Raw genomic sequence first — 72,089 nt, 5'->3', positions numbered from 1 at the left:
TGCTGGAGTAACTCAGCAGGTCAGGCAGCATCTCGGGAGAGAAGGAATGGGTGACGTTTCGGGTCGAGACCCTTCTTCAGTCTGACCTGCTGAGTTACTCCAGCATTTTGTGAAATAAACACATTCACACACACACATACACAGACACACAAACAAATACACACGCACACTTATTCACAGACTCACACACATACACAGACACACACACACATACATAGACACACACACAAACACACATACAGACACACATACATACACTCACACACGTATGCACACATCCACACACACACTTATGCACACACACACAGATGCATAGACACACATATGCACAGACACGCACACATACACACTCACACTGATGGATATTCACTTTCCAAGCCAAAGGCTTGTTCACTCCTTAGGTCCAAATGCTTTTTGCTAAACTCAGATTTTTAGCACAGTAACTGGGTTCAAGATGTTTGTTGTTCAGTGAGTTAGGAATCTAATCATAGAAACAGAAAATTTAATTCAGCCCATCGAGCCAGCACCGCCATTCAATATGATCATGGCTGTTCATCCAGAATCTGTACCCCGTTCCTGCTTTCTCCCCATGTCCCTTGATTCCGTTAGCCCTCAGAGCTCTATCTAACTCTCTCTTGAAAACATCCAGTGAATTGGCCTCCACTGCCTTCTGTGGCAGAGAATTCCACAGATTCACAACTCTCTGGGTGAAAATGTTTTTGCTTATCTCAGTTCCAAATGGCCGACCCCCTTATTCTTATAATGTAACACCTGGTTCTGGACTCCCCAACATGCGGAACATTTTTTCTGCATCTAGCCTGTCCAATCCCTTAAGAATTGTATATGTTTCTATAAGATCCCCATCTTATCCTTTTAAATTCCAGTGAATACAAGCCTAGTCGACCCATTCTTCCGACCCAGCGCGGGGCTTTGTTCACCCAGAGGCCCAGAAGCGGTTGGAGCAGCGTCCGGGCGGTAGGTTTAAAAACCCAGCGCGGGGCTTTGTTCACCCAGAGGCCCAGAAGTGGTTGGAGGCGGTTGGAGATAAAAACGTTCCCTCACACTTCAAAAGAAGTGTTCTGGAGGAAGCCGCTGATTGGTGGAAGCGGACTAGAGGAAGCAGCTTTTTGTTCGTACTTTTAGTTAAGGGTTCAGTGAGTTAAGGGTTCAGTGAGTTCAGGGTTCAGTGAGTTCAGGGTTCAGTGAGTTAAGGGTTCAGTGCTTTTTAGTAAAGATACAGTTTAAAGGATTAAGAGGGATTTGATTTAATTTGGGGGTAAGACATGTCAGATGAGATCGGCCCCGTGGATTGCTCATCCTGCAACATGTGGGAGATCAGGGATATTGTCGGTGTCCCTGATGACTACGTGTGCAGGAAGTGTGTCCAGCTGCAGCTCCTGGCAAACCGCATTGAACGGTTGGAGCTGCGGTTGGACTCATACTGGAGCATCCACGATGCTGAGAAGGTTGTGGATAGCACGTATAGTGAGTTGGCCACACCACAGGTAAAAGATAAGCGAACAGAAAGGAAACGGGTGGCTACTAGGCAGCGTAGCAGTAGGCAGGTAGTGCAGGAGTCCCCTGCGGTCATCTCCCTCCTAAACAGATATACCATGTTGGATACTGTTGGGGGAGATGGCTCACCAGGGGAAGGCAGCAGCAGCCAAGTTCATGGCACCGTGGGTGGCTCTGCGGCAAAAGAGGGGAGGAAAAAGAGTGGAAGGGCTATAGTGATAGGGGATTCAATTGTAAGGGGAATAGATAGGCGTTTCTGCGGCCGCAAACGAGACTCCAGGATGGTATGTTGCCTCCCTGGTGCAAGGGTCAGGGATATCTCTGAGCGGCTGCAGGACATTCTGAAGGGGGAGGGTGAGCAGCCAGTTGTCGTGGTGCACGTTGGCACCAACGATTTAGGTAAAAAACGGGATGAGGTCCTACAAGGTGAATTTAGAGAGCTAGGAGATAAACTAAAAAGTAGGACCTCAAAGGTAATAATCTCTGGATTACTACCAGTGCCGCATGCTAGTCAGAGTAGGAATAGGAGGATATTTCAGATGAATACGTGGCTTGAAAAATGGTGCAAGGGGGAGGGATTCAATGTTTTAGGACATTGGAACCAGTTCTGGGAGAGGTGGGACCAGTACAAACAGGACGGTCTGCACCTGAGCTGGAATGGAACCAATGTCCTAGGGGGAGTGTTTGCTAGTGCTGTCGGGGAGGATTTAAACTAATGTGGCAGGGGGATGGGAGCAGGAGCAGAGAGACAGAGGGGTGTAAAATGAGGGTAGAAGCAACAGGTAGCAAGGTGAAAAGTAAAAGTGGTAGGCAGACAAATCCAGGGCAAAAATCAAAAAGGGCCACTTTTCAACATAATTGTATAAGCGGTAAGAGAGTTGTAAAAACAAGCCTGAAGGCTTTGTGTCTCAATGCAAGGAGTATACGTAATAAGGTGGATGAATTAAATGTGGAGATAGTTATTAATGATTATGATATAGTTGGGATTACGGAGACATGGCTCCAGGATGACCAAGGCTGGGAGCTCAACATCCAGGGATATTCTATATTCAGATGGGATAGACAGAAAGGAAAAGGAGGTGGGGTAGCGTTACTGGTTAGAGAGGAGATTAAAGCAGTGGAAAGGAAGGACATTAGCTTGGAGGAAGTGGAATCGATATGGGTAGAGCTACGAAACACTAAGGGGCAGAAAACGCTAGTGGGAGTTGTGTACAGGCCACCTAACAGCAGTAGTGAGGTTGGGGATGGCATCAAGCAGGAAATTAGAAATGCATGCACTAAAGGTGCAGCAGTTATAATGGGTGACTTCAATCTACATATAGATTGGGTGAACCAAACTGGCAGGGGTGCTGAGGAAGAGGATTTCTTGGAATGTTTGAGAGATGGTTTTCTAAACCAACATGTCGAGGAACCAACGAGAGAACAGGCCATTCTAGACTGGGTATTGAGTAATGAGGAAGGGTTAGTTAGCAGTCTTGTTGTGCGAGGCCCCTTGGGCAAGAGTGATCATAATATGGTAGAGTTCTTCATTAGGATAGAGAGTGACAAAGTCGATACAGAAACAAGTGTTCTGAACTTAAAGAAAGGTAACTTTGAGGGTATGAGGCGTGAATTGTCCAAGATAGACTGGCGATTGATGCTGAAAGGGTTGACGGTGGACATGCAATGGAAGGCATTTAAAGGTCGCATGGATGAACTACAACAAGTGTTCATCCCAGTTTGGCAAAAGAACAAACCAGGAAAGGTAGTGCATCCGTGGCTAACAAGGGAAATCAAGGATAGTATTAAAACAAAAGATGAAGCATACAGATTAGCCAGAAAAAGTAGCATACCAGAGGACTGGGAGAAATTCAGAGTCCAGCAGAGGAGGACAAAGGGCTTAATTAGGAAAGGGAAAATAGACTATGAGGGAAAACTGGCAAGGAACATAGAAACAGACTGCAAAAGCTTTTATAGATATGTCAAGAGAAAAAGATTAGTTAAGGCAAATGTAGGTCCCTTGCAGTCGGAAACAGGTGAATTGATCATAGGGAACAAGGAGATGGCAGACCAATTGAACAAATACTTTGGTTCTGTCTTCACTAAGGAAGACATAAACTGTCTGCCGGAAATAGCGGGGGACCGGTGGTCTAATGAGATGCAGGAACTGAGGGAAATCCAGGTTAGTCGGGAAGTGGTGTTAGGTAAATTAAATGGATTAAAGGCAGATAAATCCCCAGGGCCAGATAGGCTGCATCCCAGAGTGCTTAAGGAAGTAGCCTCAGAAATAGTGGATGCATTAGTGATAATTTTTCAAAACTCTTTAGATTCTGGAGTAGTTCCTGAGGACTGGAGGGTAGCTAATGTAATCCCACTTTTTAAAAAGGGAGGGAGAGAGAAAACGGGGAATTATAGACCAGTTAGCCTAACATCGGTAGTGGGGAAAATGCTAGAGTCAGTTATTAAAGATGTGATAGCATCACATTTGGAAAGTGATGAAATAATCGGACAAAGTCAGCATGGATTTACCAAAGGCAAATCATGTCTGACGAATCTTATAGAATTTTTCGAGGATGTAACTAGTAGAGTGGATAAGGGAGAACCAGTCGATGTGTTATATCTGGACATTCAGAAGGCCTTCGACAAGGTCCCACATAGGAGATTGGTGTACAAACTTAAAGCACACGGTATTGAGGGTTCAGTTTTGAGGTGGATAGAAAATTGGTTGGCGGACAGGAAGCAAAGAGTAGGAATAAACGGGTCCTTTTCGGAATGGCAGGCAGTGACTAGTGGGGTACCGCAAGGCTCAGTGCTGGGACCCCAGATATTTACAGTGTATATTAATGATTTGGACGAGGGAATTGAATGCAACATCTCTAAGTTTGCGGATGACACGAAGCTGGGTGGCAGTGTTAGCTGTGAGGAGGATGCTAGGAGGCTGCAGAGTGACTTGGATAGATTAGGCGAGTGGGCAAATGCATGGCAGATGCAATATAATGTGGATAAATGTGAGGTTATCCACTTTGGCGGCAAGAACAGGAAAGCAGAGTATTACCTGAATGGTGACCGATTGGGAGAAGGGGAGATGCAACGTGACCTGGGTGTCATGGTGCACCAGTCATTGAAAGCAAGCATGCACGTGCAGCAGGCAGTGAAGAAAGCGAATTGTATGTTGGCATTCATAGCAAGAGGATTTGAGTTTAGGAGCAGGGAGGTTCTGCTGCAGTTGTACAGGGCCTTGGTGAGACCGCACCTGGAGTATTGTGTGCAGTTTTGGTCTCCTAACCTGAGGAAAGACGTTCTTGCCTTAGAGGGAGTACAGAGAAGGTTCACCAGATTAATCCCTGGGATGGCGGGACTTGCATATGAGGAAAGACTGGATAGACTGGGCTTGTACTCGCTGGAATTTAGAAGACTGAGGGGGGATCTTATAGAAACATATAAAATTCTTAAGGGGTTGGAGAGGCTAGATGCGGGAAGATTGTTCCCGATGTTGGGGGAGTCCAGAACCAGGGGTCACAGCTTAAGGATAAGGGGGAAGTCTTTTAGGACCGAGATGAGAAAACATTTCTTCACACAGAGAGTGGTGAGTCTGTGGAATTTTCTGCCACAGAAGGTAGTTGAGGCCAGTTCATTGGCTATATTTAAGAGGGAGTTAGATGTGGCCCTTTTTGCTAAAGGGATCAGGGGGTATGGAGAGAAGGCAGGTACGGGATACTGAGCTGGATGATCAGCCATGATCATATTGAATGGCGGTGCAGGCTCGAAGGGCCGAATGGCCTACTTCTGCACCTATTTTCTATGTTTCTATGTTTCTATCATATGTCAGTCCCGCCATCCCGGAAATAACCTGGTGAACCTACGCTGCACTCCCTCAATAGCAAGAATGTCCTTCCTCAAATTAGGAATCCTTCCTCATGCCAATACCCAGTCTATGACGTCTGCCCTCCAGTTGGTTACTCTACATATTGGCTTAGAAAACCATCCCGTATATATTCTATGAAATCCTCCTCCTCTGTGTTGTTACCAATTTAGTTGGCCCAAAATATATGTAGATTAAAGTCACCCATGACAACTGATGAACTGCTTGTTCCTCGGCTGCTCATTGGTATGTTATCCTCAATTGTTAGAATTATACTTGTGTTTTGGAAATCCTATGTAAACTATGACCACTGTTAAAATTACTCCTCAGAATTAAACGTGCTTCATTTAAAACTATAACTGTGTTTATTCTGCGTCGTTAGCTGGAAGTGACCGCGCCTTGTTTGGGAGGGACGACCCACGGCTGTGAATAGTGATTATTGACACCTAACCCCTTCAGCAGTGGGCACAGCAGTGAAATAAGTCAGTCTTTGAGATAAAGGTTGATGCAGTGTAACCCCCTTATAGCGAGAACACATGTAGGTGCTTATAACAGATAAGACTGAAAGACGACTTTAGTTTATGGTCTCAGACTGGTAATCTCAATATCATCACCACACGCACATACACATACACGCACACGCACACACACACTACACACACACATACACACACACACTACACACGCACAGAGACACGCACTCACACACGACACACACTACACACACACACACACACTACACACTCACACACACACACACGTACACACACACTCACTCATACACACACGCACACAGTCCCACACACACGCACTCACACATTACACATTCACACACTCACACACGCGCACACACACACACACACACACACAGTTACACACACACAGACACGCACAGCCACACAGACACAGACAAGCACTCACATACTACAACACACACACACACACTCACTCACACACCCACACTCACTCACGTACACACACACAGTCCCACACACACGCACTCACACACTACACACTCTCACACACACACACACAGGCACACAGTCACACACACACACACACAGACACTCTCACGCGCACTCACACACACACAGTCACACACACACAGACACTCTCACGCGCACTCACACACACACAGTCACACACACACACTCACACTCTACACTCACACACACACAGTCACACACAGACACGCACACCACACTCACGTAAACCAAGATCTTACCTTGGTGGCCACGTATCCTCTTCCACTCTGAAAACAGAAACAACAAACAAGACTGAAGAAAACTCGCTGGAATCTAATCTACTATTAATTTCATAGCAAAGAGCTTTAAATGTGTAGAGATGCTTCCCGTGGACCCACTGCGGTTTCACTACAAGCTGACCATGGTGATCATTTTGCTTCACATTGTTACCTACAGTCACTCTCCACCATATCTATCTCTGCGGTTTAGTAGGATATCGTGCCCACATTTCCTCACCAGTCCATCCCACAGTTAAAGCTCAGATATGTGGACACTGAGACCCGCTGATGGCAAATGCTGTTTTTGCCAGAGTTCAGCTGACCGGATTTTAAGGGATTCCCCAGGTTACACCAGCTGATGGAAACAAATTGACAGGTTTGGTCCGGAAATTCTGAGCCCCCCTCGGTCATGGCTGACCATGGGTGAGAGATGTGTGGTCGGATGCAAGCCTGGGCGATGTCACATGAAGGACAGGCTTTTGCCCATGCAGCACGTCCCCCCTCTCCACGTTGCTGATCGATCCAAAGGAACAGCAGGGCCATTACAGTTTGGCACCAGTGCCGTGGCAGGAGCTGCTAGCATGACGTTGTAGACAACGACAAACTGCCTTCGGGACTCTGGATTTTCTTGAGGTTTACTCCTGGAGCCTTTTCCGTGACTGAATACAACCACAAGGCAGTGGAGGTTTTAGACCAGGGTCTTCCCTCTGCTACATGGACTGCTTTCCCAGGCTGACCAGCCTCATCCGCCCGAGACGCGAGGGGGCAGGAGGGGGAGGGGGAGGGGGAAGGGGAGGGGGAGGGGGATGGGGAGGAGGGGTAGCGGGATGAGATAGAGAAGGGGGGAGAGAGAGAGAGAGAAATAGGCAAAAACATGGCAAACATGTACAGCACACCGATGCACACGCGCGCAGACATGTGCAACCTCATGCACTTGTGTGCATACAGTTCTATCGTCATCCCAGGATCAGGATGGAGAATAATCCGGTCACCTAACTTGTTTAGCTGAAAAACCTGTGAGATGCCCAGACTACAATGCAGCAGTGTGTGTGTGTGTGTGAGTGCGTTTGTGTGTGTGTGTGAGTGTGTGCGTGTGTATGTGTTTGTGTGTGTGTTTGTGTGAGTGTATTTGTGAGTGTGTGTGAGCGTGTGTGTGTGCGAGTATGATTGTGTGTGTGAATGTGTGTGTGTGAATGTGTGTGTGTGAATGTGTGTGTGAATGTGTCTGCGTGTGAATGCGTGTGCGTGTGAATGCGTGTGTGTGCGTGAGTGTGTGTGCGCGTGTGTGTGTGCGTGTGTTTGGTGGGGAGGGGTGAGGAACATACCTGACTGAACAAGGTGTGTCCATTGTCCTAAAAAGAAACAGGAAAGGTAAGGCATGAATAAAGTCCTTCAGAACACGCATCAGTGAACAAAGGCCCAGGTTTGCTTTAAGGACACATTCATAGCAAGGGGATTCGAGTATAGGAGCAGGGAGGTTCTGCTGCAGTTGTACAGGGCCTTGGTGAGACCACACCTGGAGTATTGTGTACAGTTTTGGTCTCCTAATCTGAGGAAAGACATTCTTGCCATAGAGGGAGTACAGAGAAGGTTCACCAGATTGATTCCTGGGATGGCAGGACTTTCATATGAAGAAAGACTGGATAGACTAGGCTTATTCTCGCTGGAATTTAGAAGACTGAGGGGGGATCTTATAGAAACATATAAAATTCTTAAGGGGTTGGAGAGGCTAGATGCAGGAAGATTGTTCCCGATGTTGGGGGAGTCCAGAACCAGGGGTCACAGTTTAAGGATAAGGGGGAAGTCTTTTAGGACCGAGATGAGAAAACATTTCTTCACACAGAGCGTGGTGAGTCTGTGGAATTCTCTGCCACATAAGGTAGTTGAGGCCAGTTCATTGGCTATATTTAAGAGGGAGTTAGATGCGGCCCTTGTGGCTAAAGGGATCAGGGGGTATGGAGAGAAGGCAGGTACAGGATACTGAGTTGGATGATCAGCCATGATCATATTGAATGGCGATGCGTACAGGCTCAAAGGGCCGAATGGCCTACTCCTGCGCCTATTTTCTATGTTTCTAAACATAGCACAAAAAGTAAGGAAATTTGTGTTTGGTAGATTATTTCTTTGTTGTAACAATGCTTCGTGGCAATAAATCTTATACCGTTGGAAAGCCTGTTTATTTCCCTTTTAAATGGTGCCACATTTGTAAGGAACATGCATTTGTGGGATGAGCAGCAGAGCTGAGTATATGGGTTGCGCCCATGAAAAATTTGCCAAATCTTCTCTGCCAATGCCAAACAGCTTATTCTACTGTTTCTATTGACTCTTGTTTTGAGCTTCTGGTACCCCCAGGTGCTGACAATCAGGTGCCTGATTGGCACCTGATTGGCAGCATCTGTGAGCATGGGCCCTGCTACAGTGGTCAGTAGGTGTCTGCTCCAAGAATCGGCATGTCACGTTTGACTGATCTGGATAGGGCCCGTGCGATAGGGCAATTTCAAGCTGGTGTTCCGCAAAACCAAGTTGCGGCATTATTTGGAGTGAGCCCTAGTACCATCTCCAAAGTGAAGGCCAAGTTCCATATAACGGGGGATGTCAGAGACAGGCCGCGAAGTGGGCGTCCCAAGAAGACAACACCCGAAGAAGACCGTTTCCTCACCCTGTCAGCACTTAGGAACCGTAGGCTGTCTTCTACAGATTTGCAGTCAAGGTTTGCAGGACGATATGGCCGACGGCTCTCTGCCCAGACAATTCGGAACAGACTGCACGCAGCCGATCTCTGGTCTCATAGGGCTGCCAGGAGGCCTGCCATGACTGCCATTCACCGTCAGGCCCGTTTGCGCTGGTGTCGGCAACACGTGCACTGGAACCTGAACATGTGGAGGAACGTTATGTTCAGCGATGAGTCCAGATTCTGCCCACGGCAGTTGGATCATAGGGTCAAAGTGTGGAGAAGACGTGGAGAACGCTATGCTGATTGCTGCATCGATAGAGTAACATCTTTTGGTGGAGGCAGTGTGATGGTGTGGGGCGGCATCTCCCTCACTGGAAAAATGAGGCTTGTCATCATTGGAGGCAATCTAAATGCAGAGAGATATCGAGATGAGATTCTGCAACCAGTGGCAATCCCATATCTCCATAGTCTGGGACCGAACTCTATCCTCCAAGATGACAATGCTCGCTCCCACAGAGCAGGGTTTCTCAGAGACTACCTCCAGAATTTGGGAATGGAGAGGATGGAATGGCCTGCCAGCAGTCCTGACCTCAACCCCATTGAACACTTGTGGGATCAGCTTGGGCGTGCTGTTCGTGCCAGAGTGACCAACACAACCACATTGGCTGACTTGCGACAAATGCTGGTTGAAGAATGGGATGCCATCCCACAACTTACAAAATGGCGGCACTGCCCTAGCAGCTGCCGCTCACCTGCGGTCCATTTGTCTTTGTGTTTTTGTTGGTTTTTTTTGGTCTTAATTGTAGTTGTGATGTGGTGTTTTTGTGTTTGTGTACTGTGTGTGTATGTGGGGGGGAGGGGGAAACTGTAAATATGTGTCCCTTCAGAACGGAGACCCGACCTTTGTTTTCTGGGCCGTGTCTCCGTTCCAGCTGCGGCCTACCATCGGCCCAACTCCTGGAGCTGGCGGCCTCCAGGGCTCTGGTTCGCAGAGCCCGCGGATCGGACTTACCACCACCGGAGCCGGCCGTCTTCGGAGGCTGCGGGAGCGGCTGCGACTGCGACTTGCCTTAGGCTCGGGCCGCGTGGATGCCGACATCGGGAGCTCCGGCAGCGGCAGCGGGTTCGCCCGCCCCGGATCACGGGGCTTGGGTCGCGGACATTTCACCGTCCGGCGCGGCCTAAGATGGCCGCGGGATATTTCTCTGCTGGGCGGGGGCTTCAATGTCGGGAGCCACGACCGCCCCGACGTGCAGCAACAGCGGCAGCAGCAGCGTGTTCGCCCGCCCCGGATCGGACTTATCATCGGCGGAGCCGGCCGTCTTCGGAGGCTGCGGGAGCGGCTGCGACGCGACGCGCCTTGGGCTTGGCCCGCTGTGGACCGTCCGGCGCGGCCTGCAACCACAACAACCTGACTGCGGGCAAGGACAGCAGGAGAAGGGAAAGACATTGTGGCCTTCCATCACAGTGAGGAGAGAGAGGACTGGAGGAGACTCACTGTGATGGATGTTTCTTTGATGGATGTTTCTTTTTTTTGTGTGTTTTTGGGGTTGGGTGGTTTGAGTGCCTGTTTGATGCTTTTGTTGTTGGACTGTGTTTTTGGGGGTTTTGGGGTGTGTGATTTGAATGCCTATTTAATGCTTCTATTGTTGGACTGTGTTTTGGGGGGTTTTTGGGGTTGGGTAATTTGGGTGCCTGTTTAGTGGTTTTATTGTTGGACTGTAGGTGATTGAATTAACATTTTGTTCAAGATGGCCGCGCCGTTGTTTTTGGCTGCCTGCCACTGTATGTTTCTTTTTTTTCCTAGTCAGATGTGCAGCACTTTGGTCAACGTGGGTTGTTTTTAAATGTGCTATACAAATAAATTGACTTGACTTGACTTGACTAACAGTGTGTGACCAGGCTGGTGACCAGCATGAGGAGGAGGTGCCAGGCTGTTGTGGCTGTATATGGTTCTTCCACACGCTACTGAGGCTCCTGTTTATTAAATGAATAAATTGTTAAATTGCCAATATGTCTTGTTTCTTGTTTCAAACAACACCGAACAAGAGTCAATGGCAGAATAAGCTGTTTGGCATTGGCAGAGAAGATTTGGCAGATTTTTCATGGGCGCAACCCACATACTCAGCTCTGCTGCTCATCCCACAAATGCATGTTCCTTACAAATGTGGCACCATTTAAAAGGGAAATAAACAGGCTTTCCAACGGTATAAGATTTATTGCCAAGAAGCATTGTTACAACAAAGAAATAATCTACCAAACACAAATTTCCTTACTTTTTGTGCTATGTTTATGTTATGGATTCGAGCAACAGATTAAAGGCACTAGCCTGGGTTTAACCTCCCACTGCGTGAATCCCTGCCTGTGTTGCCCTGCTGTGTCACGGTGTAGGTACACGCCACGCCATGACCTTACTCCACCAGGTGGGTGTCTCTGGTCCCCAATACACCTACTAACACAGCTATGGCCGAGTAGGGAAGTCACTGGGGAGGAGGATGTAAGTATGCTTGTCCCACGGCTGTACTCTGGTATTATTCCCATTGCTCTACCTGTTGGACGTATATGGCTTGATCTCATTCATGTATAATATGATGATTTAATGGGATAAAACACAGCCAAAATATTCTCACCGTGTCGGAGTACAAGGAGCAATAATAAACCAACGATAGACACAGAAAGCTGGAGTAACTCAGCGGGACAGACAGCATCTCTGGAGAGAAGAAAGTTTCGTGTCGAGACCCTTCTTCCTAATAATAAACCAACGATAGACACAGAAAGCTGGAGTAACTGGAGACCCTTCTTCCTAATAATAAACCAACGGCAGGATTAGGTTTAGGGATTTCGGTGTATTATTGTCACGTGTGATGAGGTACAGTGAACAGCTTTGTTTCGCATGCCATCCAATCAGATCAGATAATACGATGCATAAATACTTTCAAGTCCAACTCAAGTCCAATAGGTAGAGCAATGGGGGATATACAGAGTGGAGAATGTAGTTCCCAGCATTGTTCAAGTCCAATAGGTAGAGCAAAGGGGGAGATACAGAGTGCAGAATGTAGTTCCCAGCATTGTAGCGCATCAGTTCCACAGACAATGTCCAATGTCCGCAATGGGGTCGAGGTGAATCGGACTGTGCCCCAGCTTATGGAAGGGCCGTTCAGAAGGCTGATAACAGCGTGCAAGAAGCTGTACCCGAGTCTGGTGGTGCGCGCTTTCTAGCTTCTGTACCTTCTGTCAGACGGGTGCAGGAAAAAGAATGAACGACTGGGAGTGGGACAGGGACAAGTCTTTGATTATGTTGGCTGCTTTTCCGAGGCAGCGTGATGTGCAGATGGAGCCAATTGTGGGGAGTTTAATCTGTGTGATGGACAGGGCTACATCTACAATGTTGGGGAGTGTGGTGTGTGTGATGGACTGGGCTACATATACAATGTTGGGGAGTGGGGTGTGTGATGGACTGGGCTACATCTACAATGGTGGGGAGTGTGGTGTGTGTGGGCCACATCTACAATGGTGGGGAGTGTGGTGTGTGTGGGGGACTGGGCTACATCTACAATGGTGGGGAGTGGGGTGTGTGTGAATTACTGGGCTACATCTACATCTCTCAGCAATTTCTTGTGATCTCGGCTGGACATGCTGAATTTCCTCAGTCTCCTAAGCAAGTAGACATTGAGTGGCATCTTGGTTGTTGCTTCACTCTGCCTGGTCCACAACAGATCAGTGGGAATATTAACACCGAAATACATGAGGCTCACAACCACTTGCACTTCGCACCAGTGATGCTGATTGGGGCCTGTACTCCATTGGCATTACTGAAATTAACGCACAAACCCGCACGTCTTCGGGATGTGGAAGGAAACCGGAGGACACCGGTCACAGGGAGAACATGCAAACTCCACACAGACAGCACCCGGGGTCAGGATCGAACCCATGTCTCTGGCGCTGTGAGATATCAATTCTACCAGCAGCGCACTGTGTCGCCATTCCTTCTCTTTTGTGAATATTTCTATACTAAATTCTTACCAAGTTCTACGATGGATTTGCGCCGTTCCAGCTCTGGAAGGAGAAACCAGTGTTACATTGGAACAACGAGCATCAGAGACAATGAACATCAGAGTCAGGGGGCAATCCAAACAAGGATGGAAATAAGTGCAGCACAATGAGGGAAGTTCCACGTGCACACACAGATGTCACATCTGCCCGTTTACCCCATTACCCCACCTCCCGGGCCACTGATACTCTCTCCAGGCCCAGGGGCAGCAATTACCACTGGAAGGTCAGAGCCCGCGGAGAGTGCTCTGGTTTCCCACTGAACCTACACTGGGAATCAGGGATTTCCTGACCCGCATCTCACGCTGTTGTTTAACGCACCTTTAATGCGTCTGTTTTGTTTCACGTTCCAAAGAAACACAGCACCGTTGGCGGCAATGAGAAGACAAATGGTGAGGACCAGCGGCAGGACCCAGTCAGGATCCCCAGCAGGGAAGATCTCATCTGCAGAGTGAAGACAGTGAATCAGACAGTGACAGTGTCTGACACACACACACAACAGCTTCCCCCGCAACCTCCCGCCGTGACATCAGTGTATACTGGGGAAGCTGTTGTGTATGTGTGTCAGACATGTGTGTATTATAAATAAATAAATATATATATATATATTTATAAGTTTATGTATCAGCATACATACATACACACATATACAAACACACATACACACACACACATACAAATATTCACATACAAATACACATACATATACCTTTACATATACACACACACATATATATATATACCAGTTTATGTATCAGCATATATACTGTATATATCTGTAACAATATGTATCCTCACGTGGGCTACAAATTTAAGTTTTGATGTAATTCCCAAGGATGAATACTGGAGCGGGTGGGAGGAGCCAGCCACTTGGTCTAGATGATGCCCCAACATGGTCCATGCCGGACAACGCCACAGATTGTTGGTCTTCCCTTCCATGGGGTGGCAGCAGCGGTTTGCAATGTGGTGCATCCCGACACGCACACGTGGAACCTCGCTCTCCCAGCGGGCAGAGCAGCGACTGGATGGAGGTTTACAGTGACGGGCAATTAGATACTCATGGGTTACCCTTGTAGACGTGGACAGAGAGCCTTCAATTCGGGGTAGTCATGAAAAGACAACGTTGGAGGTGACGCTTCTGTTTATACCGCGTCCCCACAACTATTCAGATCAAAGCTTCATCTACATTCACAGTCTTGTGATTCACTCAGACACTGGTGTCAGGGTGATTCAAGTGAACCCAACCCAATGGAACAGATCCCTCTTCCCCCCGCACTGGGACCACTGCCTGACGACTTGGAGCCCATTTCCCCCACAATGATTGTGGACCCCTATGGTAACTGCATGACCCCATTCGCCCGGTGCCAATTTCCACATGTCTCGGGTAGTCATCCAGACACCGTTCCCTTCACGGTTCTGCTTTGTAATCGGACCATGACGGCTCCATCAGTAGAACCTTCATCCCAGTCCTAGCGGCGTCAATGGTTCCCATGTGGTCAATGTGACAGGGCCGTGCGTGACAATGTTCTGGCAGTCCTCATGGTTTGTCCATTTAAGACCTTTCAGGAGAGCGTCATGGATTTAAAAGAGTTTGTGTCGATGTCCAACCTGTTTGGACAAGTTGTGGACTCAGTTGGCCTTGCATGCAGATGAATGAAGGAATAAGTTTATTGGCCAAGTATGTGCACATACAAGGAATGTGCCTTGGTGCTCCCCTCACAAATGACAACACAAACAATAGACATTAGACAATAGACCATATGTGCTGGACGAGGCCATTCGGCCCTTCGAGCCAGCACCGCCATTCAATTTGATCATGGCTGAACATTCTCAATCAATACCCCGTTCCTGCCTTCTCCCCATACCCCCTGACTCCACTATCCTTAAGAGCTCTATCTAGCTCTCTCTTGAATGCATTCAGAGAATTGGCCTCCACTGCCTTCTGAGCAGAGAATTCCACAGATTTACAACTCTCTGACTGGAAAAGTTTTTCCTCATCTCATTTTTAAATGGCCTAACCCTTATTCTTAAATGGTGGCCCCTTGTTCTGGACTTCCCCAACATTAGGAACATGTTTCCTGCCTCTAACGTGTCCAAACCCTTAATAATCTTATACATTTCGATAAGATCTCCTCTCATCCTTCTGAATTCCAGTGTATACAAGCCTAGTCGATCCAGTCTTTCAACATACGACAGTCCCACCATTCCGGGAATTAACCTAGTAAACCTACGCTGCACGCCCTCAATAGCAAGAATATCCTTCCTCAAATTTGGAGACCAAAACTGCACACAGTACTCCAGGTGCGGTCTCACTAGGGCCCTGTACATCTGCAGAAGTACCTATTTGCTCCTGTACTCAACTCCTCTTGTTATGAAGGCCAACATTCAATTGGCTTTCTTCACTGCCTAACATACAGTTAACAATTAAGAATAAATTATGATGCAGATTTAAAAGGCAGTAAAGCAGCAGGATCGGCGCATGCAGTAAACATTCTTTAAAAATCAGTGATAATTTCCCCACAGAAGTGAGATGTTGCTGAACCGTCAGTGAGAAACATGTGAATACCCCAGTGAACATTCTGGGCAGTCGGGGTTTCAATGGGTTGTAAATCTCTTCATACTTCAATGATCAAACAGAAACGTTTACAAACCTGATATCTTAACAATTGCCTCATGTCGTATGTTCAACCATCTGTATCGAACAACACACTTGAACTTGTTCGTTGACTGCCTCGTTACTGTCACGTTGCTCTCCACATTTATAAGACCTTCCGTGTCTTCATGGTATCTTGTTTCAGCTTGTGGTAAAACCTGTCCATCCTCGCCGTTCCACACCATCTCTGGGCCAGGATACCATCCACCGGATTTACACACGAGCTGGATTCCATCTCCCTGGTATCCCAGCAACTGAATCCGGGGCTTACTCCCCAAACCTGCATCAGTGACAGATGTAGAAATAACAATAGTCAGGAAGAATAGCAACTTCGACCAGACAGCATTTTGTTCAAGGTGCCAAACCCTCTTGCAACAATACTTATACAATTTACAATTATTTCTAGTTCCAATGCAAAGTCTTTGAGCTGAAACATCAACTCTGCTTCTCTCTCCCCAGTCGCTGCTTGACCTGCTGAGTGTTTTCAGCATTTCTGTAAATAAATGCAGGTGGGGGTTACATGGTAAATGACTGGGCCCTGGAGAGTGTGGTGGAAAGGAGATCCTGACTACGGGTGCTGTCTGTTCGGAGTTTGCACGTTCTCCCCGTGACCTGCGTGGGTTTTCTCCGAGTTCTTCGGTTTCCTCCCACACTCCAATGACGTACAGGTTTGTAGATTAATTGGCTTGGTGTATGTGTAAATTGTCGATAGTGTGTATAAGATAGTGTTAATGTGCCAGCATCGCTGGTCGGTGTGGTGGGCCGAAGGGCCTGTTTCCGCGCTGTATCTCTAAATTAAACATTCCTTTAAAGTTAATAATATCAATGCATTTACTTACTCACCTTGAACTCGCAGTTGAGCTGGAGATGCTTCATTCTCAGTTCTGTCTGTAACTGAACATGTATATTTCCCTTCATCAAGCCTCCTTACGTTCATTATTCTGAGGGAAATGTTCCCTTTGGCCAGTTCATCTTTAAACAGTTGGGCCCTTGCTCTGTAATCCTGGTGTTGAGCGAGGGCGTCACTTTGTCCATGTCTGTACACGAGGACTGGCGAGGCCAGACCTGACTTCCTCCACTGCACCTCCATGTCGCTGGTCAATATATCTGCCACAAGCTGACACTCCAACACCGCATCTCCACCTACAGTGGCTGCAAAACCACCATCGCCCGGAACAATTACGGCAAATTCACCTGGGGATCAATGCAAATAATTGAAAACATAATTATTTAAGGAATCAATAATGTAAAAATAGAAAACAAAATTAACATCAGGAAAGTTGCATCGTTCTGTGCACACAAAGACCAACAGCATTTATTTCATGAGGGCTTGAATACAAAAACAGGGATGTAATGCTGAGGCTCTCGAGGGCACTGGTCAGGTCGCATTTGGAGAATTGTGAGCAATTTTGGGCACCATAACAGAGGAAGGATGAGCTAGCTCTGGAGAGAGTTCAGAAGTGGTATCTCAGAATGATCCCACGAACCAAGAGTTTGACGGCACAAGTTTAGAAGGAAAACGTAAAAACATACAAACATACAAAATAGGTGCAGGAAGAGGCCATTCTGCCCTTCGAGCCAGCACCGCCATTCATTGTGATCATGGCTGATCATACACAATCAGTAACCCGTGCCTGCCTTCTCCCCATATCCTTTGATCCCACTAGCCCCCAGAGCTCTATCTAACTCTCTTTTAAATCCATCCAGTGATTTGGCCTCCGCTGCCCTCTGTGGCAGGGAATTCCACAAATTCACAACCCTATGGGGGAAAAAGTTCCCTCTCACCAGAGTTTTAAATGGCCTCCCCTTTATTATTAGACTGTGACCCCTGATTCTGGGCTCCCCCAACATTGGGAACATTTTTCCTGAATCTAACTTGTCTAGTCCTTTTATAATTTTATATGTCTCTATAAGATCCCCTCTCATCCTTCTAAACTCCAGTAAATACAGGCCTTGTCTTTCCAATCTTTCCTCATATGACAGTCTCGCCATCCCACGGATTAACCTCATGAACCTGCATTGCACTGCCTCAATAGCAAGGGGGGGGGGCTCAGTGAATGGTGGAGTAGACTTGATGGGCGGAATGACCCTAATTCGCTCCTATCGCTTATGACTGGATGACCTTCTGAAGCCAGGATATTACCATTTTCACTGGCTGTTCACGATTTATTTTATATCTAAGGTTGGCGTCTCAACACCAATCCGCGTGGGGCACCACTACTTACATCTTCCCACCCAGGGAGACAAAATACATTAGTCCCCACTCTCTGCTTCCTGCTGACTTATACATGGCCTATACATCAGGAGGTGCAGATCCAGAGCCAGCAACATTATGGGGGACCCCTACCACCCCAGCAACGGACTGTTCCAGCTGCTACGGTCAGGCAAACGCCTCCGCTGTCACGCTGTGAAATCAGAGAGGATGAGTCGGAGTTTCTTCCCACAGGCCATCAGGACTGTTAACTCTCATATCACCAGGGACTAATTTAATTTACGGTATTAATTTATTTTTTGTGTTAAAAAAAAAATCTATTCTGTTTTGTAGTTTTAGCACAATCCGCAGGCGTTGCCACTTTCATTTCACTGCACATCTGCTATATGTATGTGACAAATAAAGTTGACTTGACTTGACTTGATTATCCATGAGAATGAGGTTGCCTCCTGCTCCTGCTCCTGCAGTCCCCATCGTCGCCCACAGAGGGAGCACGGACCTTGCACCTGATCGTATTAAGTGATGTGGACAAATGCATTAAAATGGGCGATTTTAAAATATGAATCTTCTGACTCCATGAAGCCCCCTCCATGAGATAAATAAATATCAATCAGACAAGATGTTGTGGTTATTACCGTGGACTGAGGTGAGGATCCCGTGCAGTAGCAACACAGCGCAGTGAAACAGTCCCATCCCAGCAGAGAGGTCAGTGCCTGAGGGAGAGGGGGAGAGAGAGGGAGAAGTGTTAGACCCGTGATGGGCGGGAAGCTGTGATCTCCCCCCCCCCCCTCCCCCTCCGTCCCCGCCGCCGGTGGTGTCCACCCCCCCCCCCCCCCCCCCCCCCACCCCCACTCACTGCTGACCGGGGGCTGAAAGGTCACACCTTGTGCCGGGTGGCCAATGACAACCGGTGGCCAAAGGGCTCCAGTCCCCGCACCGAGACCCCGGCTCCCTTTAGAATCTGCTCCTTGAGTCTCCTGTCACGGGGGTCGGGTCCGGGACGATCCTTCTCCCGGGAATTTCTTCAGTCACCCCGGCCATCAAACCTGTCAAAGGACAGAAATTGATTCTGAAGTCAAAAGATGTGGGAACAATAAAAATAATTGGGGGTGAGATGAGGGTAAATCAACTCATTTACGGAGTTGGGTGTCACTGACTGGGACATCTGTTATTCCCAGGTCGGCACTGTTCGGTTATATCCGAGGCCAGTGTGGGAAGCGAGAGGAGGAAAATAGACAATAGGTGCAGGAAGAGGCCATTCGGCCCGTCGAGCCAGCACCGCAATTCAATGTGATCATGGCTGATCATTCACAATCATTATCCCATTCCTGCCTTCTCCGGATATCCCCTGTCTCCGCTATCCTTAAGAGCTATATCTAGCTCTCTCTTGAATGCATTCAGAGAATTGGCCTCCACTACCTTCTGAGGCAGAGAATTCCACAGATTTGCAACTTTTTGACGGAAGAAGTTTTTCCTCATCTCCGTTCTAAATGGCCTACCCCTTATTCTTAAACTGTGGCCCCTTGTTCTGGACTCCCCCAACATCGGGAACATGTTTCCTACCTTTAACATGTCCAATCGCTTAATAATCTTATATGTTTCAATAAGATCCCCTCTCATCCTTCTAAATTCCAGTGAATACAAGCCCAGTCGCTCCAGTCTTTCAACGTACGACAGTCCCGCCATTCCGGGAATTAACCTAGTAAACCTACGCTGCATGCCCTCAATAGCAAGAATGTCCTTCCTCAAATTTGAAGACGAAAACTGCCACAGTACTCCAGGTGCGTCTCACCAGGGCCCTGTACACCCGCAGAAGGACCTCTTTGCTCCTATACATAAATCGTCTTGTCATACAGGCCAACATGCAATTAACTTTTTTCACTTTCTGCTGTACCCGCATGTTTACGTCCAGTGATTGATGAACAAGGACATGCAGACGCCATGGCTGAGATAAATGTCAACATTAGACACCAGTGAGGTGCTGGAACACTTGAAGTTACCCCTCAGATTCCGATTACATCTTTCCCCCTTCACCTTGAACCTATGTCCTCTGGTCCTCGATTCCCCGACTCTGGGACCGGGGTTCCACAGAGAAACCGCGCCGGGTTTGAGGGAGTGGGGTAAAGTTGGACGGGAAGGAGTGGGTTAGTGAGGAGGCAACCGCTGTAATGGCTGCAACAGTCGGAGTAAAGGTTCGTGTTTCAGCTGCCCACGCACAGCCCAGGAATGTGGGACAAACAAAAGTATTTAGTAACATGATCACACTCGCTCTCCTGTGTTGAAATATTTTGTTGTCTATAAAAAAAACCTGTTGATAGATTCACGGAGAGAAGCTCCATTGGAACACGCCCTTCGGCCCACTGAGTTTGTGATATCAGTAAACACACATGTTCACGAATCCGACCGCACTCATTAATGCTCCCACGTTGCCATCAACTGCCCACCGATCCCATCCCTCAGATTCATACAGGGTCGTTGTACAGCGGCCAATCTGCCGAGAGATCAGCTCGTCTTTTGGACGCGGAAGAACCCGGAGCACCCGGGGCAAATCCATGCGGTTCTGGGGAGAACGTGCAAACTCCACATAGGGAGCAGTGGAGGTTAGGCTGCAAGCTGGATCACTGCAACTGTGCGGCAGTGACTCTACTATCTGAGCCACTGAACTCCGGGTTCAGTTCAATTAACATGTTCCCAGCAGTAACACATTAACCTCCGTCTCAGCGCAGTTTGTTCCCGCGCTCGCTGCTCGGGACGCCACCGGCGCCACATAGTTTCAGAGAGTGTAGCAAGGAGTTCCCTTCTTGCCCATCGCGGCCACTTCGCGCCCGTCACAGACTGAACGTGGCCGCTGGGAATAAACAAATCCCGGTGACCGACCAGCTCTCCCGAGCGAGGACTCACCGACAGCCGCCTCCCTCCCTGACCCGCACCGCACCGGCTCCCGCTCTCTCCGCTCTCCCGACCGGCCAGACTCGCCGCTCCGGCCCCGACAACCAACCGAGGTCTCGGCCTGAGCCGCGCCCCGGGGGCAGTGGGCGGGGCCGGGCCGGGTGGATGCAGCGGGGTTTCACTATCACCCAATCCCGCTGTCAAACAGGGGAGTGAGTGACCACTGTGTCCCAGCGGCTCCGGCGCCCTCAGTTGTCCCGGAGCCCCGCTCACCTGATCAATCCCCGGCCGGGACCCTCCGCTTCCCCTCCCCGGCCGGGACCCTCCTCCGTGCCCGCTCCCTGTCCCCGCTCCCCGGGGGCCGAGTCTGTAACCGGCGCCCAGCGACAGCGCGGAGCAACCGGCGTCAGAGAGACCGCTTTCCTCAGCGTGGAATCACACAGGGAAACGGTGGCCGCCGTGGGAGAGAAATCGGCTCAAGTTGTCATGAAATGGACGCGATAAATGGGCGGGGAGGGGAATGGGGAACAAGGTTAAGAACAGTTTCTACCATCAGGCCATCAGGCTTCTGAACTCAGAAACACATTTCACATCATATATGTTGATTATTTTATTATTGTCTTTTTATCTTACTAATGTCTTTTTTTATCTTATTTATCCTTGGAATATTACTGCTGAGGTGACCCGTTGTCTTGTCAAATACATTTAATTCTACCGTTCACCCTGTGCCAACCTACAGATCACAAATTAAAAAAAAAATTTTTTTTAATTAAATTAAGTTAATTCAATTTAAATTAAAAATTAAATTAAATTAGGTGAGGAATTTGTGAAATCAGGAAAACCTGCGATCGTTCAGTGCCGGCCGGAATCTTGCACAACTCTGACCGAGTGGCTCAGTGTTCTGTTCAGTCCCATCTTATCAGCCGCTCCCCCCCCCCCCCCCCCCGCTCCACCCGCCCCTCACTCTGTCCTCCCCCTCGGACCTCTCTCAGTCCCGGGGCAGCGCTGCCCGAGTCTCCCCCCGACTCCCCGGGACTCTCTGATTCTCTCCCCAGTCTCCGTCACCCTGGATGTGGAAACAGCGGGTCCGCGTCTCGAGGTGTCTGAGGATCGGAAGAGGGTGAGACGGACCCGGACCCGGAGGAGTCTCCCTGACACCGGAAAGAGGTTTACAGTCAGTGCGTGTGTGCTGGGATCGGAGGGATTCACATCGGGGAGACATTACTGGGAGGTGGAGGTGGGGGGGAGTCGGGGCTGGAGTCTGGGAGTCGCCACAGTCTGTGGAGAGGGAGGGGGAGGTTGACCTGGGCATTTTGTCGGCTAAGTTGGGCCTTCCCCTGACTGTCGGAAGAAGGGTCCCCACCCAAAACATTACAATAAACAATAGACAATACGTGCAGGAGGAGGCCATTCGGCCCTTCGAGCCAGCACCGCCATTCAATGTGATCATGGCTGATCATTCTCAATCAGTACACCGTTCCTGCCTTCTCCCCATACCCCCTGACTCCGCTATCCTTAAGAGCTCTATCCAGCTCTCTCTTCAATGCATTCAGAGAATTGGCCTCCACTGCCTTCTGAGGCAGAGAATTCCACAGATTCACAACTCTCTGACTGAAAAAGTTTTTCCTCATCTCAGTTCTAAATGGCCTACCCCTTATTCTTAAACTGTGGCCCCTTGTTCTGGACTCCCCCAACATTGGGAACATGTTTCCTGCCTCTAACGTGTCCAACCCCTTAATAATCTTATACGTTTCGGTAAGATCCCTTCTCATCCTTCTAAATTCCCGTGCCCGGGCCTACAGTGGTCGCCGGGCCCACAGTGTTGGGGCCTACAGCGGCCCCGGGCCTAATACGGGACAAGGGCGGCTCCACATGGAACAAACCAACATGTCCCAATATAAGGGATGTCCCAGCTAATACAGGACAGTTGGCAACCCTAGTCCCAGCCTGACGTAAACTCTCCACCACACAGGCATATAATGCTCGGGCTTTCTAGGCCACTGTGTGTGAAGGAACTGTAAATGCGGGTTTAGACACAAAAAGTTGGAGAAACTCAGCGGGACAGACAGCATCTCTGGAGAGAAGGAATGGGTGAAGGGCATCGAGCCTAAACGTCGCCCATTCCTTCTCTCCACAGATGCTGCCTGACCCACTGAGTTACTCCAGCACTCTGTGAAATGTCACTTATCCATGTTCTCCACAGATGCTGCCTGACCCGCTGAGTTACTCCAGCACTCTGTGAAACGTCACCTATCCATGTTCTCCACAGATGCTGCCTGACCCGCTGAGTTACTCCAGCACTCTGTGAAACGTCACCTATCCATGTTCTCCACAGATGCTGCCTGACCCACTGAGTTACTCCAGCACTCTGTGAAACGTCACCTATCCATGTTCTCCACAGATGCTGCCTGTCCCGCTGAGTTAGGCCAGCTTTTTTGTGTTTGTAGGCCACTGGGCAGGCCGCATTTAGTTTAGTATCGAGATACTCCATGGAAACAGGCCATTCGGCCCACGATGTCCGTGCCAACCAGCGGTCCTCGTACACTACCACTACCCTACACACACTAGGGACAATCTACAATTATACCGAGCCAATTAACCAACAAACCTGTAGGTCTTTGGAGCGTGGGAGGAAACCGGAGCACCCGGAGAAAACACACGCAGGTCACGGGGTGAACGTACAAACTCCGTGCAGACAGCACCCGTGGTCAGGATCGAACCTGGGTCTCCGGCGCTGTGAGGCAGCAACTCCACTGTGCCGATCTGGAGAGATGTGAGCAGGTTTGGGCCCCGTATCTCAGGAGGGATATGCTGGCACTGGAGACGGTTTACGAGAAAGATCCCAGGAAAAGATTGGGTGAAGGCATGATTAACTTTTGCCGGTACTGGGGCATGTATTTGTTGGAGTTTAGAAGGATGAGGGGGACCACATTGAAGATTATCGAATGGTGAAAGAGACCGTTGAACTCTGAGTCTTCTTTTGTAAACCAGTGCCTGCAGATCCTGGTGCAGACAACCCAATCCCCATTCCCCCATCCCTCTCCACCTGCATCCCATCCTCACATTTCAGGTCTCCTCTCTCCTTATCTCTCAGCCTTTTGTCTTCCTTCCATCACTATCCAATCATCGGCCCATCAACTCCCCTCCCCCCCCCCCACCTGTATCCACCTATCACTCATCAGATTTTGCCTCGCCCCTCCTGCCTTACAGCCACTACAATCACTGAAGAGTCCTGACCCGAAATGTCACCTACCCATGTTCTCCACAGATGCTGCCTGACCCGCTGAGTTACTCCAGCACTCTGTGAAACGTCACCTATCCATGTTCTCCACAGATGCTGCCTGACCCGCTGAGTTACTCCAGCACTCTGTGAAACGTCACCTATCCATGTTCTCCACAGATGCTGCCTGACCCGCTGAGTTACTCCAGCACTCTGTGAAACGTCACCTATCCATGTTCTCCACAGATGCTGCCTGACCCGCTGAGTTACTCCAGCATTGTGTGTCTTTTTTTTGTAAACCAAGCCTGCGGTTCCTTGTGTCCACTTGCAGATTTGATGATGAGTGGCCGGTAAGTGGTGCCCATGAACAGACCGTGCCCAGGGAGAGGATGCAGATCCAGAACCAGACAGGACTCAATGGTGGCCTGATTTACTGGTCGCTGGCACAGGGTGAGTGAGCAAAGTCTGGGTGGATGGAGGCTTCAGTAAACACAGGTCTGAGGCCCTGACACCAAAGTAAACATGTTCCTGGAAACATGTGCACGGAACCATCCCAATCTACAACTTTCTCTGTCTCTCTGTCTCTCTCCTCTCCCCCCCCCCCCTCCCTCTCTCTTCCCCTCTCTCTCTTGTATACACTGGAATTTAGAAGGATGAGAGGGGATCTTATCGAAACGTATAAGATAAGAAGGCAGGAACGGGGTACTGATTGAGAATGATCAGCCAAGATCACATTGAATGGCGGTGCTGGCTCGAAGGGCCGAATGGCCTCCTCTTGCACCTATTGTCTATTGTCTCTCTCCCCCATCTCCTCTCTCTCCCCCCTCTCTCTCTCACTCACCCTTTCTCTCTCTCACCCCCCCCCCCTCTCTCTCTCTCTCTCACTCTTTCTCTCTCTCTCTCCTCCCCTGACCCACGTTCACTGGCCATCTTCCCCAGCTTGCTGGTGACGTTAACCACTGGTACATTTTGCCCTGGGCCAGCCTGGTTCTGGCATCAGGGCCCATGAGGTAATGCGACGTATCTCCCCCTGGCCGCCAAGACCTCACCCCTCACCTGTCCTCCACGGGTCAGTTTCACATCTGCCCGTTCAGGGGCACATTTCCAAACTCCGCCAACCCAGAGATGTGTATTTCCACACTGGGTACATCGCTGGGTCTAAATCGTGTGTAGTCCATGTACAAATTGCTCGCCCTCTGTCGCTGGTGGCCAACGGGTCTCGGTCCCAGAACTGCGACGAGATGCAACGAGACCTGGGTGTCGTGGTACACCAGTCATTGAAAGTAGGCATGCAGGTGCAGCAGGCAGTGAAGAAAGCGAATGGTATGTTGGCATTCATAGCGAAGGGATTTGAGTATAGGAGCAGGAAGGTTCTGCTGCAGTTGTACAGGGCAGTGGTGAGACCACACCTGGAGTATAGCGTACAGTTTTGGTCTCCTAATCTGAGGAAAGACATTCTAGCCATAGAGGGAGTACAGAGAAGGTTCACCAGATTGATTGCTGGGATGGCAGGACTTTCATATGAAAAAAGATTGGATAGACTCGGCTTGTACTCGCTGGAATTTAGAAGATTGAGGGGGGATCTTATAGAAACTTACAAAATTCTTAAGGGGTTGGACAGGCTAGATGCAGGAAGATTGTTCCCGATGTTGGGGAACAAGGGGTCACAGTTTAAGGATAAGGGGGAAGTCTTTTGGGACCGAGATGAGAACGTTTTTTTTCACACAGAGAGTGGTGAATCTGTGGAATTCTCTGCCACAGAATGTCGTTGTGGCCAGTTCATTGGCTATATTTAAGAGAGAGTTAGATGTGGCCCTTGTGGCTAAAGGGACCAGGGGGTATGGAGAGAAGGCAGGTACAGGTTACTGAGTTGGATGATCAGCCATGATCATATTGAATGGCGGTGCAGGCTCGAAGGGCCGAATGGCCTACTCCTGCACCTATTTTCTATGTTTCTATGGGAACATGAGACTTCCAGTTGTTGTGTTTTACTTCCTCTGCCTTTCCCGGCCGCCTGTTGTGCTGCCTCGCTGGCTCAGGGCCCAAGTTCCTCGGGCCTTCTTCATTCCACCCCTGGAATGTCCAACCTACTCCTGTTGGTGCCAGGAGCTTCAGCGGTGAGTAAAGTGTTCAGGGAACAGGCCCATGTCCAGCAGCAGATCCCATTCCAGCTGAGGTCATGCCCACGTCTCCATATCGCCCGCGCTCTGTGGCGATGGTGAGGGGACCTTGGCAATCTGTGGCCCATCCTCTGTCCAGGAAGGGACTGCAGATGCTGGTTCACACTGCAGATAGACACAGAAATGCTGGAGTAACTCAGCGGGACAGGCAGGGAAGGCACTGAAGAAGAGTCTGAAGAAAGTTCTCCCCTTCCTCTGTAGGCCGAGCTGAGACAGTTTCAGCTGGGAAGAAACTGTCTGTCAATGTCTCCCCGGCTGTTATCAGGCAACAATATCACCCCGCCACAACCAGAGAGCAGCGCTGAACTACCATCTACCTCATTCCCGACCCTCGGACTATCCCTGACCGGACTTTGCTAGCTTTACCTTGCACTAAACGTTATTCCCTTATCATGTATCTGTACACTGTAAATGGCTCGATTGTGATCGTGTGTTGTCTTTCCGCTGACTGGTTTAGATTTTTATTTTAGATTCAGAGATACAGCGCAGAAACAGGCCCTTCGGCCCACCGGGTCCGCCCCGCCCAGCGATCCCCGCACACTAACACTATCCTGCACCCACTCGGGACAATTTTTACATTTGCCCAGCCAATTAACCTACAAACCTGCACGTCTTTGGAGTGTGGGAGGAAACCGAAGATCTCGGAGAAAACCCACGCAGGTCACGGGGAGAACGTACAAACTCTGTACAGACGGCACCCGTAGTCAGGATCGAACCTAGTTAGCACGCAACAAAAAGCTTTTCACTGTACCTCAGTACACCTGACAGTAAACTACACTGAACTGAGCTCGCCAGTCTGAGCACAACACGGGTCCTCAACACCACAAGCCCACGAGGGAGAAACAAAGAACTGCAGATGCTAGTTTCCACCAATGAAAGACACAAAGTGCTGGAGTAACTCAGCGGCTCAGACAGCATCTCTGGAGAATGTGGATGGGCAACGTTTCGGGTCGGGACCTTTCTTCAGACTGCCAATTAACTGCACGAATTGGCGTCAAAGGCACCACAGTTCCAAAACCAGGTGAGTTTTGTGTCTCTGCTCTCCCCGCAGTACCGGCTCCCAGCAGCAGGTGGGGGTGCTGCGCCGTCAAACTGCACCGTGCTCTGGACAGCTCGCCATCGCCATCGTCTGGTTACAAGCATTACAACTGTCCTGAAAGACCCATCTCACTCAGGTCATTAGACAAGCTCAGGTCATTAGACAGGAACAGAATGAGATCATTCGGCCCATTAAGTCTGCTTGGATGAAGGGGTTAAAAGCACCATTAGCAAATTTGCAGATGATACAAAGCTGGGTGGCAGTGTGAACTGTGAGGAAGATGCTATGAGGTTGCAGCGTGACTTGGACAGGTTGTGTGAGTGGGCGGATGCATGGCAGATGCAATTTAATGTGGATAAGTGTGAGGTTATCCACTTTGGTGGTAAGAATAGGAAGGCAGATTATTATCTGAATGGTGTCAGGTTAGGAAAAGGGGATGTACAACGAGATCTGGGTGTCCTAGTGCATCATTCACTGAAAGGAAGCATGCAGGTACAGCAGGCAGTGAAGAAAGGAATGTTGGCCTTCATAACAAGAGGAGTTGAGTATAGGAGCAAAGAGGTCCTTCTGCAGTTGTACAGGGCCCTAGTGAGACCGCACCTGGAGTTTTGGTCTCCAAATTTGAGGAAGGATATTCTTGCTATTGAGGGCGTGCAGCGTAGGTTTACTAGGTTAATTCCCGGAATGGCGGGACTATCATATGTTGAAAGACTGGAGCGACTAGGCTTGTATACACTGGAATTTAGAAGGATGAGAGGGGATCTTATCGAAACGTATAAGATTATTAAGGGGTTGGACAGGTGAGAGGCAGGAAACATTATCCCAATGTTGGGGGAGTCCAGAACAAGGGGCCACAGTTTAAGAATAAGGGGTAGGCCATTTAGAACTGAGATGAGGAGAAACATTTTCAGTCAGAGAGTTGGGAATCTGTGGAATTCTCTCCCTCAGAAGGCAGTGGAGGCCAATTCTCTGAATGCATTCAAGAGAGAGCTGGATAGAGCTCTTAAGGATAGCGGAGTCAGGGGGTATGGGAAGAAGGCAGGAACGGGGTACTGATTGAGAATGATCAGCCATGAATGGTGGTGCTGGCTCGAAGGGCCGAATGGCCTCCTCCTGCACCTGTTGTCTATTGTCTACACGTTATGGGGAGAAGGCGGGAGAATGGGGTTGGGAGGGAAAGATGGTTCAGGCATGATTGAATGGTGGAGTAGACTCGATGGGCCGAATGGCCTGATTCTGCTCCAATGACTCGTGAACCTGCACCAGCGGAAGCGGTTAGTGGTTGTTGACCGTGGAGAGCTCAAACATTCCTGGAGGCTGAGGGAAGTGTGAGAGTAAAACGGCTTCGCAGATGTGAAGCAAGGCACCGCAGGGAACGGCAGGAACAGGCAGGCGCTGTGGTCGGGGCTGGGACCAGTGGTCACGTCTCGACACATTCCACAGCGCCACAGAGCGGAGCTGGCCTCACTGGGAGAGTGGCCGCTGGTGTGAACGCAACCCACGCCAGGTCAGCCTTCAGTCTGAACTCTACCCGCACCGCACCAGCGGACAAACCCTCCCGTGTGTCCTCTCATGGTGCCGCCGTGAGCAGTCCAGTCACTCCCCCACCTCTGTCAGGTATGTAGGAAAATAACTGCAGATGCTGGCACAAATCGAAGGAATCACAAAATGCTGGAGTAACTCAGCGGGTCAGGCAGCATCTCAGGAGAGAGGGAATGGGTGACGTTTCGGGCCGAGACCCTTCTTCAGATTGAAGACTCTCCTAGATGCTGCCTGACCTGCTGAGTTACTCCAGCATTTTGTGACCCCACTTCTGTCACTTCCCTCTCCATCACATCTGAAACTGCGAAATACTGGAACATTCAGCTGCTACGCCTGTCCCTCTCGCAACCAGGTCCCGCTAACTGTTTCTAATATGTGTATGTATGTATGTATCTAATATGTGTATGTATGTATGTATATATATAAACACACGTATACGTATATATATGCACATCTATGTATATACACGACCAAGTGGACCCGTTGGGCCCAAACCTCACCTGCATTGGTGCAGCACCCTCTCCTCTCCTCTCCCCTCCCTCCACTCCCACTCCCCCCTCCCTCCTCGCTCCACATCCCCCTCCCCCCTTCCCCCTCCCACCTCCCTCCCTCCACTCCCCCTCCTCCCTCCTCGCTCCACTCCCCCTCCTTCCCCTCCCACTCCACCCCTCCCTCCCCCTCAATCCCCCTTATCCTCCCTCCCCCCTCCCTCCCGCTCTCCCCTCTCTCCCTAGGATAAATTTAAACTTTAAAATGTGAATAACTTAAAAAATATAACACCGATTTCAATGGCACCAAAGGGACAACGGTGAATAAGGTGGGCCTAAACATTGTCGCGCTATCGTGTACCATTTTGGCTGTAGTTCAGGAACAAACACAACAAACGTGAGTTTTAGTATATACTAGACCAAGTGGGGCCCGTTCCTCGTAGGGTTTCCATTGCGACCTGGGGAAATCACGTTTTTCCTTTAAAATAAATTGTCTGTTAAAAAAATAAAGAAATAAATCCAATGGGGTGGGGAGAGGAGGGGTGGGTGAGGAGGGGGGAGTGGGGTGGGGGAGGGGAAAGGGGACAGGGAGCCACTGACACCGTCCTGCCATCTTCTTTCTCCTTCACTGTGGTGCCGTGCTCCTCCAGGGGAGGGGGATTGCAATTAAAGGCGGTACAGGGAAGGGGAGAGGGTGACCGAGGAGCCTTGGACGCAAAGCCTCTCCTGTATTGGTATAGCAGCCTCTACCCCCTACTCAATCCCCCTTATCCCCCCCCCCTCCCTACCCCCAACTCTCCCATCTTCCCTGACCCCCACTGTTCCCTTCTCCCCCACCGCCACCTCTCCTCCCCCCCACCCCTACGCTCCCCTTCCCCCCACCCCTCCTACCCATCCCCTCTTCCCTCCTACCCACCTAGCCCTCCTCCCCAGTCTCTCTCCCTCCCACCCCCACTCGCACTCTCCTCCACCCCTCCATTCCCCACCACCCCCCTTTCCACCACTCTCCCCTCCCCCCACTCTCTCCTCCCCAACCCCTCTCACTCCCCAGCCACCCTTTCCCCCCACTCTCTCCTCCCCCTACCTACGTATCCCCCATTCTCCTCCCCCAGCCCCACGCTCACTCTCGCCCACCCCGCCTCCCCACCTTCATCCCCTCCCACCCCTACCCTCCCCTCCACCCACCCCACCTGCATTCCCCCCACCCCCTCTCCCATCTTCCCCAACCACTCTCCCCTGACCCCCACTGTCCCCCTACTCTCTTCCCCACCACCATCCCCCTTTCCCCCACACCCCGTCTCCCCCCCCACCCTCCCCCTTTCACTCTCACTGTTCCCTTCCCCCCCACCCACCTTCCCTCCTTTTCCCTCCCACCCCCATTCTCTCTTCCCCGCACCACCACCCCCTCCCCGTCCCACTCTCCCTCCCACCCCCACTCTCTGCCCCTCCCAACCTCCCCCACCCCCCTCTTCCCTGACCCCCACTGTCCCCCTTCCCCACACCCCTCCTCCTCCTCACCCGCACTCTGCCCTCCTCCCCAGTCCCACTCTCCCTCCCACCCCCACTCCCCCCATCAAGCGGCAGCAGCAGCAGCGCGCGGTGGGCTGTCAATAGACAACAGACAATAGGTGCAGGAGGAGGCCATTCAGTCCTTCGAGCCTGTACGCACCGCCATTCAATGCGATCATGGCTGATCACTCTCAATCAGTACCCCGTTCCTGCCTTCTCCCCATACCCCCTCTCTCCGCTATCCTTAAGAGCTCTATCCAGCTCTCTCTTGAAAGCATCCAACGAACTGGCCTCCACTGCCTTCTGAGGCAGAGAATTCCACACCTTCACCACTCTCTGACTGAAAAAGTTCTTCCTCATCTCCGTTCTAAATGGCCTACCCCTTATTCTTAAACTGTGGCCCCTTGTTCTGGACTCCCCCAACATTGGGAACATGTTTCCTGCCTCTAATGTGTCCAATCCCCTAATTATCTTATATGTTTCAATAAGATCCCCTCTCATCCTTCTAAATTCCAGTGTATACAAGCCTAATTGCTCCAGCCTTTCAACATACGACAGTCCCGCCATTCCGGGAATTAACCTAGTGAACCTACGCTGCACGCCCTCAATAGCAAGAATATCCTTCCTCAAATTTGGAGACCAAAACTGCACACAGTACTCCAGGTGCGGTCTCACTAGGGCCCGATACAACTGCAGAAGGACCTCTTTGCTCCTATACTCAACTCCTCTTGTTATGAAGGCCAACATTTCATTGGCTTTCTTCACTGCCTGCTGTACCTGCATGCTTCCTTTCATTGACTGATGCACTAGGACACCCAGATCTCGTTGAACATCCCCTCTTCCTAACTTGACACCATTCAGATAATAATCTGCCTTTCTATTCTTACTTCCAAAGTGAATAACCTCACACTTATCTACATTAAACTGCATCTGCCATGTATCCGCCCACTCACACAACCTGTCCAAGTCACCCTGCAGCCTTATTGCATCTTCCACACAATTCACACTACCCCCCAGCTTAGTATCATCTGCAAATTTGCTAATGGTACTTTTAATCCCTTCATCTAAGTCATTAATTTATATCGTAAATAGCTGGGGTCCCAGCACCGAACCTTGCGGTACCCCACTGGTCACTGCCTGCCATTCCGAAAGGGACCCATTTATCCCCACTCTTTGCTTTCTGTCTGTCAACCAATTTTCTATCCATGTCAGTACCCTACCCCCAATACTATGTGCTCTAATTTTGCCCACTAATCTCCTATGTGGGACCTTGTCGAAGGCTTTCTGAAAGTCGAGGTACACCACATCCACTGACTCTCCCCTGTCAATTTTCCTCGTTACATCCTCAAAAAATTCCAGTAGATTTGTCAAGCATGATTTCCCCTTCGGAAATCCATGCTGACTCGGAATGATCCTGTTACTGCTATCCAAATGCTCAGCAATTTCGTCTTTTATAATTGACTCCAGCATCTTCCCCACCACTGATGTCAGACTAACTGGTCTATAATTACCCGTTTTCTCTCTCCTTCCTTTCTTAAAAAGTGGGATAACATTTGCTATCCTCCAATCCACAGGAACTGATCCTGAATCTATAGAACATTGAAAAATGATCTCCAATGCTTCCACTATTTCTAGAGCCACCTCCTTAAGTACTCTGGGATGCAGACCATCAGGCCCTGGGGATTTATCAGCCTTCAGTCCCATAAGTCTACCCAAAACCATTTCCTGCCATTTCTTTGTTCCCCATAATAAATTCCCCTGCTTCTGTCTTCAAGGGACCCACATTTGCCTTGACTATTTTTTTCCTCTTCACGTACCTAAAAAAACTTTTGCTATCCTCCTTTATATTATTGGCTAGTTTACCCTCGTACCTCATCTTTTCTCCCCGTATTGCCTTTTTAGTTAACTTTTGTTGCTCTTTAACGTGCGATAGATATATATATATAGGTATGTGTACGTGTGTGGATATACACACACACACCCATATATACACGCACACATACACACATATATTCACTGGAGCCCTGTCAACCGGGCGTTGAGAATATTGTCCCAACTTTGGTAATGTTTACCTTTCTTTAGTTAAGAGATCCAGCACGGAAACAGGCCCTCCGGCTCACCGAGTACACGACGACCATCGATCGCCCGTTCACACATGTACAATGTCATTGCACTTTCTCATCCACTCCCGACACACGAGGGGCAATTTACAGAGCGGCCGGTTAACCTACAAACTTGTATCTCTGGAGTGTGGGGGAGGAAACCGGAGCAACCGGTGGAACCAGCACATTTCCTGCGCAAACCCGTCTAACCACAAGTGTCTGTGTGTTTATAAAGCCAAGCGCAAGGCACATGATCTGTACAGCCCCGTTTATTGTTAGCACAGAGATTCATTGGTGAAAATTACAAAACAAATCATGTAATCCTTGTTATTCGGTTCATTTGTCGATGTTATGTGGTGTCATCGTTCCAACAGTCCTGTAAATATATTCGCTCCCCCTAATAATCCCTTCCTCCAAAGGTTTTACTGTAACGTGTAAATAACACCTCTCCATCTTCTCCACAGATGCTGCCTGACCCATTGAGTTACTCCAGCACTCTATGAAACGTCACCTATCCATGTTCTCCACAGATGCTGCCCGACCAGCTGAGTTACTCCAGCACTCTGTGAAACGTCACCTATCCATGTTCTCCACAGATGCTGCCTGACCCGCTGAGTTACTCCAGCACTCTGTGAAACGTCACCTATCCATGTTCTCCACAGATGCTGCCTGACCCGCTGAGTTACTCCAGCAGTCTGATTTCATTGGGATCGTCTCTCCAAACGGGGTGACACAGTACCAGGTGCCCAATACACACACTCTCAGCAGAGAAACAGGCCCTTCGGCCCACCTCGTCCATACCGACCACGATGCCTCATCTACATTAGTCCCACCTGCCCCCATGTGCCCCATAGCCCTCTGAACCTTTCCTACCCATGCACCTGTCTAAATGTTTTTAAATATTGTTATATTTCGCCTGCTGCCTGCCCTGTCCGACCAATTGAGTTTTGTGTTACTGCTCTCCCCACAGTGTTGGCCTTCATAACAAGAGGAGTTGAGTATAGGAGCCAAGAGGTCCTTCTGCAGTTGTACAGGGCCCAAGTGAGACCGCACCTGGAGTACTGTGTGCAGTTTTGGACTCCAAATTTGAGGAAGGATATTCTTGCTATTGAGGGCGTACAGCGTAGGTTTACTAGGTTAATCCCCGAAATGGCGGGACTGTCATATGTTGAAAGACTGGAGCGTCTAGGCTTGTATACACTGGAATTTAGAAGGATGAGGGGGGGATCTTATCGAAACATACAAGATTATTAAGGGGTTGGGCACGTTAGAGGCAGGAAACATGTTCCCAATGTTGGGGGAGTCCAGAACCAGGGGCACACAGTTTAACAATAAGGGGTAGGCCATTTACAACGGACACGAGGAAAATCTTTTTCAGTGAGAGGGTGGCAAATCTGTGGAATTCTCTGCCTATGAAGGCAGTGGAAGCCAATTCTCTATATGCATTCAAGAGAGAGCTAGATAGAGCTCTTAAGGATAGCGGAGTCAGGGGGTATGGGGAGAGGGCAGGAACGGGGTACTGATTATGAATGATCAGCCATGATCACAGTGAATGGCGTAGCTGGCTGGAAGGGCCGAATGGCCTCCTCCTGCACCTGTTGTCTATTGGAATTTGGGGGTTAAATGGGAGCCGTTCAACGCCGACCTGTTGTCCACCGGGTTTCTGCCCCACAGCCCCTGAGCACCGCTCCTGACGTCTGTCCCGGGACTCGACCCTTTTAAACACCCGGAGCGGAACCGGAGCAGATTGTCACCCACTCGTCTTCATCCCAAGGCCCAAAGAAAGGATAAAGTTTCTCCGTGAATTTGTTCCCAGTGAAGGTGTGGAGATGGGACTTGGTGGCCGCGTCGTAAAATGAAACTGTCCCGGACTCGTAACTGAGATAAACTCCCACCCTCCGGGGGATGGGACGGGCGGGGAGAGGGGATGGAGGGGAGGTGAATGCAACAAACACGTCATCCCACCGCCTGATGATCCAGATTCCAGTCTCCGGGGACAGTGCGACCCATCCCTTCCTGTCCACAGACTCTGTGGCGACTCCCAGACTCCAGCGCCGACTCTCCCCCACCTCCACCTCCCAGTAATGTCTCCCCGATGTGAACCCCTCCGATCCCAGCACACACCACCAGTTTGTAAACCTCTTCCCGGTGTCAGGGAGACTCCTCTCTGTCCCGGTCCATCTCACCCTCTTCCGATCCTCAGACACCTCGAGCCACGGATGCGCTGTTTCCACATCCAGGGTGACGGAGACTGGGGGGAGAAGCAGAGAATCAGAGAGTCCCCGGGGGGTCGGGGGGAGACTCGGGCAGCGCGGCCCCGGGACCGGGGGAGAGGCCGCTCGGCCTCGGGCACAGGCGGGCGGACAACTGGACGATATCCCGGGGATTTCCCGCCCGCCAACATCCCACGGACAAAAACATGTTTCCCGGCGTTTCCTAATCGGGGCGGAAGTGGAGGGGAACCGGGTGAACGGTGAGAAATAAAAACAAACTGCTGGAGGAAGTCCGCGGGTCAGGCAGCACATGTGTAAGGAAATGACAGAACACGTTCAGGTCGGGACGCTGCTTCATTCTCATGCTCCCCTCTGCTCCCCCGGGACACAGAGGTGCAGCAAAATACTCGTAACATACATATATGTGCGTGCGTGAGTGTGCGTTTGTACATATGCACACACACACAGTCACACATACACAAACATATACACACGCGCACAAACACATTCACACACCTACATACACAGACACAAACATATACACACGCACACTCATTCACACACACACGTACATAGACACACAAACACACACACACAAACACGCACATATAGACACACACAAACACACACACATATACAAACATATACACACACGCACACTCATAAACACATTCACACAGCAGTGTAAGAAAATAACTGCAGATGCTGGTACAAATGCTGGAGTAACTCAGCAGGTCAGGCAGCATCTCGGGAGAGAAGGAATGGGTGACGTTTCGGGTCGAGATCCTTCTTCAGTCTGACCTGCTGAGTTACTCCAGGATTTTGTGAAATAAACACATTCACACACACACATACACAGACACACAAACAAATACACACGCACACTTATTCACAGACTCACACACATACACAGACACACATACAGACACACACACAAACACACATACAGACACACATACACACACACGTATGCACACATACACACACACACTTATGCACACACACACAGATGCATAGACACACATATGCACAGACACGCACACATACACACTCACACTGATGGATATTCACTTTCCAAGCCAAAGGCTTGTTCACTCCTTAGGTCCAAATGCTTTTTGCTAAACTCAGATTTTTAGCACAGTAACTGGGTTCAAGATGTTTGTTGTTCAGTGAGTTAGGAATCTAATCATAGAAACAGAAAATTTCATTCAGCCCTTCGAGCCAGCACCGCCATTCAATATGATCATGGCTGATCATCCAGAATCTGTACCCCGTTCCTGCTTTCTCCCCATGTCCCTTGATTCCGTTAGCCCTCAGAGCTCTATCTAACTCTCTCTTGAAAACATCCAGTGAATTGGCCTCCACTGCCTTCTGTGGCAGAGAATTCCACAGATTCACAACTCTCTGGGTGAAAATGTTTTTGTTTATCTCAGTTCCAAATGGCCGACCCCCTTATTCTTATAATGTAACCCCTGGTTCTGGACTCCCCAACATGCGGAACATTTTTTCTGCATCTAGCCTGTCCAATCCCTTAAGAATTGTATATGTTTCTATAAGATCCCCATCTTATCCTTTTAAATTCCAGTGAATACAAGCCTAGTCGACCCATTCTTCCGACCCAGCGCGGGGCTTTGTTCACCCAGAGGCCCAGAAGCGGTTGGAGGCGGTTGGAGCAGCGTCCGGGCGGTAGGTTTAAAAACCCAGCACGGGGCGTTGTTCACCCAGAGGCCCAGAAGCGGTTGGAGGCGGTTGGAGCAGCGTCCGGGCGGTAGGTTTAAAAACCCAGCGCGGGGCTTTGTTCACCCAGAGGCCCAGAAGCGGTTGGAGGCGGTTGGAGATAAAAACGTTCCCTCACACTTCAAAAGAAGTGTTCTGGAGGAAGCCGCTGATTGGTGGAAGCGGACTAGAGGAAGCAGCTTTTTGTTCGTACTTTTAGTTAAGGGTTCAGTGAGTTAAGGGTTCAGTGAGTTCAGGGTTCAGTGAGTTCAGGGTTCAGTAAGTTAAGGGTTCAGTGCTTTTTAGTAAAGATACAGTTTAAAGGATTAAGAGGGATTTGATTTAATTTGGGGGTAAGACATGTCAGATGAGATCGGCCCCGTGGAGTGCTCATCCTGCAACATGTGGGAGATCAGGGATATTGTCGGTGTCCCTGATGACTACGTGTGCAGGAAGTGTGTCCAGCTGCAGCTCCTGGCAAACCGCATTGAACGGTTGGAGCTGCGGTTGGACTCATACTGGAGCATCCACGATGCTGAGAAGGTCGTGGATAGCACGTACAGTGAGTTGGCCACACCACAGGTAAAAGATAAGCGAACAGAAAGGAAACGGGTGGCCACTAGGCAGCGTAGCGGTAGGCAGGTAGTGCAGGAGTCCCCTGCGGTCATCTCCCTCCTAAACAGATATGCCATTTTGGATACTGTTGGGGGAGATGGCTCACCAGGGGAAGGCAGCAGCAGCCAAGTTCATGGCACCGTGGGTGGCTCTGCGGAAAAAGAGGGGAGGAAAAAGAGTGGAAGGGCTATAGTGATAGGGGATTCAATTTTAAGGGGAATAGATAGGCGTTTCTGCGGCCGCAAACGAGACTCCAGGATGGTATGTTGCCTCCCTGGTGCAAGGGTCAGGGATATCTCTGAGCGGCTGCAGGACATTCTGAAGGGGGAGGGTGAGCAGCCAGTTGTCGTGGTGCACGTTGGCACCAACGATTTAGGTAAAAAACGGGATGAGGTCCTACAAGGTGAATTTAGAGAGCTAGGAGATAAACTAAAAAGTAGGACCTCAAAAGTAATAATCTCTGGATTACTACCAGTGCCGCGTGCTAGTCAGAGTAGGAATAGGAGGATATTTCAGATGAATACGTGGCTTGAAAAATGGTGCAAGGGGGAGGGATTCAATGTTTTAGGACATTGGAACCAGTTCTGGGAGAGGTGGGACCAGTACAAACAGGACGGTCTGCACCTGAGCTGGAATGGAACCAATGTCCTAGGGGGAGTGTTTGCTAGTGCTGTCGGGGAGGATTTAAACTAATGTGGCAGGGGGGTGGGAGCAGGAGCAGAGAGACAGAGGGGTGTAAAATGAGGGTAGAAGCAACAGGTAGCAAGGTGAAAAGTAAAAGTGGTAGGCAGACAAATCCAGGACAAAAATCAAAAAGGGCCACTTTTCAACATAATTGTATAAGGGGTAAGAGAGTTGTAAAAACAAGCCTGAAGGCTTTGTGTCTCAATGCAAGGAGTATACGTAATAAGGTGGATGAATTAAATGTGGAGATAGTTATTAATGATTATGATATAGTTGGGGTTATGGAGACATGGCTCCAGGGTGACCAAGGCTGGGAGCTCAACATCCAGGGATATTCTATATTCAGACGGGATAGACAGAAAGGAAAAGGAGGTGGGGTAGCGTTACTGGTTAGAGAGGAGATTAAAGCAGTGGAAAGGAAGGACATTAGCTTGGAGGAAGTGGAATCGATATGGGTAGAGCTACGAAACACTAAGGGGCAGAAAACGCTAGTGGGAGTTGTGTACAGGCCACCTAACAGCAGTAGTGAGGTTGGGGATGGCATCAAGCAGGAAATTAGAAATGCATGCACTAAAGGTGCAGCAGTTATAATGGGTGACTTCAATCTACATATAGATTGGGTGAACCAAACTGGCAGGGGTGCTGAGGAAGAGGATTTCTTGGAATGTTTGAGAGATGGTTTTCTAAACCAACATGTCGAGGAACCAACGAGAGAACAGGCCATTCTAGACTGGGTATTGAGTAATGAGGAAGGGTTAGTTAGCAGTCTTGTTGTGCGAGGCCCCTTGGGCAAGAGTGATTATAATATGGTAGAGTTCTTCATTAGGATAGAGAGTGACAAAGTCGATACAGAAACAAGTGTTCTGAACTTAAAGAAAGGTAACTTTGAGGGTATGAGGCGTGAATTGTCCAAGATAGACTGGCGATTGATGCTGAAAGGGTTGACGGTGGACATTCAATGGAAGGCATTTAAAGGTCGCATGGATGAACTACAACAAGTGTTCATCCCAGTTTGGCAAAAGAACAAACCAGGAAAGGTAGTGCATCCGTGGCTAACAAGGGAAATCAAGGATAGTATTAAAACAAAAGATGAAGCATACAGATTAGCCAGAAAAAGTAGCATACCAGAGGACTGGGAGAAATTCAGAGTCCAGCAGAGGAGGACAAAGGGCTTAATTAGGAAAGGGAAAATAGACTATGAGGGAAAACTGGCAAGGAACATAGAAACAGACTGCAAAAGCTTTTATAGATATGTCAAGAGAAAAAGATTAGTTAAGGCAAATGTAGGTCCCTTGCAGTCGGAAACAGGTGAATTGATCATCGGGAACAAGGAGATGGCAGACCAATTGAACAAATACTTTGGTTCTGTCTTCACTAAGGAAGACATAAACCGTCTGCCGGAAATAGCGGGGGACCGGTGGTCTAATGAGATGGAGGAACTGAGGGAAATCTAGGTTAGTCGGGAAGTGGTGTTAGGTAAATTAAATGGATTAAAGGCAGATAAATCCCCAGGGCCAGATAGGCTGCATCCCAGAGTGCTTAAGGAAGTAGCCTCAGAAATAGTGGATGCATTAGTGATAATTTTTCAAAACTCTTTAGATTCTGGAGTAGTTCCTGAGGACTGGAGGGTAGCTAATATAATCCCACTTTTTAAAAAGGGAGGGAGAGAGAAAACGGGGAATTATAGACCAGTTAGCCTAACATCGGTAGTGGGGAAAATGCTAGAGTCAGTTATTAAAGATGTGATAGCATCACATTTGGAAAGTGATGAAATAATCGGACAAAGTCAGCATGGATTTACCAAAGGCAAATCATGTCTGACGAATCTTATAGAATTTTTCGAGGATGTAACTAGTAGAGTGGATAAGGGAGAACCAGTCTATGTGTTATATCTGGACTTTCAGAAGGCCTTCGACAAGGTCCCACATAGGAGATTGGTGTACAAACTTAAAGCACACGGTATTGAGGGTTCAGTTTTGAGGTGGATAGAAAATTGGTTGGCGGACAGGAAGCAAAGAGTAGGAATAAACGGGTCCTTTTCGGAATGGCAGGCAGTGACTAGTGGGGTACCGCAAGGCTCAGTGCTGGGACCCCAGATATTTACAGTGTATATTAATGATTTGGACGAGGGAATTGAATGCAACATCTCTAAGTTTGCGGAAGACACGAAGCTGGGTGGCAGTGTTAGCTGTGAGGAGGATGCTAGGAGGCTGCAGAGTGACTTGGATAGATTAGGCGAGTGGGCAAATGCATGGCAGATGCAATATAATGTGGATAAATGTGAGGTTATCCACTTTGGCGGCAAGAACAGGAAAGCAGAGTATTACCTGAATGGTGACCGATTGTGAGAAGGGGAGATGCAACGTGACCTGGGTGTCATGGTGCACCAGTCATTGAAAGCAAGCATGCACGTGCAGCAGGCAGTGAAGAAAGCGAATTGTATGTTGGCATTCATAGCAAGAGGATTTGAGTTTAGGAGCAGGGAGGTTCTGCTGCAGTTGTACAGGGCCTTGGTGAGACCGCACCTGGAGTATTGTGTGCAGTTTTGGTCTCCTAACCTGAGGAAAGACGTTCTTGCCTTAGAGGGAGTACAGAGAAGGTTCACCAGATTAATCCCTGGGATGGCGGGACTTGCATATGAGGAAAGACTGGATAGACTGGGCTTGTACTCGCTGGAATTTAGAAGACTGAGGGGGGATCTTATAGAAACATATAAAATTCTTAAGGGGTTGGAGAGGCTAGATGCGGGAAGATTGTTCCCGATGTTGGGGGAGTCCAGAACCAGGGGTCACAGCTTAAGGATAAGGGGGAAGTCTTTTAGGACCGAGATGAGAAAACATTTCTTCACACAGAGAGTGGTGTGTCTGTGGAATTTTCTGCCACAGAAGGTAGTTGAGGCCAGTTCATTGGCTATATTTAAGAGGGAGTTAGATGTGGCCCTTTTTGCTAAAGGGATCAGGGGGTATGGAGAGAAGGCAGGTACGGGATACTGAGCTGGATGATCAGCCATGATCATATTGAATGGCGGTGCAGGCTCGAAGGGCCGAATGGCCTACTCCTGCACCTATTTTCTATGTTTCTATGTTTCTATCATATGTCAGTCCCGCCATCCCGGAAATAACCTGGTGAACCTACGCTGCACTCCCTCAATAGCAAGAATGTCCTTCCTCAAATTAGGAATCCTTCCTCATGCCAATACCCAGCCTATGACGTCTGCCCTCCAGTTGGTTACTCTACATATTGGCTTAGAAAACCATCCCGTATATATTCTATGAAATCCTCCTCCTCTGTGTTGTTACCAATTTCGTTGGCCCAAAATATATGTAGATTAAAGTCACCCATGACAACTGATGAACTGCTTGTTCCTCGGCTGCTCATTGGTATGTTATCCTCAATTGTTAGAATTATACTTGTGTTTTGGAAATCCTATGTAAACTATGACCACTGTTAAAATTACTCCTCAGAATTAAACGTGCTTCATTTAAAACTATAACTGTGTTTATTCTGCGTCGTTAGCTGGAAGTGACCGCGCCTTGTTTGGGAGGGACGACCCACGGCTGTGAATAGTGATTATTGACACCTAACCCCTTCAGCAGTGGGCACAGCAGTGAAATAAGTCAGTCTTTGAGATAAAGGTTGATGCAGTGTAACCCCCTTATAGCGAGAACACATGTAGGTGCTTATAACAGATAAGACTGAAAGACGACTTTAGTTTATGGTCTCAGACTGGTAATCTCAATATCATCACCACACGCACATACACATACACGCACACGCACACACACACTACACACACACTACACACTCACACACGCACAGAGACACGCACTCACACACGACACACACTACACACACACACTACACACTCACACACACACACGTACACACACACTCACTCATACACACACGCACACAGTCCCACACACACACACACACACAGTTACACACACACAGACACGCACAGCCACACAGACACAGACAAGCACTCACATACTACAACACACACACACACACTCACTCACACACCCACACTCACTCACATACACACACACAGTCCCACACACACGCACTCACACACTACACACTCTCACACACACACACACACAGGCACACAGTCACACACACACACACACTCTCACGCGCACTCACACACACAGTCACACACACACAGACACTCTCACGCGCACTCACACACACACAGTCACACACACACACTCACACTCTACACTCACACACACACGGTCACACACAGACACACACACCACACTCACGTAAACCAAGATCTTACCTTGGTGGCCACGTATCCTCTTCCACTCTGAAAACAGAAACAACAAACAAGACTGGAGAAAACTCGCTGGAATCTAATCTACTATTAATTTCATTGCAAAGAGCTTTAAATGTGTAGAGATGCTTCCCGTGGACCCCTTGCGGTTTCACTACAAGCTGACCATGGTGATCATTTTGCTTCACATTGTTACCTACAGTCACTCTCCACCATATCTATCTCTGCGGTTTAGTAGGATATCGTGCCCACATTTCCTCACCAGTCCATCCCACAGTTCAAGCTCAGATATGTGGACACTGAGACCCGCTGATGGCAAATGCTGTTTTTGCCAGAGTTCAGCTGACCGGATTTTAAGGGATTCCCCAGGTTACACCAGCTGATGGAAACAAATTGACAGGTTTGGTCCAGAAATTCTGAGCCCCCCTCGGTCATGGCTGACCATGGGTGAGAGATGTGTGGTCGGATGCAAGCCTGGGCGATGTCACATGAAGGACAGGCTTTTGCCCATGCAGCACGTCCCCCCTCTCCACGTTGCTGATCGATCCAAAGGAACAGCAGGGCCATTACAGTTTGGCACCAGTGCCGTAGCAGGAGCTGCTAGCATGACGTTGTAGACAACGACAAACTGCCTTCGGGACTCTGGATTTTCTTGAGGTTTACTCCTGGAGCCTTTTCCGTGACTGAATACAACCACAAGGCAGTGGAGGTTTTAGACCAGGGTCTTCCCTCTGCTACATGGACTGCTTTCCCAGGCTGACCAGCCTCATCCGCCCGAGACGCGAGGGGGCAGGAGGGGGAGGGGGAGGGGGAAGGGGAGGGGGAGGGGGATGGGGAGGAGGGGTAGCGGGATGAGATAGAGAAGGGGGGAGAGAGAGAGAGAGAAATAGACAAAAACATGGCAAACATGTACAGCACACCGATGCACACGCGCGCAGACATGTGCAACCTCATGCACTTGTGTGCATACAGTTCTATCGTCATCCCAGGATCAGGATGGAGAATAATCCGGTCACCTAACTTGTTTAGCTGAAAAACCTGTGAGATGCCCAGACTACAATGCAGCAGTGTGTGTGTGTGTGAGTGCGTTTGTGTGTGTGTGTGAGTGTGTGCGTGTGTATGTGTTTGTGTGTGTGTTTGTGTGAGTGTATTTGTGAGTGTGTGTGAGCGTGTGTGTGTGCGAGTATGATTGTGTGTGCGAGTATGATTGTGTGTGTGAATGTGTGTGTGTGAATGTGTGTGTGTGAATGTGTGTGTGAATGCGTGTGCGTGTGAATACGTGTGTGTGAGTGTGTGTGCGCGTGTGTGTGTGCGTGTGTTTGGTGGGGAGGGGTGAGGAACATACCTGACTGAACAAGGGTTGTCCATTGTCCTAAAAAGAAACAGGAAAGGTAAGGCATGAATAAAGTCCTTCAGAACACGCATCAGTGAACAAAGGCCCAGGTTTGCTTTAAGGACACATTCATAGCAAGGGGATTCGAGTATAGGAGCAGGGAGGTTCTGCTGCAGTTGTACAGGGCCTTGGTGAGACCACACCTGGAGTATTGTGTACAGTTTTGGTCTCCTAATCTGAGGAAAGACATTCTTGCCATAGAGGGAGTACAGAGAAGGTTCACCAGATTGATTCCTGGGATGGCAGGACTTTCATATGAAGAAAGACTGGATAGACTAGGCTTATACTCGCTGGAATTTAGAAGACTGAGGGGGGATCTTATAGAAACATATAAAATTCTTAAGGGGTTGGAGAGGCTAGATGCAGGAAGATTGTTCCCGATGTTGGGGGAGTCCAGAACCAGGGGTCACAGTTTAAGGATAAGGGGGAAGTCTTTTAGGACCGAGATGAGAAAACATTTCTTCACACAGAGCGTGGTGAGTCTGTGGAATTCTCTGCCACATAAGGTAGTTGAGGCCAGTTCATTGGCTATATTTAAGAGGGAGTTAGATGCGGCCCTTGTGGCTAAAGGGATCAGGGGGTATGGAGAGAAGGCAGGTACAGGATACTGAGTTGGATGATCAGCCATGATCATATTGAATGGCGGTGCGTACAGGCTCGAAGGGCCGAATGGCCTACTCCTGCGCCTATTTTCTATGTTTCTAATGTTATGGATTCGAGCAACAGATTAAAGGCGCTAGCCTGGGTTTAACCTCCCACTGCGTGAATCCCTGCCTGTGTTGCCCTGCTGTGTCACGGTGTAGGTACACGCCACGCCATGACCTTACTCCACCAGGTGGGTGTCTCTGGTCCCCAATACACCTACTAACACAGCTATGGCCGAGTAGGGAAGTCACTGGGGAGGAGGATGTAAGTATGCTTGTCCCACGGCTGTACTCTGGTATTATTCCCATTGCTCTACCTGTTGGACGTATATGGCTTGATCTCATTCATGTATAATATGATGATTTAATGGGATAAAACACAGCCAAAATATTCTCACCGTGTCGGAGTACAAGGAGCAATAATAAACCAACGATAGACACAGAAAGCTGGAGTAACTCAGCGGGACAGACAGCATCTCTGGAAAGAAGAAAGTTTTGTGTCGAGACCCTTCTTCCTAATAATAAACCAACGATAGACACAGAAAGCTGGAGTAACTGGAGACCCTTCTTCCTAATAATAAACCAACGGCAGGATTAGGTTTAGGGATTTCGGTGTATTATTGTCACGTGTGATGAGGTACAGTGAACAGCTTTGTTTCGCATGCCATCCAATCAGATCAGATAATACGATGCATAAATACTTTCAAGTCCAACTCAAGTCCAATAGGTAGAGCAAAGGGGGAGATACAGAGTGGAGAATGTAGTTCCCAGCATTGTTCAAGTCCAATAGGTAGAGCAAAGGGGGAGATACAGAGTGCAGAATGTAGTTCCCAGCATTGTAGCGCATCAGTTCCACAGACAATGTCCAATGTCCGCAATGGGGTCGAGGTGAATCGGACTGTGCCCCAGCTTATGGAAGGGCCGTTCAGAAGGCTGATAACAGGGCGCAAGAAGCTGTACCCGAGTCTGGTGGTGCGCGCTTTCTAGCTTCTGTACCTTCTGTCAGACGGGTGCAGGAAAAAGAATGAACGACTGGGAGTGGGACAGGGACAAGTCTTTGATTATGTTGGCTGCTTTTCTGAGGCAGCGTGATGTGCAGATGGAGCCAATTGTGGGGAGTTTAATCTGTGTGATGGACTGGGCTACATCTACAATGTTGGGGAGTGTGGTGTGTGTGATGGACTGGGCTACATCTACAATGGTGGGGAGTGGGGTGTGTGTGAATTACTGGGCTACATCTACAATGGTGGGGAGTGTGATGGACTGGGCTACATCTACAATGGTGGGGAGTGTGGTGTGTGTGAATTACTGGGCTACATCTACATCTCTCAGCAATTTCTTGTGATCTCGGCTGGACATGCTGAATTTCCTCAGTCTCCTAAGCAAGTAGACATTGAGTGGCATCTTGGTTGTTGCTTCACTCTGCCTGGTCCACAACAGATCAGTGGGAATATTAACACCGAGATACATGAGGCTCACAACCACTTGCACTTCGGCACCAGTGATGCTGATTGGGGCTTGTACTCCATCGGCATTACTGAAATTAACGCACAAACCCGCACGTCTTCAGGATGTGGGAGCACCCGGAGGACACCGGTCACAGGGAGAACATGCAAACTCCACACAGACAGCACCCGAGGTCAGGATCGAACCCATGTCTCTGGCGCTGTGAGATATCAATTCAACCAGCAGCGCACTGTGTCGCCATTCCTTCTCTTTTGTGAATATTTCTATACTAAATTCTTACCAAGTTCTACGATGGATTTGCGCCGTTCCAGCTCTGGAAGGAGAAACCAGTGTTACATTGGAACAGAGAGCATCAGAGACAATGAACATCAGAGTCAGGGGGCAATCCAAACAAGGATGGAAATAAGTGCAGCACAATGAGGGAAGTTCCACGTGCACACACAGATGTCACATCTGCCCGTTTACCCCATTACCCCACCTCCTGGGCCACTGATACTCTCTCCAGGCCCAGGGGCAACAATTACCACTGGAAGGTCAGAGCCCGCGGAGAGTGCTCTGGTTTCCCACTGAACTTACACTGGGAATCAGGGAGTTCCTGACCCGCATCTCACGCTGTTGTTTAACGCACCTTTAATGCGTCTGTTTTGTTTCACGTTCCAATAAAACACAGCACCGTTGGCGGCAATGAGAAGACAAATGGTGAGGACTAGCGGCAGGACCCAGTCAGGAACGCCAGCAGGGAAGATCTCATCTGCAGAGTGAAGACAGTGAATCAGACAGTGACAGTGTCTCACACACACGCACGCACGCACCCACACACACACACACAGACACACACACACGCAGATGCACACACACACACACACACACACACACACACACTCACGCACACAAACACAGATGCACACACACACACACACACACAGATACACACATACACACACACACACATACACTCATACACACATACACACACACACACATACACTCATACACACACACACATACACTCATACACACATACACACACACAAACATACATTCATACACACACACACACACATACACTCATACACACACACACACACAAACATACACATACACTCATACACACACACACACACACACATACACTCATACACACACACACACTCACAAACATACACACATACACTCATACACACACACTCATACACACATACACACACACACACACAAACATACACTCATACACACACACACACACATACACTCATACACACACACACAAACATACACTCATACACACACACATACACTCATACACACATACACACACACACACATATACATACAAATACACATACACACACATATATCTTAACATATACACATATACACACACATATATACATATATATACCAGTTTATGTATCAGCATATATAGTGTATATATCTGTAACAATATATATCCTCACGTGGGCTACAAATGTAAGTTTTAATGTAATTCCCAAGGATGAATTTTGGGACGGGTGGGTGGAGCCAGCCACTTGGTCTAGATGATGCCCCAACATGGTCCATGCCGGACAACGCCACAGATTGTTGGTCCTCCCTTCCATGGGGTGGCAGCAGCGGTTTGCAATGTGGTGCATCCGACACGCACACGTGGAACCTCGCTCTCCCAGCGGGCAGAGCAGCGACTGGATGGAGGTTTACAGTGACGGGCAATTAGATACTCATGGGTTACCCTTGTAGACTTGGACAGAGAGACTTCAATTCGGGCTAGTCATGAAAAGACAACGTTGGAGGTGACGTTTCTGTTTATACCGCGTCCCCACAACTATTCAGATCAAAGCTTCATCTACATTCACAGTCTTATGATTCACTCAGACACTGGTGTCAGGGTGATTCAAGTGAACCCAACCCAATGGAACAGATCCCTCTTCCCCCCGCACTGGGACCACTGCCTGACGACTTGGAGCCCATTTCTCCCACAATGATTGTGGACCCCTATGGTAACTGCATGACCCCATTCGCCCGGTGCCAATTTCCACAGGTCTCGGGTAGTCATCCAGAAACCGTCCCCTTCACGGTTCTGCTTTGTAATCGGACCATGACGGCTCCATCAGCAGAACCTTCATCCCAGTCCTAGCGTCGTCAATGGTTCCCATGTGGTCAATGTGACAGGACCGTACATGCCAATGCTCTGGCAGTCCTCATGGTTTGTCCATTTAAGACTTTTCAGGAGAGCGTCAGGGATTTAAAAGAGTTTGTGTCGATGTCCAACCTGTTTGGACAAGTTGTGGATTCAGTTGGCCTTTCATGCAGATGAATGAATGAATACGTTTATTGGCCAAGTATGTGCACATACAAGGAATGTGCCTTGGTGCTCCGCTCACAAATGACAACACAAACAATAGACAATAGGTGCAGGAGGAGGCCATTCGGCCCTTCGAGCCAGCACCGCCATTCAATGTGATCACAACAGAGCACATATCCAGAAGCAGCCCACATCATAGCCGGGGACTTCAATCATGCAGACCTAAAGTCAGTTCTCACTAAACTTGAACAACACATAAGATGTGCTACCAGGGGGAAAAACACACTAGACAAGGTTTATTCAAATATTAAGAAGGGTTTCAGGTCAGCACCACTACCACACCTGGGGCAGTCAGATCACCTGTCCATATTCTTAACTCCAGCATACACCCCACTCAGGAGGAAAGCTCCAGTCACCATAAAGACTGTTAAGACATGGCCTGAAGGAGCTTCCTCGCAGCTGCAGGATTGCTTCGAAAGGACCAACTGGGATATTTTTGGGGATCAGGACTTGGAGGAGTATACATCAACTGTACTCTGCTACATCCAAAACTGTGTTGACAATGTCACCGTCGACAAACGTATCCGGTTGTATCCCAATCAGAAGCCCTGGATGACAAAGGATGTCAGGTCTCTCCTCAAGGACCGTAACACCGCCTTCAGGTCTAGTGATAGAGCTCTATACAGTGCTGCTAGAACCAACCTGAAGAGAGGCATCAAGGATGCCAAAGCGTCCTACAAGAGGAAGATTGAGGACCACTTTACCAACAATGACCCACGGTGGGTATGGCAAGGCATCCAGCACATCACCAACTACAAGACCAGCAACCGCACGACTGCCGACGGCGACGCCTCGCTGGCAGAGGAACTTAACTGTTTCTTTGCTCGTTTCGAGGTGAAAGCTGCAGTGGCAGACATAACACCCTCTCCAGCACCTGACAGCAACACCTTCACTGTGCAGGAGTATGATGTTAAGCGCGTGCTCAGAGCAGTGAATCCCAGGAAAGCTGCAGGCCCCGATGGTGTGACAGGCAGAGTGCTGAGGGAATGTGCAGACCAATTATCTGAGGTCTTCACAAAAATCTTCAACCTGTCCCTTTTAAAATCCACCATCCCTCCCTGCCTGAAGTCCGCCACAATCATCCCACTGCCGAAAAAGTCTGTCATCAGCGGCCTTAACGACTACCGTCCGGTAGCACTCACACCGGTCATCACAAAGTGCTTCGAGAGACTGGTCCTGCTGCACATCAAAGCCAGCCTCCCACCCACCTTCGACCCATACCGGTTTGCCTACAGAGCAAATAGGTCTACAGGGGATGCCATCGACACTGCTCTTCACACTGCACTGACCCACCTTGAACACCAGGGGAGCTATGTGAGGATGCTCTTCCTCGACTTCAGCTCTGCCTTTAACACGGTCATCCTGAGCAGACTGGTCACCAAACTTTCTGACCTTGGATTTTACCAAACCATCTGCCAATGGATCAAGGACTTCCTGACCAACCGCCCCCAGACCGTCAAAATAAGCCCTCGCCTCTCCTCCACCATTACACTGAGCACCGGCTCACCACAGGGCTGTGTGTTGAGCACCATCCTTTACTCCCTCTACACTCACGATTGCGCCCCCAACCATCCCACCAAAACCATCATCAAGTTCGCGGATGACACGACTGTGGTTGGACTCAATAGACAATAGGTGCAGGAGTAGGCCATTCAGCCCTTCGAGCCAGCACCGCCATTCAATGCGATCATGGCTGATCACTCTCAATCAGTACCCCATTCCTGCCTTCTCCCCATACCCCCATATCCTTAAGAGCTCTATCCAGCTCTCTCTTGAAAGCATCCAACGAACTGGCCTCCACTGCCTTCTGAGGCAGAGAATTCCACCCCTTCACCACTCTCTGATTGAAAAAGTTCTTCCTCATCTCCGTTCGAAATGGCCTACCCCCTATTCTTAAACTGTGGCCCCTTGTTCTGGACTCCCCCAACATTGGGAACATGTTTCCTGCCTCCAATGTGTCCAATCCCCTAATTATCTTATATGTTTCAATAAGATCCCCCCTCATCCTTCTAAATTCCAGTGTATACAAGCCCAATCGCTCCAGCCTTTCAACATACGACAGTCCCGCCATTCCGGGAATTAACCTAGTGAACCTACGCTGCACGCCCTCCATAGCAAGAATATCCTTCTTCAAATTTTGAGACCAAAACTGCACACAGTACTCCAGGTGCGGTCTCACCAGGGCCCGGTACAACTGTAGAAGGACCTCTTTGCTCCTATACTCAACTCCTCTTGTTACGAAGGCCATTGGCTTTCTTCACTGCCTGCTGTACCTGCATGCTTCCTTTCATTGACTGATGCACTAGGACACCCAGATCTCGTTGAACTCCCCCTCCTCCTAACTTGACACCATTCAGATAATAATCTGCCTTTCTATTCTTACTTCCAAAGTGAATAACCTCACACTTATCTACATTAAACACAACCTGTCCAAGTCACCCTGCAGCCTTATTGCATCTTCCTCACAATTCACACTACCCCCCAGCTTAGTATCATCTGCAAATTTGCTAATGGTACTTTTAATCCCTTCGTCTAAGTCATTAATGTATATCGTAAATAGCTGGGGTCCCAGCACCGAACCTTGCGGTACCCCACTGGTCACTGCCTCCCATTCCGAAAGGGACCCATTTATCCCCACTCTTTGCTTTCTGTCTGTCAACCAATTTTCTATCCATGTCAGTACCCTACCCCCAATACCATGTGCCCTAATTTTGCCCACTAATCTCCTATGTGGGACCTTGTCGAAGGCTTTCTGAAAGTCGAGGTACACCACATCCACTGACTCTCCCCTGTCAGTTTTCCTAGTTACATCCTCAAAATATTCCAGTAGATTTGTCAAGCATGATTTCCCCTTCGTAAATCCATGCTGACTCGGAATGATCCTGTTACTGCTATCCAAATGCTCAGCAATTTCGTCTTTTATAATTGACTCCAGCATCTTCCCCACCACTGATGTCAGACTAACTGGTCTATAATTACCCGTTTTCTCTCTCCCTCCTTTCTTAAAAAGTGGGATAACATTTGCTATCCTCCAATCCACAGGAACTGATCCTGAATCTATAGAACATTGAAAAATGATCTCCAATGCTTCCACTATTTCTAGAGCCACCTCCTTAAGTACCCTGGGATGCAGACCATCAGGCCCTGGGGATTTATCAGCCTTCAGTCCCATCAGTCTACCCAAAACCATTTCCTGCCTAATGTGGATTTCCTTCAGTTCCTCCATCACCCTAGGTTCTCCGGCCCCTAGAACATTTGGGAGATTGTGTGTATCTTCCTCAGTGAAGACAGATCCAAAGTAACGGTTTAACTCGTCTGCCATTTCTTTGTTCCCCATAATAAATTCCCCTGCTTCTGTCTTCAAGGGACCCACATTTGCCTTGACTATTTTTTTCCTCTTCACGTACCTAAAAAAACTTTTGCTATCCTCCTTTATATTATTGGCTAGTTTACCCTCGTACAGGAGGAGATGAGACAGCCTACAGGGATGAAATCCAAAGGCTGGCAGCATGGTGTTCAGTGAACAATCTTGTCCTGAACTCCTCCAAAACAAAGGAACTTATAATAGACTTCAGGAAAACCGGTGCAGAACACGACCCACTCTACATCAATGGGGTCTGTGTGGAAAGGGTACCCACTTTCAGGTTCCTGGGTACGCACATCGCAGAGGATCTTACCTGGTCTACCAACACCATCACCACAGTGAAGAAGGCACAGCAGAGACTCCACTTCCTGAGGATCCTCAGGAAGACCAACCTGCAGGAGAAGCTCATGATGTCCTTCTATCGCTGCTCCATCGCGAGTGTGCTGGCATATTGTATAACCACATGGTATGCCAGCTGCTCAGAAAAGGACAGGAAGGCCCTTCAGAGGGTCATCACGACGGCCCATTAGATCATCGGCTGCTCACTGCCCTCCCTGGAGCACCTGTTCAGCCTACGCTGCCTCAGTAGAGCAGGCAAAATAATAAAAGCTCCATCCCACCCCGGCCACCGTCTGTTTGTTCATCTGCCCTCTGGTCGACGTTTCAGGTCGATCAAATCCCGAACAAACAGACTTAAGAACAGTTTTTACCCCAGGGCCATATGAGAACTGAACACTACTTTCTGCACTAGGCAACTCTGTTAAAACTTTTGTACTTAATATAATTGTATTTATTTGTTTTTGCATTTATTGCATATATGTTTTTACGCACCGTTAGGATTGGCTATTTTTTAAATTTCGTTGGACTCGTTGCAATGACAATAAATGAATATTATTATTATTATTATTATCATTCTCAATCAGTACCACGTTCCTGCCTTTTCCCCATACCCCCTGACTCTGCTATCCTTAAGAGCTCTATCTTAGCTCTCTCTTGAATGCATTCAGAGAATTGGCCTCCACTGCCTTTTGAAGCAGAGAATTCCTCAGATTTACAACTCTCTGACTGAATTTTTTTTTCCTCATCTCAGTTCGAAATGGCCTACACCTTATTCTTAAACTGTGGCCCCTTGTTCTGGACTCCCCCAACATTGGGAACATGTTTCCTGCCTCTAACATGTCCAAACCCTTAATAATCTTATACATTTCGATAAGATCTCCTCTCATCCTTCTAAATTCCAGTGTATACAAGCCTAGTCGATCCAGTCTTTCAACATACGACAGTCACGCCATTCCGGGAATTAACCTAGTGAACCTATGCTGCACGCCCTCAATAGCAAGAATATCTTTCCTCAAATTTGGAGACCAAAACTGCACACAGTACTCCAGGTGCGGTCTCACTAGGGCCCTGTACATCTGCAGAAGTACCTATTTGCTCCTGTACTCAACTCCTCTTGTTATGAAGGCCAACATTCAATTGGTTTTCTTCACTGCCTAACATACAGTTAACAATTAAGAATAAATTATGATGCAAATTTAAAAGGCAGTAAAGCAGCAGGATCGGCGCATACAGTAAACATTCTTTAAAAATCAGTGATAATTTCCCCACAGAAGTGAGATTTAGCTGAACCGTCAGTGAGAAACATGTGAATACCCCAGTGAACATTCTGGGCAGTCGGGGTTTCAATGGGATGTAAATCTCTTCATACTTCAATGATCAAACAGAAACGTTTACAAACCTGATATCTTAACAATTGCCTCATGTTGTATGTTTAACCATCTGTATCGAACAACACACTTGAACTTGTTCGTTGACTGCCTAGTTACTGTCACGTTGCTCTCCACATTTATAAGACCTTCCGTGTCATCATGGTATCTTGTTTCAGCTTGTGGTAAAACCTGTCCATCCTCGCCGAACCACAGCATCTCTGGTCCAGGATACCATCCACCGGATTTACACACGAGCTGGATTCCATCTCCCTGGTATCCCAGCAACTGAATCCGGGGCTTACTCCCCAAACCTGCATCAGTGACAGATGTAGAAATGACAATAGTCAGGAAGAATAGCAACTTGGACCAGTCAGCATTTTGTTCAAGGGGCCAAACCCTCTTGCAATAATACTTATACAATTTACAATTATTTCTAGTTCCAATGCAAAGTCTTTGAGCTGAAACATCAACTCTGCTTCTCTCTCCCCAGTCGCTGCCTGACCTGCGGAGTGTTTTCAGCATTTCCGTAAATAAATGCAGGTGGGTTTTATTTACATGGTAAATGACTGGGCCCTGGAGAGTGTGGTGGAAAGGAGATCCCGACTACGGGTGCTGTCTGTTCGGAGTTGGTACGTTCTCCCCGTGACCTGCGTGGGTTTTCTCCGAGTTGTTCGGTTTCCTCCTACACTCCAAAGACGTACAGGGTTGTAGATTATTTGGCTTGGTGTATGTGTAAATTGTCGATAGTGTGTGTAGGATAGTGTTAATGTGCCAGCATCGCTGGTCGGTGTGGTGGGCCGAAGGGCCTGTGTCCGCGCTGTATCTCTAAACTAAACATTCCTTTAAAGTTAATAATCTCAATACATTTACTTACTCACCTTGAACTCGCAGTTGAGCTGGAGATGCTTCATACCCAGTTCTGTCTGTAACTGAACATGTATATTTCCCTTCATCAAGCCTCCTTACGTTCATTATTCTGAGGGAAATGTTCCCTTTGGCCAGTTCATCTTTAAACAGTTGGGCCCTTGCTCTGTAATCCTGGTGTTGAGCGAGGGCGTCACTTTCTCCATGTCTGTACACGAGGACTGGCGAGGCCAGACCTGACTTCCTCCACTGCACCTCCATGTCGCTGGTCAATATATCTGGCACAAGCTGACACTCCAACACCACATCTCCACCTACAGTGGCTGCAAAACCACCATCGCCCGGTACAATTACGGCAAATTCACCTGGGGATCAATGCAAATAATTGAAAACATAATTATTTAATGAATCAATCATGTAAAAATAGAAAACAAAATTAACATCAGGAAAGTTGCATCGTTCTGTTCGCACAAAGACCAACAGCATTTATTTCATGAGGGCTTGAATACAAAAACAGGGATGTAATGCTGAGGCTCTCGAGGGCACTGGTCAGGTCGCATTTGGAGAATTGTGAGCAATTTTGGGCACCATAACAGAGGAAGGATGAGCTGGCTCTGGAGAGAGTCCAGAAGTGGTATCTCAGAATGATCCCACGAACCAAGCGTTTGACGGCACAAGTTTAGAAGGAAAACGTAAAAACATAGAAACATACAAAATAGGTGCAGAAGGAGGCCATTCTGCCCTTCGAGCCAGCACCGCCATTCATTGTGATCACGGCTGATCATACACAATCAGTAACCCGTGCCTGCCTTCTCCCCATATCCTTTGATCCCACTAGCCCCCAGAGCTCTATCTAACTCTCTTTTAAATCCATCCAGTGATTTGGCCTCCGCTGCCCTCTGTGGCAGGGAATTCCACAAATTCACAACCCTATGGGGGAAAATGTTCCCTCTCACCAGAGTTTTAAATGGCCTCCCCTTTATTATTAGACTGTGACCCCTGATTCTGGGCTCCCCCAACATTGGGAACATTTTTCCTGAATCTAACTTGTCTAGTCCTTTTATAATTTTATATGTCTCTATAAGATCCCCTCTCATCCTTCTAAACTCCAGTAAATACAGGCCTAGTCTTTCCAATCTTTCCTCATATGACAGTCTCGCCATTCCACGGATTAACCTCATGAACCTGCATTGCACTGCCTCAATAGCAAGGGGGGGGGGGGGGGGCTCAGTGAATGGTGGAGTAGACTTGATGGGCGGAATGACCCTAATCTGCTCCTATCACTTATGACTGGATGACCTTCTGAAGCCAGGATATTACCATTTTCACTGGCTGTTCACGATTTATTTTATATCTAAGGTTGGCGTCTCAACACCAATCCGCGTGGGGCACCACTACTTACATCTTCCCACCCAGGGAGACAAAATACATTAGTCCCCACTCTCTGCTTCCTGCTGACTTATACATGGCCTATACATCAGGAGGTGCAGATCCAGAGCCAGCAACATTATGGGGGACCCCTACCACCCCAGCAACGGACTGTTCCAGCTGCTACGGTCAGGCAAACGCCTCCGCTGTCACGCTGTGAAATCAGAGAGGATGAGTCGGAGTTTCTTCCCACAGTCCATCAGGACTGTTAACTCTCATATCACCAGGGACTAATTTAATTTACTGTATTAATTTATTTTTTGTGTTAAAAAAAAAAATCTATTCTGTTTTGTAGTGTTAGCACAATCCGCAGGCGTTGCCACTTTCATTTCACTGCACATCTGCTATATGTATGTGACAAATAAAGTTGACTTGACTTGATTATCCATGAGAATGAGGTTGCCTCCTGCTCCTGCAGTCCCCATCGTCGCCCACAGAGGGAGCAAGGACCTTGCACCTGATCATATTAAGTGATGTGGACAACTGCATTCAAATGGGCGATTTTAAAATATGAATCTTCTGACTCCATGAAGCCCCCTCCATGAGATAAATAAATATCAATCAGACAAGATGTTGTGGTTATTACCGTGGACCGAGGTGAGGATCCCGTGCAGTAGCAACACAGCGCAGTGAAACACTCCCATCCCAGTAGAGGGGTCAGTGCCTGAGGGAGAGGGGGAGAGAGAGGGAGAACAGTGTAAGTGTTAGACCCGTGATGGACGGGAAGCTGTGATCTCCCCCCCTCCCCTCTCCCTCCGTCCCCGCCGCCGGTGTCCCCCACCCCCACTCACTGCTGACCGGGGGCTGAAAGGTCACACCTTGTGCCGGGTGGCCAAGGACAACCGGTGGCCAAAGGACTCCAGTCCCCGCACCGAGACCCCGGCTCCCTTTAGAATCTGCTCCTTGAGTCTCCTGTCACGGGGGTCGGGTCCGGGACGAACCTTATCCCGGGAATTTCTTCAGTCACCCCGGCCATCAAACCTGTCGAAGGACAGAAATTGATTCTGAAGTCAAAAGATGTCGGAACAATAAAAATAATCAGGGGGTGAGATGAGATTTGCGATTCATTTACGGAGTTGGGTGTCACTGACTGGGACATCTGTTATTCCCGGGTCGGCGCCGCCTGCAGCCACGCTTGTGGAATTCTCTCTGTCCATGGACAGTGGATCATTGGATGTATTGAAAGAGGAGGTGGATATACAGCACCTTCAACCATTTGCTGATTGGAAGCAGACTGCCTGTGTAGTCATTCCCCAGACTGCATTGGTCTGCTTTCTCTCTCAGCATATTTTACCTGCTTCACCATCTCAAAGGCTTTTTAACGTTTTTTGTCTCTGTAACGCACAGTCGAGATGAACTCTGGCACTGATCAGTTACATCCGAGGCCAGTGTGGGAAGCGAGAGGAAAATAGACAATAGGTGCAGGAAGAGGCCATTCGGCCCCTCGAGCCAGCACCGCAATTCAATGTGATCATGGCTGATCATTCACAATCAGTACCTCGTTTCTGCCTTCTCCCGATATGCCCTGACTCCGCTATCCTTAAGAGCTATATCTAGCTCTCTCTTGAATGCATTCAGAGAATTGGCCTCCACTGCCCTCTGAGGCAGAGAGTTCCACAGATTTGCAACTTTCTGACGGAAGAAGGTTTTCCTCATCTCCGTTCTAAATGGCCTACCCCTTATTCTTAAACTGTGGCCCCTTGTTCTGGACTCCCCCAACATTGGGAACATGTTTCCTGCCTTTAACATGTCCAATCACTTAATAATCTTATATGTTTCAATAAGATCCCCTCTCATCCTTCTAAATTCCAGTGAATACAAGCCCAGTCGCTCCAGTCTTTCAACGTACGTCAGTCCCGCCATTCCGGGAATTAACCTAGTAAACCTACGCTGCATGCCCTCAATAGCAAGAATGTCCTTCCTCAAATTTGGAGACAAAAACTGCACACAGTACTCCAGGTGCGTCTTACCAGGGCCCTGTACACCCGCAGAGGGACCTCTTTGCTCCTATAACATATAACATATAACAACTACAGCATGGAAACAGGCCTGTCCGGCCCTACCAGTCCACACCGACCATTCTCCCTGACCTAGTCTCATCTACCTGCACTCAGACCATAACCCTCCAATCCCCTCCTATCCATATACCTATCCAATTTACTCTTAAATAATAAAATCGAGCCAGCCTCCACCACTTCCACCGGAAGCCCATTCCATACAGCCACAACCCTCTGAGTAAAGAAGTTCCCCCTCATGTTACCCCTAAACCTTTGTCCCTCAATTCTGAAGCTATGTCCCCTTGTTGGAATCTTCCCCACTCTCAAAGGGAAAAGCCTACCCACGTCAAATCTGTCCGTCCCTCTCAAAATTTAAAAAACCTCTATCAAGTCCCCCCTCAACCTTCTACGCTCCAAAGAATAAAGACCCAACCTGTTCAACCTCTCTCTGTAGCCTAAGTGCTGAAACCCAGGCAACATTCTAGTAAATCTCCTCTGTACCCTCTCCATTTTGTCGACATCCTTCCTATAATTTGGCGACCAGAACTGCACACCATACTCCAGATTCGGCCTCACCAATGCCCTGTACAATTTCAACATTACATCCCAACTTCTATACTCGATGCTCTGATTTATAAAGGCAAGCATACCAAACGCCTTCTTCACCACCCTATCCACATGAGATTCCACCTTCAGGGAACAATGCACAGTTATTCCCAGATCCATCTGTTCCACTGCATACCTCAATTCCCTACCATTTACCCTGTACGTCCTATTTTGATTTGTCCCACCAAAATGCAGCATTAAACTCCATCTACCATCTTTCAGCCCACCCTTCCAAAAGGCCCAAGTCTCTCTGTAGACTTTGAAAATCTACCTCACTATCAACTACTCCACCTATCTTAGTATCATCTGCATATTTACTAATCCAATTTGCCACACCATCATCCAGATCATTAATGTAAATGACAAACAACAGTGGACCCAACACAGATCCTTGGGGCACTCCACTAGACACTGGCCTCCAACCTGACATACAATTGTCAACCGTTACCCTCTGGTATCTCCCATTCAGCCATTGTTGAATCAATCTTGCAACCTCACTATTAATACCCAACGATTTAACCTTCTTAATCAACCTTCCATGTGGAACCTTGTCAAATGCCTTACTGAAGTCCATATAGACAACATCCACAGCCTTGCCCTTATCAATTTCCCATGTAACCTCTTCAAAAAATTCAAGAAGATTAGTCAAACATGACCTTCCAGGCACAAATCCATGTTGACTGTTTCTAATCAGGCCTTGATTATCCAAATAATTATATATATTGTCCCCAAGTATCTTTTCCATTAATTTTCCCACCACAGACGTCAAACTAATAGGTCTATAATTGCTAGGTTTACTTTTAGAACCTTTTTTAAACAAAGGCACAACATGCGCAATGCGCCAATCTTCCGGCACCATCCCTGTTTCTAATGACGTTTGAAATATTTCCGTCATAGCCCCTGCTATTTCTGCACTAACTTCCCTCAATGTCCTAGGGAATATCCTACCAGGACCTGGAGACTTATCCACTTTTATATTCTTCAAAAGTGTCCGTACCTCCTCTTCTTTAATCCTCCTAATTTCCATCACTACTCTACTTGTTTCGCTTACCTCACATAATTCAATATCCTTCTCCTCGGTAAATACCGAAGAAAAGAAATTGTTTAATATCTCCCCCATTTCTTCCGGCTCAGCACATAGCTGTCCACTCTGACTCTCTAATGGACCAATTGATCCCTCACTATCCTTTTGCTATTGACATATCTGTAGAATCCCTTGGGGTTTACTTTTACATTACTTGCCAAAGCAGCCTCATATCTTTTTTTCGCTTTTCTAATTTCCTTTTTAAGATTCCTTTTACATTCTTTATATTCCTCAAGAACCTCATTTACTCCCTGCCGCTTATATTTATTGTATATCTCCCTCTTTTTCCGAACCAAGTGTCCAATTTCCCTGGAAAACCACGGCTCTTTCAAATTATTATTCTTTCCTTTCCACCGAACAGGGACATAAAGACTCTGTACTCTCAAAATTTCACCTTTAAATATCCTCCATTTCTCTATTATATCCTTTTCATAAAACAACAATTTCCATTTCACTCCTTTTAAATCCTTTCTCATCTCCTCAAAATTAGCCTTTGTCCAATCCAAAATCTCAACCCTTGGTCCAGATTTGACCTTCTCCATTATGATATTGAAACTAATGGCATTATGATCACTAGACCCAAAGTGCTCCTCAACACATACCTCCGTCACCTGACCCATCTCATTTCCTAACAGGAGGTCCAACACTGCCCCTTCTCTGGTAGGCACCTCTAAGTATTGCTGCAAAAAACTATCCTGCACACATTTTACAAACTCCAAACCATCCAGCCCTTTAACAGAATGTGATTCCCAGTCTATATATGGAAAATTGAAATCACCCACAATCACCACTCTGTGCTTACTACTAATATCTGCTATCTCCTTACATATTTGCTCTTCCAATTCTCGTTCCCTATTTGGCGGTCTATAATACACCCCTATAAGTGTTGCTAAACCTTTCTCATTTCTGAGTTCCACCCAAACAGCCTCCTTAATCGAGCCTTCTAGTCTGTCCTGCCAAAGCACTGCTGTGATATCCTCCCTGACAAGCAATGCAACACCCCCACCTCTTGCCCCTCCGATTCTATCACATCTGAAACAATGAAATCCTGGAATATTTAATTGCCAATCGCAACCCTCCTGCAACCATGTTTCACTGATCGCCACAACATCATACTTCCAGATGTCAATCCAGGCTCTAAGCTCATCCACCTTTCTTACAATGCTCCTAGCATTAAAATATACACATTTAAGGGACCCATCATTTCTTATTCTCAGTTTATTTCTTTTCCCTTCTTTCTCTCCTACATATTGGGTCTGAGTGTTTCCCTTTTCTGCCTCCTGCCTCACACACTGCCTATTAGCTATCTGTGTTTGAGTCCCTCCCCCCAACCGTACTAGTTTAAAGTCTCCACAGTTATTTTAGCAAATCTCCCCGCCAGGATATTGGTTCCCCTCGGGTTCAGATGCAACCCGTCCTTTTTGTATAGGTCATACTTCCCCCAGAAGAGGTCCCAATGATCCAGAAACTTGAAACCCTGCTCCCTGCACCAGTTCCTCAGCCACGTATTTATCCTCCACCTCACTCCATTCCTATTCTCACTATCGCGTGGCACAGGCAGTAAGCCTGAGATTATTACTTTGGAAGTCCTTTTTTTTAACTCTCTTCCTAGCCCCCTGAATTCTCCTTTCAGGACCTCTTCCCTTATCCTACCTATATTGTTGGTACCTACATGTACCACGACCTCTGGCTCCTCTTCCTCCCCTTTCAGGATATCCTGGACACGCTCAGACACATCCCGGACACCGGCACCAGGGAGGCAAACCACCATCCGGGTCTCCCGACTGCGTCCACAGAAACGCCTATCTGACCCCCTCACTATAGAGTCCCCTATTACTACTGCTCTCCTCTTCCTTTCCCTACCCTTCTGAGCAACAGGGCCGGACTCCTTGCCAGAGGCCCGGGCACCGTCGTTGCCCCCAGGTAGGCTGTCCCCCCCAACAGTACTTAAACAGGAGTACTTATTTCCAAGGGGTACAGCCACCGGGGTACTCCCTAGTCCCTGCCTCTGTTCCTTGCCACCCCCTAACAGTGACCCACTTGTCTACCTCCCGTGGTCTAGGAGTGACCACCTCCCTGTAACTCCTATCTATAACCTCCTCACTCTCCCTGATCAGACGGAGGTCATCAATCTGCCGCTCCAGGTTCCTAATACGGTCCCTTAGGAGCCCCATCTCGTCACACCTGGCGCAGATGTGGATGTCTGGAAGACTATCAGACTCCCAGATTCCCCACATCTGACACCCAGAACAAAAAACTGCCCTGGCAGTCATACTCTCCAAACAAAGCCCCGCGCTCGGTTACTAAACCTACCGCCCGGCCGCTACTCCAACCGCTCCAACCGCCCACCCAAAAGAACTGAGTGATCTCCTGGGAGAGGCAAAAAACCGGATAAAAAACTCAGGCCAATTTGGGAAAAAATCCGGGAAATTCCTCTCCGACCCCAAGCTAGGCGATCGAAACTAGTCCGGGAGATCACACAGGTCTTACTCCTTACTATCCCCACACAATCCCCACACACTACTTCCCAAGCAACACAGCTTGGTGCTGCTTGCTGCCGCCGCTGCTGCTGCTGCTGCCTGCCTATACTTAAATCCTCTTGTCATAAAGGCCAAAGACGTACAGGTATGTAGGTTAATTGGCTGGGTAAATGTAAAACCCAGGGTGTAGGATAGTGTTAATATACGGGGATCACTGGGCGGCACGGATTTGGAGGGCCGAAAGGGCCTGTTTCCGGCTGTATGTATATGATGATGATATGATGATATGAACATGCAATTAGCTTTTTTCACTTTCTGCTGTACCCGCATGGTTACGTTCAGTGATTGATGAACAAGGACATGCAGACGCCATGGCTGAGATAAATGTCAAAATTAGACACCAGTGAGGTGCTGGAAAACTTGATGTTACCCCTCAGATTCCGATTAAATCTTTTCCCCCTTCACCTTGAACCTATGTCCTCTGGTCCTCGATTCCCCGACTCTGGGGCCGGGGTTCCACAGAGAAACCGCGCCGGGTTTGAGGGAGTGGGGTAAAGTAGGACGGGAGGGAGTGGGTTAGTGAGGATGCAGCCGCTGTAATGGCTGCAACAGTCGGAGGAAAGGTTCGTGTTTCAGCTGCCCACGCACAGCCCAGGAATGTGGGACAAACAAAAGTATTTAGTAACATGATCACACTCGCTCTCCTGTGTTGAAATATTTCTCTTGTGTATATTTAAAAAACTGTTAGATTCACGGAGATAAGCTCCATGCAAACACGCCCTTCGGCCCACTGGGTTTGTGATATCAGCAAACACACATGTTCACGAATCCGACCGCACTCATTAATACTCCCAAGTTGCCATCAACTGCCCACCGATCCAATCCCCCAGATTCATACAGGGGCGATGTACAGCGGCCAATCTGCCAAGACATCAGCTCGTCTTTTGGACGCGAAAGAACCCGGAGCACCCGGGCAAATCCATGCGGTTCTGGGGAGCAGTGGAGGTTAGGCTCCAAGCTGGATCACTGCAACTGTGCGGCAGTGACTCTACTATCTGAGCCACTGAACTCCGGGTTCAGTTCAATTAACATGTTCCCAGCAGTAACACATTAACCTCCGTCTCAGCGCAGTTTGTTCCCGCGCTCGCTGCTCGGGACGCCACCGGCGCCACATAGTTTCAGAGAGTGTAGCAAGGAGTTCCCTTCTTGCCCATCGCGGCCACTTCGCGCCCGTCACAGACTGAACGTGGCCGCTGGGAATAAACAAATCCCGGTGACCGACCAGCTCTCCCAAGCGAGGACTCACCGACTGCCGCCTCCCTCCCTGACCCGCACCGCACCGGCTCCCGCTCTCTCCGATCTCCCGACCGGCCAGACTCGCCGCTCCGGCCCCGACAACCAACCGAGGTCTCGGCCTGAGCCGCGCCCCGGGGGCAGTGGGCGGGGCCGGGCCGGGTGGATGCAGCGGGGTTTCACTATCACCCAATCCCGCTGGCAAACAGGGGAGTGAGTGCCCGCTGTGTCCCAGCGGCTCCGGCGCCCTCAGTTGTCCCGGAACCCCGCTCATCTGATCAATCCCCGGCGCGGGACCCTCCGCTTCCCCTCCCCGGCCGGGACCCTCCTCCGTGCCCGCTCCCTGTCCCCGCTCCCCGGGGGCCGAGTCTGTAACCGGCGCCCAGCGACAGCGCGGAGCAACCGGCGTCAGAGAGACCGCTTTCCTCAGCGTGGAATCACACAGGGAAACGGTGGCCGCCGGGGGAGAGAAATCAGCTCAATTTGTCATGAAATGGACGTGATAAATGGGCGGGGAGGGGAATGGGGAACAAGGTTAAGAACAGTTTCTACCATCAGGCCATCAGGCTTCTGAACTCAGAAACACATTTCACGTCATATATGTTGATTATTTTATTATTGTCTTTTTATCTTACTAATGTCTTTTTTATCTTATTTATCCTTGGAATATTACTGCTGAGGTGACCCGTTGTCTTGTCAAATACATTTCATTCTACCGTTCACCCTGTGCCAACCTACAGATCACAAATTTTTTTTTTAAAATTAAATTAAGTTAATTCAATTTAAATTAAAAATTAAATTAAATTAGGTGAGGAATTTGTGAAATCAGGAAAACCTGCGATCGTTCAGTGCCGGCCGGAATCTTGCACAACTCTGACCGAGTGGCTCAGTGTTCTGTTCAGTCCCATCTTATCAGCCGCTCCCCCCCCCCCCCCCCCCCGCTCCTCACTCTGTCCTCCCCCTCGGACCTCTCTCAGTCCCGGGGCAGCGCTGCCCGAGTCTCCCCCCGACTCTCTGATTCTCTCCCCAGTCTCCGTCACCCTGGATGTGGAAACAGCGGGTCCGCGTCTCGAGGTGTCTGAGGATCGGAAGAGGGTGAGACGGACCCGGAGGAGTCTCCCTGACACCGGGAAGAGGTTTACAGTCAGTGCGTGTGTGCTGGGATCGGAGGGATTCACATCGGGGAGACATTACTGGGAGGTGGAGGTGGGGGGGAGTCGGGGCTGGAGTCTGGGAGTCGCCACAGTCTGTGGAGAGGGAGGGGGAGGTTGACCTGGGCATTTTGTCGGCTAAGTTGGGCCTTCCCCTGACTGTCGGAAGAAGGGTCCCCACCCAAAACATTACAATAAACAATAGACAATCCGTGCAGGAGGAGGCCATTCGGCCCTTCGAGCCAGCACCGCCATTCAATGTGATCATGGCTGATCATTCTCAATCAGTACCCCGTTCCTGCCTTCTCCCCATACCCCCTGACTCCGCTATCCTTAAGAGCTCTATCCAGCTCTCTCTTCAATGCATTCAGAGAATTGGCCTCCACTGCCTTCTGAGGCAGAGAATTCCACAGATTCACAACTCTCTGACTGAAAAAGTTTTTCCTCATCTCAGTTCTAAATGGCCTACCCCTTATTCTTAAACTGTGGCCCCTTGTTCTGGACTCCCCCAACATTGGGAACATGTTTCCTGCCTCTAACGTGTCCAACCCCTTAATAATCTTATACGTTTCGGTAAGATCCCTTCTCATCCTTCTAAATTCCCGTGCCCGGGCCTACAGTGGTCGCCGGGCCCACAGTGTTGGGGCCTACAGCGGCCCCGGGCCTAATACGGGACAAGGGCGGCTCCACATGGAACAAACCAACATGTCCCAATATACGGGATGTCCCAGCTAATACAGGACAGTTGGCAACCCTAGTCCCAGCCTGACGTAAACTCTCCACCACACAGGCATATAATGCTCGGGCTTTCTAGGCCACTGTGTGTGAAGGAACTGTAAATGCGGGTTTAGACACAAAAAGTTGGAGAAACTCAGCGGGACAGACAGCATCTCTGGAGAGAAGGAATGGGTGAAGGGCATCGAGCCTAAACGTCGCCCATTCCTTCTCTCCACAGATGCTGCCTGACCCGCTGGGTTACTCCAGCACTCTGTGAAAAGACACCTCTCCATGTTCTCCACAGATGCTGCCTGACCCGCTGAGTTACTCCAGCACTGTGAAACGTCACCTATCCATGTTCTCCACAGATGCTACCTGACCCGCTGAGTTACTCCAGCACTCTGTGAAACGTCACCTATCCATGTTCTCCACAGATGTTGCCTGTCCCGCTGAGTTAGGCCAGCTTTTTTGTGTTTGTAGGCCACTGGGCAGGCCGCATTTAGTTTAGTATCGAGATACTCCATGGAAACAGGCCATTCGGCCCACCATGTCCGTGCCAACCAGCGGTCCTCGTACACTACCACTACCCTACACACACTAGGGACAATCTACAATTATACCGAGCCAATTAACCAACAAACCTGTAGGTCTTTGGAGCGTGGGAGGAAACCGGAGCACCCAGAGAAAACACACGCAGGTCACGGGGTGAACGTACAAACTCCGTGCAGACAGCACCCGTGGTCAGGATCGAACCTGGGTCTCCGGCGCTGTGAGGCAGCAACTCCACTGTGCCGATCTGGAGAGATGTGAGCAGGTTTGGGCCCCGTATCTCAGGAGGGATATGCTGGCACTGGAGACGGTTTACGAGAAAGATCCCAGGAAAAGATTGGGTGAAGGCATGATTAACTTTTGCCGGTACTGGGGCATGTATTTGTTGGAGTTTAGAAGGATGAGGGGGGACCACATTGAAGATTATCGAATGGTGAAAGAGACCGTTGAACTCTGAGTCTTCTTTTGTAAACCAGTGCATGCAGATCCTGGTGCAGACAACCCAATCCCTATTCCCCCATCCCTCTCCACCTGCATCCCATCCTCACATTTCAGGTCTCCTCTCTCCTTATCTCTCAGCCTTTTGTCTTCCTTCCATCACTATCCAATCATCGGCCCATCAACTCCCCTCCCCCCCCCCCCACCTGTATCCACCTATCACTCACCAGATTTTGCCTCGCCCCTCCTGCCTTACAGCCACTACAATCACTGAAGAGTCCTGACCCGAAATGTCACCTACCCATGTTCTCCACAGATGCTGCCTGACCCGCTGAGTTACTCCAGCACTCTGTGAAACGTCACCTATCCATGTTCTCCACAGATGCTGCCTGACTCGCTGAGTTACTCCAGCATTCTGTGAAACGTCACCTATCCATGTTCTCCACAGATGCTGCCTGACCCGCTGAGTTACTCCAGCATTGTGTGTCTTTTTTTGTAAACCAAGCCTGCGGTTCCTTGTGTCCACTTGCAGATTTGATGATGAGTGGCCGGTAAGTGGTGCCCATGAACAGACCGTGCCCAGGGAGAGGATGCAGATCCAGAACCAGACAGGACTCAATGGTGGTCTGATTTACTGGTCGCTGGCACAGGGTGAGTGAGCAAAGTCTGGGTGGATGGAGGCTTCAGTAAACACAGGTCTGAGGCCCTGACACCAAAGTAAACATGTTCCTGGAAACATGTGCACGGAACCATCCCAATCTACAACTTTCTCTGTCTCTCTGCTCTCCCCCCCCCCCCCCCCCCCCCTCTCTCTTCCCCTCTCTCTCTTGTATACACTGGAATTTAGGATGAGAGGGGATCTTATCGAAACGTATAAGATAAGAAGGCAGGAACGGGGTACTGATTGAGAATGATCAGCCAAGATCACATTGAATGGCGGTGCTGGCTCGAAGGGCCGAATGGCCTCCTCTTGCACCTATTGTCTATTGTCTCTCTCCCCCATCTCCTCTCTCTCTCTCCCCCATCTCCCCTCTCTCTCACCCCCCCCCCCCCCCCTCTCTCTCTCTCTCACTCTTTCTCTTTCTCTCTCCTCCCCTGACCCACGTTCACTGGCCATCTTCGCCAGCTTGCTGGTGACGTTAACCACTGGTACATTTCGCCCTGGGCCAGCCTGGTTCTGGCATCAGGGCCCATGAGGTAATGCGATGTATCTCCCCCTGGCCGCCAAGACCTCACCCCTCACCTGCCCTCCACGGGTCAGTTTCACATCTGCCCGTTCAGGGGCACACTTCCAAACTCCGCCAACCCAGAGATGTGTATTTCCACACTGGGTGCATTGCTGGGTCTAAATCGTGTGTAGTCCGCGTACAAATTGCTCGCCCTCTGTCGCTGGTGGCCAACGGGTCTCGGTCCCAGAATTGCGACGAGATGCAACGAGACCTGGGTCTCGTGGTACACCAGTCATTGAAAGTAGGCATGCAGGTGCAGCAGGCAGTGAAGAAAGCGAATGGTATGTTGGCATTCATAGCGAAGGGATTTGAGTATAGGAGCAGGAAGGTTCTGCTGCAGTTGTACAGGGCAGTGGTGAGACCACACCTGGAGTATAGCGTACAGTTTTGGTCTCCTAATCTGAGGAAAGACATTCTAGCCATAGAGGGAGTACAGAGAAGGTTCACCAGATTGATTGCTGGGATGGCAGGACTTTCATATGAAAAAAGATTGGATAGACTCGGCTTGTACTCGCTGGAATTTAGAAGATTGAGGGGGGATCTTATAGAAACTTACAAAATTCTTAAGGGGTTGGACAGGCTAGATGCAGGAAGATTGTTCCCGATGTTGGGGAACAAGGGGTCACTTTAAGGATAAGGGGGAAGTCTTTTGGGACCGAGATGAGAACGTTTTTTTTCACACAGAGTGGTGAATCTGTGGAATTCTCTGCCACAGAATGTAGTTGTGGCCAGTTCATTGGCTATATTTAAGAGAGAGTTAGATGTGGCCCTTGTGGCTAAAGGGACCAGGGGGTATGGAGAGAAGGCAGGTACAGGTTACTGAGTTGGATGATCAGCCATGATCATATTGAATGGCGGTGCAGGCTCGAAGGGCCGAATGGCCTACTCCTGCACCTATTTTCTATCTTTCTATGGGAACATGAGACTTCCAGTTGTTGTGTTTTACTTCCTCTGCCTTTCCCGGCCGCCTGTTGTGCTGCCTCGCTGGCTCAGGGCCCAAGTTCCTCGGGCCTTCTTCATTCCACCCCTGGAATGTCCAACCTACTCCTGTTGGTGCCAGGAGCTTCAGCGGTGAGTAAAGTGTTCAGGGAACAGGCCCATGTCCAGCAGCAGATCCCATTCCAGCTGAGGTCATGCCCACGTCTCCATATCGCCCGCGCTCTGTGGCGATGGTGAGGGGACCTTGGCAATCTGTGGCCCATCCTCTGTCCAGGAAGGAACTGCAGATGCTGGTTCACACTGCAGATAGACACAAATGCTGGAGTAACTCAGCGGGACAGGCAGGGAAGGCACTGAAGAAGAGTCTGAAGAAAGTTCTCCCCTTCCTCTGTAGGCCGAGCTGAGACAGTTTCAGCTGGGAAGAAACTGTCTGTCAATGTCTCCCCGGCTGTTATCAGGCAACAATATCACCCCGCCACAACCAGAGAGCAGCGCTGAACTACCATCTACCTCATTCCCGAACCTCGGACTATCCCTGACCGGACTTTGCTGGCTTTACCTTGCACTAAACGTTATTCCCTTATCATGTATCTGTACACTGTAAATGGCTCGATTGTGATCGTGTGTTGTCTTTCTGCTGACTGGTTTAGATTTTTATTTTAGATTCAGAGATACAGCGCAGAAACAGGCCCTTCGGCCCACCGGGTCCGCCCCGCCCAGCGATCCCCGCACACTAACACTATCCTGCACCCACTCGGGACAATTGTTACATTTGCCCAGCCAATTAACCTACAAACCTGCACGTCTTTGGAGTGTGGGAGGAAACCGAAGATCTCGGAGAAAACCCACGCAGGTCACGGGGAGAACGTACAAACTCTGTACAGACAGCACCCGTAGTCAGGATCGAACCTAGTTAGCACGCAACAAAAAGCTTTTCACTGTACCTCAGTACACCTGACAGTAAACTACACTGAACTGAGCTCGCCAGTCTGAGCACAACACGAGTCCTCAACACCACAAGCCCACGAGGGAGAAACAAAGAACTGCAGATGCTGGTTTCCACCAATGAAAGACACAAAGTGCTGCAGTAACTCAGCGGCTCAGACAGCATCTCTGGAGAATGTGGATGGGCAACGTTTCGGGTCGGGACCTTTCTTCAGACTGCCAATTAACTGCACGAATTGGCGTCAAAGGCACCACAGTTCCAAAACCAGGTGAGTTTTGTGTCTCTGCTCTCCCCGCAGTACCGGCTCCCAGCAGCAGGTGGGGGTGCTGCGCCGTCAAACTGCACCGCGCTATGGACAGCTCGCCATCGCCATCGTTTGGTTACAAGCGACATTACAACTGTCCCGGACTGACACCTGAAAGACCCATCTCAGGTCAATACACAGGAACAGAATGAGATCATTCGGCCCATTAAGTCTGCTTGGATGAAGGGGTTAAAAGCACCATTAGCAAATTTGCAGATGATACAAAGCTGGGTGGCAGTGTGAACTGTGAGGAAGATGCTATGAGGTTGCAGCGTGACTTGGACAGGTTGTGTGAGTGGGCGGATGCATGGCAGATGCAATTTAATGTGGATAAGTGTGAGGTTATCCACTTTGGTGGTAAGAATAGGAAGGCAGATTATTATCTGAATGGTGTCAGGTTAGGAAAAGGGGATGTACAACGAGATCTGGGTGTCCTAGTGCATCATTCACTGAAAGGAAGCATGCAGGTACAGCAGGCAGTGAAGAAAGGAATGTTGGCCTTCATAACAAGAGGAGTTGAGTATAGGAGCAAAGAGGTCCTTCTGCAGTTGTACAGGGCCCTAGTGAGACCGCACCTGGAGTTTTGGTCTCCAAATTTGAGGAAGGATATTCTTGCTATTGAGGGCGTGCAGCGTAGGTTTACTAGGTTAATTCCCGGAATGGCGGGACTATCATATGTTGAAAGACTGGAGCGACTAGGCTTGTATACACTGGAATTTAGAAGGATGAGAGGAGATCTTATCGAAACGTATAAGATTATTAAGGGGTTGGACAGGTTAGAGGCAGGAAACATTATCCCAATGTTGGGGGAGTCCAGAACAAGGGGCCACAGTTTAAGAATAAGGGGTAGGCCATTTAGAACTGAGATGAGGAGAAACATTTTCAGTCAGAGAGTTGGGAATCTGTGGAATTCTCTCCCTCAGAAGGCAGTGGAGGCCAATTCTCTGAATGCATTCAAGAGAGAGCTGGATAGAGCTCTTAAGGATAGCGGAGTCAGGGGGTATGGGAAGAAGGCAGGAACGGGGTACTGATTGAGAATGATCAGCCATGAATGGTGGTGCTGGCTCGAAGGGCCGAATGGCCTCCTCCTGCACCTGTTGTCTATTGTCTACACGTTATGGGGAGAAGGCGGGAGAATGGGGTTGGGAGGGAAAGATGGTTCAGGCATGATTGAATGGTGGAGTAGACTCGATGGGCCGAATGGCCTGATTCTGCTCCAATGACTCGTGAACCTGCACCAGCGGAAGCGGTTAGTGGTTGTTGACCGTGGAGAGCTCAAACATTCCTGGAGGCCGAGAGAAGTGTGAGAGTAAAACGGCTTCGCAGATGTTGAGCAAGGCACCGCAGGGAAAGGCAGGAACAGGCAGGCGCTGTGGTCGGGGCTGGGACCAGTGGTCACGTCTCGACACATTCCACAGCGCCACAGAGCGGAGCTGGCCTCACTGGGAGAGTGGCCGCTGGTGTGAACGCAACCCACGCCAGGTCAGCCTTCAGTCTGAACTCTACCCGCACCGCACCAGCGGACAAACCCTCCCGTGTGTCCTCTCTGGGTGCCGCCGTGAGCAGTCCAGTCACTCCCCCACCTCTGTCAGGTATGTAGGAAAATAACTGCAGATGCTGGCACAAATCGAAGGGATCACAAAATGCTGGAGTAACTCAGCGGGTCAGGCAGCATCTCAGGAGAGAGGGAATGGGTGACGTTTCGGGTCAAGACCCTTCATCAGATTGAAGACTCTCCTAGATGCTGCCTGACCTGCTGAGTTACTCCAGCATTTAATGACCCCACTTCTGTCACCTCCCTCTCCATCACATCTGAAACTGCGAAACACTGGAACATTCAGCTGCTACGCCTGTCCCTCTCGCAACCAGGTCCCGCTAACTGTTTCTAATATGTGTATGTATGTATGTATCTAATATGTGTATGTATGTATGTATATATATAAACACACGTATACGTATATATATGCACATCTATGTATATACACGACCAAGTGGACCCGTTGGGCCCAAATCTCAGAGACGTCCGGGAGCAGAGCAAGGACGCCCGTTGGCTGAGAACAAAAGTAAGTGTTAATTGCAGTGGAAAAGGCAGTTTAAAAAGAGCGCATAACTCCAAGCTGGTCAGGAAGGTAGCATAGAAGTGAGATTGGTTGATCAATTAAAGCAGACGATTGGTAAATTGACCATTGAAGTAATTTAGTGGCTGATATAAGCAAGGCTTGCACAAGGGTTGCAGCCCTGTCCGGGTGCAGCCCTGTGAGTAAAGTGCGAGTCTTTGGCTGCGAGTCTTCAGTGAGGAGGTTACGCTTGTTTTTTGAGCCAGAATTGTTTTTGACACCGAAGTGATGGCGCACAAGTTGGTGCAGTGTGTTTCCTGCAGGATGTGGGAAGGTGGAGACACTGCTGGAGCTTCTGGGAGCTACACCTGCAAGAACTGTGTCCAGGTGCAGCTCCTGACTGG

At 49.0% G+C, this 72,089-nt stretch overlaps 1 protein-coding gene across 1 annotated transcript; it reads right to left on the bottom strand.

Annotated features, from left to right (window-relative positions):
* Positions 1-13,279: 13,279 nt before the first annotated feature.
* Positions 13,280-56,539, bottom strand: LOC144602486 (butyrophilin subfamily 3 member A1-like). The gene is made up of 14 exons (XM_078415617.1): positions 56,482-56,539; positions 54,482-54,832; positions 53,633-53,914; positions 46,800-46,922; positions 46,452-46,484; positions 42,674-42,700; positions 34,878-35,408; positions 20,994-21,274; positions 19,072-19,165; positions 18,824-18,901; positions 16,820-17,170; positions 15,975-16,256; positions 13,645-13,767; positions 13,280-13,329 (listed from the first exon to the last, which is right to left on the bottom strand). Exons 1-14 carry the CDS (start codon positions 56,537-56,539, stop codon positions 13,280-13,282), a joined length of 2,664 nt encoding a protein of 887 aa, XP_078271743.1.
* Between the last annotated feature and the right edge of the window lie 15,550 nt (positions 56,540-72,089).

The sequence above is a fragment of the Rhinoraja longicauda genome, chromosome 19, assembly GCF_053455715.1.
Source record: "Rhinoraja longicauda isolate Sanriku21f chromosome 19, sRhiLon1.1, whole genome shotgun sequence".
Taxonomy (NCBI): domain Eukaryota; kingdom Metazoa; phylum Chordata; class Chondrichthyes; order Rajiformes; family Arhynchobatidae; genus Rhinoraja; species Rhinoraja longicauda.
The sequence above is the reverse complement of the archived record's forward strand: the minus strand, read 5'-3'. Positions and strand labels throughout refer to the sequence as shown.

Excerpts from the sequence above, each read along its gene's own strand:
- LOC144602486 (XM_078415617.1), bottom strand. The coding sequence starts at position 56,539 with ATGGGAGTGTTTCACTGCGCTGTGTTGCTACTGCACGGGATCCTCACC. Across the intron at positions 19,166-20,993 it reads GCGCGAAGTGGCCGCGATGG|GAGACTCAAGGAGCAGATTC; the intron begins GCAAGAAGGGAA and ends CCCCCGTGACAG. Across the intron at positions 16,257-16,819 it reads AGCTCAACTGCGAGTTCAAG|GTTTGGGGAGTAAGCCCCGG; the intron begins GTGAGTAAGTAA and ends TCACTGATGCAG.